This window comes from Notolepis coatsorum (genome assembly GCF_963971535.1).
Source record: "Notolepis coatsorum genome assembly, chromosome: 18".
Taxonomy (NCBI): Eukaryota; Metazoa; Chordata; class Actinopteri; order Aulopiformes; family Paralepididae; genus Notolepis; species Notolepis coatsorum.
Window position 1 is genome coordinate 54,913,796 of NC_140182.1, and position 72,089 is coordinate 54,985,884.

A 72,089-nucleotide genomic window follows, 5' to 3' on the forward strand; every position below is an offset into this window, starting at 1 on the left:
GAGTGGAGAATGGGAGGAGAGTGGAGGAACTGAGTCAAGTTTAAACACAGTGAAATCAAAGAAAATGGAAAAAGGACAAAGTTTGCTCATCAGCAAGATGTTTAAGAAAACTGTTGAACATTTAGACCCAACAGAGAACTTCCAACTTCACCTTCAAGCTCACAGGACGACATGTAATGTTTGTGGTGAAAGATGTACTTGCAATTTGGACATATCCCAGACGAGAGAGAAACCCTTCAGTTGTAAAGACTGTGGCAAACAATTTGCTGGGAAAAGAGATCTGAAAGTACATATGAGGACACATACGGGAGAGAAACCCTTTACTTGCACAGTTTGTGGCAAAGCATTTGGTAAGAAAGGAAATCTGACTGTACACATGAGAACTCATACGGGGGAGAAGCCATTTAGTTGTGCCTATTGTGGTAAATCATTTCGCACAACAACAACTCTGAAGGGACATATGAGAACGCACACAGGGGAGAAACCCTTTGGTTGCACTTTTTGTGGCAAAAGGTTTTCTGAAAATGGAATTCTACGGAGACACGTGAAAATCCACACTGGTGAAAAACCATACAGTTGCAGTGTTTGTACAAAAAGATTTATTCAGTTTTCACACTTTAAAAATCACAATTGTCATGCTGAGAATAGTAAAAGATAGAGATCTAACGATCACGATTATAGTGACTGAAATTATCATGGTTATCAGTATTATCGCGGTATTGTTAAAACATGCTGAGAATGTTCAAGATGTACTGATACACTGAAATCATTTCAAGTTTTATATTGAATGGAAGTTGCAAGTTTTATATTGAGTATAGTGTTTTCCTGTTGGAACAATTTTACAACCAATTCAACAACTGTTGGATTTTAAATGAACAAAATATGTTGGTTGGGTGACTACTGAACGTGTTATCATGTGCAATGGGCGAATAGAGTCTGCACACACATAGCAACAGCACAACAACGTGTTGTGTTTTTACAAGAGTAACGTTAGGTTACACTGAAAGCTTCAGTTTACTTTATTGACAAGCCATTAGCAAGTTAGACAAACTGACATTTCAAAGTCCCCATTGAGCCAACGTTAGTTAACTTACCTTGCATTCGCTATATAGTAGTGAGTGGTGTTCACGAAGATGACTCATAAGATTCCAAGTGTTGCCCCCTTCCACCCCGATTTTGTTTTTGCATTTTCTACAGACCATGCTCCATCAAGTTTCAGCACTAAAATACACCCACACTTCAGACTTACTGCTCTTAAGCCTCTTTCGGACATTACCTCTGGATAATGTGCTGAATAGGGTTGGGGCATTGCCTGGAGTTGCCCTTTCACATGTAGCACGAAGCATGTGATTTTCCATGGCAGATATGTTTGCATAATAGGCCATAAAGTGAACCCTGAAAAGTGTCTAGAAAATTATTTTCGTTCCCACATCTGGGAACTACATTCTGAATGCATTTGTCCATAGACAATACCATCATGGACATTGGGTTAAAAGTTATCCGCAAGATATCCTGATGATTTTTGTCAGGGGCCATAAATGTATATGTATGGAAATTACAAAAACATAAACAATTTGAAATTTGAGGGCGGCTGATTGGCGCAGTGGGCAAGGCGCTCTCCTCTAACGCAGGAGACGCTGGGTTCGAGCCCAGCTCTCGGCGTTGCTACCGGCTGGCCGGTCGTTCATACTAACACAATTGGCATGTGTAGAGGGTGGGAAAAGCCGGTGGGTGGGGATTTTACGTTGTGGACAGCGACTCCTACAGGTCGGTTTGGTGACGCCGGTGCGACGGAAGCAGGAAGTGACAGGGGCAGCGTGAGCCTCCCACGCGTTACTCGTCGCCACAGAGTTCGAGCTGCTGCAGTGAAAAGATGCGACAGGCTGCCTCCTCGTGTACCGGAGGGGACACGTGATGCAAGGCTTCTGTCCTCACTACAACCGACCTGTGGGAGGCATAGTCTAGCAACGTTCAAGACGGGAGGGAAGAATTGGATAATACGAAATTGGGATGGGAGAAAAATGGGGAGAAAAAGTGGATCAACATTTTCTTTTTTTTTTAAATTTGTTGGGAAGACAAAATCTCTCTGAAATGTACATTTAAACATGTACCTAAACATCTTAGTAAAATATTGGTGCATTAGTGAATGTGAATTTATACCATGATATTCAGCAAATTTGTATCAAAAACGCTTTACCTTGTGATTCCCCACCTACAATATTAACACATCCTGCGCCATAAACGTCGTACGACGGGTTTCAAGTTCATGCGAATTCTGCCAATCCACGGCGTACGACGTTATTGAGATCATATTTCATATTTTCGCCATGTTATTCATATTTCCCTCACGGAGCCTGGTCTGATGCTGTGTGAGCCGGCACAACTCTGCAACGCTTCAATACTGCCCCCTGGTGGATGATCGGCAAGTTGCCAAACCGGAAATGGCCGGTTGGATCTCGGTGCGTCTCCAAAATGCGTCCGGCCACTCGCATATCGTTGCGGGACTCTAGCCACACACCGTGGATATGGATCGCTGCCATAACTCAATAATCAACATGATTTGGGCGTGTATTATTATTATACAAACCGGAAATGGATCGACTCGATCCCCATCAAATAACTGGGATCTTTTTGCTCCAGTCTCATCGCCCAACGGTAAGAGGACGTTGACGTTACTTTCAGCCTGTTTGTTTATTATTATCCATGCAAACTGCTCTGATCTATATATCACCCATACTACATAAAGCATTTAACGACGATCACGGAATTATAAACAACCCCCCCCCCCCCCCCCCTCCGTTCATCCGCGCATGATCAGTCATAACGTTTAGGATCATGTACAGTTGAAATTTTTAATATAGCGTGGATCGGCAACAAACGGCATTTGATAATCTATATATGCGTTTATGCCAGATATCTCACGTTCTAGGAATTACTTCAGAAAATGATAAAAACATATTTATATTCTAGACGGTATTTTCGTATGAATGTATGCATGAAAAAGTAAAACGTTCCTACATCCTGAACGATAGATAATCGATGTTGAATGGGCAATGTTGTATGTCAATTTAGCAATACAATTTAAAAAGTTATAGCCCTGCAAAGAAGGTGAACATCTCCATAGACTTACAGTACTGGCAGAGAATGGTATAAGATGCTGAAAGTGCGTGGCAGGGAATGTGTTGATGCTGGTACAATTTTCTAAAGATTGAGGTTGTACACATAAAACAGTTCAGTGGATAGTATAATGAGAAAAATAATAGACCCACACACTTTTGACAAATCAATAAAAAAAAATTACAAATCAATAAGTTACTCATTAACCTTTTTATTTTACATTTAAAAACAAAATAGAATTCAGGTACAAAAATACAAACAAATCACACTATACCTACTGTATAACCCTAATCCCCTCACCCTATACATCCCAACCCCATTCCACACCCTCATCCACCACCCAACCCCTCATCCACCACCACACTTCCCAGGCAACACTGATGTTAATCATCCTGGCCACTATCTGAGTCATCATCCCATGTAGCCCTATCCTATGCACAGTTTCGGCATTGACATAGATCTGCACATGGCAGTTTTGCAGACACACAGGAACATCTTCCTGTCTCACATTTGCCTTGTTTGCAACCACAGTGGACTACCTGCAACACACTATCAGGGGCCGGATTTGTAGTCATCCAGGTCACTGTTAACACCCCAACTCGACGTCTCACCCATTGCCAAGGGGTGAAGGGGCACACATTACAGCTTTCAATGAATGTCTCATTATAGCTGCTTGGTAATTTGCCATTTTGCAGTGTTGGTACAAGGCGTCACTTGTCGGGGGCATAGAGAGTTCTGGCAAAGCCGATGGCGCCATGCAAAATGCTTTGTATCTTGCATCATTCACATTCTTAGCTGGTGGCTGGCCATATAAGTGGCACACATATTTGCTAAGACCATCAAAGGTAGACTGGTCTGGGGTAAAACTGCTACCCAGTTCTGTAAATGCAGTCAGGTACTCCTTTTTCTCACAAGCATCAGAAAATGTTTCCCTCTTGCCATGAAAGGCACTTGTAGAGTCACAAGCTGAGAAGGTATGGATCCCAATAAGTGCTGAACACACATTGGTGCCAAGGGCTGATGACACCTAAGCCTAGCTACACTAATATGAAAAATATACTATTTGATGCTGTGCTGAGAGACTGTTTTTAGCTGTGTTTTTATAGTTTACATAACTAGCATTCTAGTTTTCTTCAGATACTGTATGCCATCTAGTTAGCTCCCCCCTCACCATGGGTTCATGCTAGCTCTAGTGTGTGTGGGGGGAGGAAGAGGTGAGGGTAACACAAGCATTGGTTCTGAAAGCTAACATACTTTAAACATCACTATGAACTAGCAGAGCTACATAAACATCACTGTAAAACAATAAAACTAGATGGCATACAGTATCTGAAGAAAACTAGAATGCTAATTATGTAAACTATAAAAACACAGCTAAACTGTCTCAGCTGTCCATCAAATAGTGTATTTTTCATATTAGTGTAGCTAGGCTTATTTTTCATACCTGCAGACAAGGTTTCTGCCAGTGATAGATGGTCTCTCTTGCGTTTGCCTTTCACAGTCACATACTTGTCCATTTTCTTGCAAATTATGCACAAGACTGGAAGTACAGGGCCAGCTGGTAGGCCTGTCCTGGATCAACATTTTCTGGATCTAGTCCCGACTTTAAAAGTATAATTGCGAAAAAAATACTGCAGGATTGTAGATGGATAACTTTTTATTCCTAAATCTACACCAATAGATCTTTCACCCAGAGTGACAAATGCGTAGTTCCCCATGGTGGGAACGTGAATAAACGAAAACGTGGTTCACCGTATGGCCTAATATATGTAAATACTGCTCGAGGGCATGGCACAGAAAGGGAAACAGGCTGAAAAATCTCTGGAGCGCTGTCTGTGATCCGCAATGTTTTCATTGCAAAACAAACCCATGTTGCATGTTGTATGACAGTATTTACCGTGAGTTTTTAACGGTTTTAACAATAATTCATTTTAATACATTTGAATGGTATTACTAACCATCAGGGAATTCTACCGTGGTTATTATTAGAACCATTTTAGAACGAGTAACCATTTTATCCCTAGTAGCTGATTAATTATGATACAATGAATAGACAGTTTGACTATCTGGTTCAAAAAATAAATAAAGACAATTTAAAAACAGAAAAAGCTTGGGGGATTGTTCTATTATGTTCTTCTGGAATTTGTAAGCTCTGTTTCTGGCATGTCAGAAATGTTTGTGTCCATTGTGGTTGGGAAATCTGTATGGTACTTTTGAAGACTGAAGGTTAAGTCCCTGGCCACCTCCCACTGTCACATGCTTTCATGTGCAAATCCACACAGTGAATACCATAAAGCTGCAGTTTTTGTAAGAAAATATTCAGTTTTCACACTTTAAAAAACTGAATTGTCTTGCTGAGAATAGCTGATGCTTTTATCCAAAGCGACTTACAAATTGTGTACAACAAGGCAGCAGGAGGGGTACAACTCTGCGATTGTAGCATAGTACATATTATATACATAGTAGCATATTACATAATAGTAAAGGTAAGAAAGGAAGAGCACTAGTTTAATGCTGCCTGGTGAAGAACACTAGTTCAATGCTGCCTGATGAAGAACACTATGCTGCCTGAGGAAGAACACTAGTCCAATGCTGCCTGAGGAAGAACACTAGTCCAATGCTGCCTGAGGAAGAACACTAGTTCAATGCTGCCTGAGGAACCTTTGAAATTGAAAGTTAAAATACTGCTAGCAACCTGTGTTATTGAACCTATGAAATTGATTTGCGAATATACCAAATCTGAATGAGATAGATAGCACTGTTAACTTTTTTTTTTTTTTTATATATTTTTTTTATTATTGCAAAACAAAAATTATTAAAAGTCAGTACTCAACACATAATGCATAATGAAACTAACAGTCAATGTGGTTAAAATTACATGCAAGTACAGAAACAAGACAAAAAAAAAAGTCTATAATAATATTTTAACCGTATACAGTGTATATCCAGCGAAATTAACAATTATACAAATGCTTATATAGGACATACCCCTAATACCTATTTTCTAAAACCCTACACACATATGCTCCAGCTCGAACCTCCCCCTCCCGGACCCCTCCTTGGATAGTACCTCCATTATCCCTCACTCCTAACCAGACACTACCATTATAAGCTAGCTTTTATTCTCTCCACCACTTCTATTCACATTGACATTTTGGATTCGTTGAGACCCAGAATTCTTGCTGTAGATATTTCTTGATATATCACATCGAGATATGTAAGAGACCAAACTTTCCGGCACATTTTTTCCGGTTGAAACCAGCGTGATGCGATCAGTTTTTTAGCTACTGTGATACCCGATAAGACCAATCTCTTTAGCTGTGGATTTACTGCAAACTCAAAAACATCATTTAAAAGCAATACAGAGGGGTGTACTGGTATATTCCAAGATACGAGTTTTGATAATTGATGGGTCACATCTTTCCAGAATGCCTTAACTGGTGGGCAGACCCAATACATGTGCATAAATGTCCCTTCGTCTCCATTTGTACATTGGGAGCATTTTGAGTCCTGTTTCAGGCCCATTCTGTTCAGTCTTATAGGAGTCAAGTATGTCCTGTGAATATAGTTAAGATTGATTTGTTGATGGTCCGGGTTCCTTGATGTAAGACGGACATTTGCCCATGCTTCTTGCCAATCAAAGTCACTTTCCAGGTCTGGAATATCCCTCCTCCAGACAGTGTCTAGTTGAAGGGTTTCATACGAGGACGTTAGTAATTGATAATAAAAACCTGATACAAAACCTCCCAATGTTTCTCTTTCATAGAAAAATGTGTGGTATCTGTGGTGTTCAACTGGTATGTGTAATGGAACACCGTGAGACTTCAAACATAGGCGTAACTGTATGTAAAAAAGCCATGTGGACTCGGTGAGGTTTCAAGTTTCAAGTTTCTTTAATAGTTGTCATACAGAAGTACAGAATACTTTCATACAAAATGCTTCTTACTGTTACGCTCCAGAGACTGTGCTAGACAAGATAGTATCAAATAACATAGTATAGCATGTAATTTAGAAGAAGAAAATGAGGTCACAGTGTTCGGTATAGACATATGTACAATGTTCTGAGTTACCATATAATATACAATACTATGCAGTGTACTAATGTACAGTACTATATAGTGCAAAGCAGAAATGGGATGAGGTACAATTTAGGTACAATTTACAGTAAGGTGTACGAGTTGTAGTGCAATCCTTCATCAATAAATATAAAGTGTGGGGAGTGGGTGCTACAGTGTGTTTGTTTAAAGTGGGTGTGTGCTATAAAGTGTGTGGAGTGGGTGCTACAGTGTGTTTGTTTAAAGTGAGTGTGTGCGTGTGGATGTGTGTGCTATGTGCGTTTGGTGGTTGTTGTTGTGTAGTGTTCATTGTTCGTTTAGCAGCCTGATGGCCTGGGGATAGAAGCTTCTTCTGAGTCTTTCTGTGCTCGCCTTGAGACTCCGGTATCGCTTGCCTGACCGCAGCAGTTCAAAGAGGCAGTTGTTCGGGTGACTGGAGTCTTTAATGATTCTCTTAGCCTTGCCCTTGCAACGCTTGTTGTAAATGTTCTGGAGGGTGGGGAGCCCCCCTCCAATTGTGCATTCGGCTGAACGTGTCACTCTTTGTAGTCTGCTTCGGTCTTGTGCAGTGCTATTCCCAAACCAGGAGGTGATGTTGCCGGTCAAGATGCTCTCTATTGTACATGAGTAGAAGTTCTTAAGGATCTTCTGACTGACTTGGAACTTCCTTAGGCGCCTGAGGAAGTAGAGGCGTTGTCGTGCCTTCTTCACAACACTGTCAATGTGTGTGGTCCATGTCAAGTCCTCGGATATGTAGGCTCCGAGGTACTTAAAGCTGTTGACTCTCTCAACCGGTGCCCCGTCGATGCTGAGGGGGCTGTAGTCCTTGACCCCCGACCTCCTGAAGTCCACAATCATCTCCTTTGTTTTGCTGACGTTCAGGGAGAGGCTGTTTTCCTGGCACCATCCCGCCAGGACCTTGACCTCTTCCAGGTAGGCCCTCTCGTCGTTGGCAGAGATCAGGCCCACCACCACTGTGTCGTCAGCAAATTTGATGATTGTATTGCTACTCCGCTGAGCCACACAGTCGTGTGTGTACAGGGAGTAGAGGAGGGGACTCAGAACACAGCCCTGGGGGGCCCCTATGTTGAGGGTGATGGATGAGGAGGTGCAGTTGCCTGCTCTCACCACCTGGGGTCTGCCCGTCAGGAAGTCCAAGACCCACTGGCAGAGGTCATAGTTCAAGCCCAGGTCCCTGAGCTTGGCTATGAGTATGGAGGGGACTATGGTATTGAATGCCGAGCTGTAGTCGATGAATAGCATTCTCACATAGTTCCCCTGCCTCTTGTCCAGGTGTGATGCTGCTGTGTGCAGCACATGGGCTATGGCGTCCTCTGTGGACCTGTTGGGGCGGTATGCAAATTGCAGGGGGTCCATGTTGATGGGGAGGGAGGAGCAGATGTAGCCCTTTACTAGCTTCTCAAAGCACTTCATGGCTATGGAGGTGAGAGCTACAGGGCGGTAGTCGTTGAGGCAAGCAGGCTTGGATTTTTTGGGTACAGGGATAATAGTGGACTTCTTCAGGCAGGTGGGGATGACAGCCTGTTCTAAGGACAGGTTAAATATGTCAGTGAATACTGGGGCCAGTTGGTCGGCACAGACTTAGGACGCGGCCGGGGATGCCGTCCGGACCTGCTGCCTTCCTGATATTCACTTTTTTAAAGGTCCGCCTCACCTCATGCTCTGTTACCCTGAACACTGCGCCTCCATCAGCAGCCGACCCCCCCCCCCCCCCCCCCATTGCCGTGGCTTGTGAGCTGGTGTTGTTATTACCAGCATCAAACCTCGCATAGAAGGTATTGAGGTCATTTGCTAAGGAGATGTCACTGTTCAGTTTGAGGGAGGCGCCTTTGTAGTCTGTCATCGTTTTGAGCCCCTGCCACATAGCTCTAGAGTCAGCTTGTTCAAACTGGAGTTCAATTTTATCCCTGTAGCGCCGTTTGGCCTCTGACACTGTCCTCCTTACGTTGTATCGCGCCACCTTGTGGTCATTCATGTTGCCTGCCACTAGGCCGTCGTTGTATGCTTTGGTGCGCTCTCTCAGAGCTTCACGGACGGATTTGTCTACCCAGGGTTTTTGATTTGGGTAAACTCTCATTTTGGTAGTGGGGATTGTTTCTTCCACCACAGTACAAACATAGTCCAGCACTGTCTCCGTGTAGACATTAATGTTATCTGTGTCGCGGAACACATTCCAGTCTGTGCAGTCAAACGCAGACTGGAGCGTCTCCTCTGACGTCAAATCCCATTTCTGCACCTCTCGCGAGACTACAGGAGTACTTTTGATTCTCTGTTTGTACATTGGTGAAAGAAAGATGGACGCGTGATCTGATTTACCAAAGCCACTATCAGAATGAGCCTTGTAGCCACCTTTAAATTGCGTGTAACAGTGATCTAGGATGTTACCGCCTCTGGTGTTGCAAGTCACATGCTGATAGAAGTCAGGTAATACCTTTCTCAGATTGGCGCTATTGAAATCACCCAGCACCAAAATGGCGGCGTTAACGTTCGCCGCTTGTATTCTATTTACCTCGTCGTGGAGTCTGGAGAGCGCGACGTTGTTGCTGGCTTGCGGTGGAATATACACTCCTACAAGGATGATCGCCGTTAACTCCCTCGGGAGGAAGAAAGGACGACACTTGATGGTTATATATTCCAGGTCTGGGCAGCAGTGGTTGGATAATTCCTTCACGTTAGTTGGATCGCTCCAATTGTTGTTAAACATGAAGGCAATACCTCCTCCACGTTGTTTACCGGACTCTGCTGTACGATCCTTGCGGTGGATAAAGAAGTGTTCAGCTGGTTGGATTGCGTGGTCTGGAACGACCGGCGTGAGCCACGTTTCGGTGAAGCAGAGAACGTTGCAGTCCCTAACGTCTCTTTGGTATTGAATCCTTGCTCGGATGTCATCCAGTTTATTGTCAATTGATTGTACATTGGCTAGCAATATACTGGGCAATGGCGTTCGGTGGCGTCTGGATCTCAGCCTGTTACGGATCCCAGCTCTCTTCCCACGCCGTCTGGTTCCTTTGTTCCTGGGATCAAGGAACAAAGGCTCTGGTCCCATTCTCCGGAGAATCTCCTCAGGCCATTGTTGCGGTTCGGAAAGCTGGTCCAGTGAGTAATCCAATCGGTAAGTTTCCCGTAATCCGATGTCTATAAGTGACTGACGGTCATACACATTAAATGCACCTACTGTTGGTACGGACAAAACTCTTAAAACTATAAATATTAACAAAAGTAAGCACAGTCTCGACGGAGCGAACAGAAAGGCAGCCGGACGTTGCAGCGCCATTCTTTGTCTTTGTGCATATTTCTCCATAACTACAGAAGCCCTGGTTATTAAAAATATCCCCTAATGAGTGTATGCCTTGCTCTTCCCATATAGGGAATCTTATAGGACGTTTTCCCATTAAGAGTGCATTGTTATTGAATATGGGAGTGTGATTATGCCATTTTTGAGGGTTAGGATATTTTTTTTGTGTTTCCCGCCATGTTCGGATTGCATGGGTAATTATGGGGCCAAATTTCCGCTCACAGTGCTTGATTGGAAGTTTAGTGTGTGCTATGTCCTTCAGTCTCTGTGGGGCTACTATGTTTTCTTCCAATTCTCTCCAAGATACCAAAGCCTGGGGATCAAACCATATTGTCAATGGTCTTAATGTGAAAGCCTTAAAATATTGTAAAAAATCTGGAACTGCCATGCCACCGTCTGCTTTATTTCTCTGTGCGGTGGATCTTTTTATGCGAGGTGGTTTGTTATTCCAAATAAATTTGTATGTGGAGGAGTGTAATCTTTTCCAGTAGCCCTCTGGAGGGGGTAACGGTAGCATTGAGCTGATGAAGTTGATTCTTGGTAATACATCCATCTTAACTATTGATACCCTTGCCTGTACTGAGTTTTTAAGTTTTGCCCACCTGTCCAGGTCGTCTTTGATTTTGTTCTGTATTTTTGTGTAATTGTGCTTCACCGTTTGTCTTATGGTGGGAAATATTTCCACACCCAAGCATCTAAAATGTTTTACCATGGGTATTGCACCTGGGAGGGTTGTGTCTTTTTTTGCATGGATGTTAAGTGGAAGGAAAGCCGACTTCGGCCAATTTATTTTAAATCCTGATAAATCACCAAAGTTCTCTATCAACTTGAGTAGATGAGGCAATGTGGTGTTGGGGCTTTGCATGAACAATATTACGTCGTCCGCATATAAACTAATTTTATGTTGTGTGCCCTTGATTATGATTGGTTCTATGTATTGGGATTGTCTTATATATTGTGCTAAAGGCTCTAATGATAGATCGAATAGTCCGGGACTAAGAGGGCAACCCTGTCTGGCTGAGCGTGATACCGGAAAGATTTCGGAGATGAATGTGCCTGTTGTAATCATGGCCGATGGGTCCTTGTATAATACTTTAATCATATCAATGAATCCTTTTCCTAACCCCATCCTTTCTAATACTGCCCATAGAAACGACCATTCCAGCCTGTCAAATGCTTTCATAGCATCCAGGGATTGCATCGCCTTAGGTGTGGTGTCCTCTTTGTCTGCATCTAGTACGTGCAGTATTCGTCTTATGTTATCATTGATCAGGCGACCTCTTATGAAGCCAGTTTGGTCCGGATGAACTAAAGACGTCATATGCTTTTGCAATCTGATGGCTAATACCTTAGAGTACAGTTTGACATCGGTTCCGAGGAGGCTTAAAGGTCTGTAACTACCGCACTCGGTGGGGTCTTTGTCTTTTTTGAGAAGGACTGAAATGAGTGCGATATTGCGGTGTTTATGAAAGCTCCCCTCCTTGACTGAGTATAAGATCATATTTAGTAATAAGGGTCCAAATATGTCCCAACAAGAAAGGTACATTTCTGATGGGATACCGTCTCTTCCCGGAGCCTTACCATTTTTCATTCCGGATATGGCCTTCTTGAGTTCTTCTAATGTGATCGGTGCTTCTAACTGTTTAGCGTCGTCCTCCGAAAGTTTAGGGAGAATAATTTGATTAAGATATGTGTCCAATTTGTTTTGATCAAAGGTCGTTTCTGAATTATATAAGTCGGAGTAGAATTCTTTGAATGTATCGTTTATTATTTTGGGGTCTGTTACAAGTACTTGTTGTTTTCTAATGGCAGTTATATCTGCAAACTTTGCATTAATTCTTAATCGCATGGCTAATAGGTGACTAGGTTTAGAACCTTGGAAATACTGTTGTTGTCTTGTGCTGCATATTTGCATTTCCGATTTTTGTCTGTATATTGCATTGATCTCTGTTTTTAGAACGTTAACTTGATTTTCTAGTCTAGTTGAGTTGTTGTATTTTAAAGAATTAAATAACGTTGAGTAAAGCGTTTCCAGTTCAGACAGTTTTGTGCATTGATTTTTGCGCAATATGGAGGAAAATCTATCCGTGAAATCCTTGATCATACCCTTTACCGACATCCATATTATTCTGGGGTCTTGCACCGCGTTTGCATTCTCCCGTAGGAATACTGTGAGAGCTTCTTTGAGTTGTGTAATGAATTCCTTGTTGTTAAGCAGCATAGTATTAAAACGCCATCTTGGGGCCCGGGAAGATAGTATACCAAATGTTACTTTTAGGATTAAATAACAGTGATCTGAAAGCGCATTGGGTATCATTTCCACTTCATATTTATCAAATAGTCTCGGGGATGCAAAGACGTAATCAATTCTGGATAATGTGTTATGTCTCGCCGATCGACAGGAGTACTTTCGGGTCGTGGGATTAAGTGAACGCCATAAATCAATTACCCCTGTAGTCTTTGACCAATCTTTTAATGCTTTAGATGAATTTTTTTGTTCGCTGGAAAAGGCGAGGTAAGATTTGTCCATCCTTGGATTCCAAATGGCATTAAAATCCGCACCTATTATAAATGAGTACTCGGGATGGTTTAACATTTCATCGGTTAGTGAAGTGAAGAAACCCACTTCGTACAAATTTGGGGCATATACCGCTGCCAACGCTATTTTCCTGTTATTATGTACAATCCTAGCTATAGTTATACGCCCCTCAGCATCCGACCATACCCCTTTTAATTCGATATTTAATTTACGTCTGACGACTATGGCTACACCTCGAGTTCTCGTACCAAAAGAAGAGTGACTAATATTATGGTATGTGTTATCCGCTAACGTATCTATGTCTTCCTCTAAAATGTGCGTTTCGCTTAGTAGAGCCACGTCCACATGTTCTTTTTTCATCAGTGTGAGCACGCTTTTGCGTTTGTGTTGTTTGTTTATCCCACCGGTGTTCCATATCATTATATTCAAACTAGCCATAATCTATGCATGTTTTTGTGAAGTTTTTGGTAATGCTTCTGGAGTGCGAAGCTACAATAGATGTACATCCAATTAATGAGGTCCCGTTGAGAGCCGAGCTTAAAAACATATATATATATACAAATAAAAATCCCCTATTTTCCCCTCACCCAGAGAGTCGTACAGGCCTGTGTTCCAAAAACACATCCTCCGCGTATGACTTTCTCCCTTAGTCCACCGGATTGCCCAAACTGAGCATTGTAATCCTAATCTTCCTATGCTAATTGCCATAGGATCTAACATTTTCATTCTAATACAATAGAATGTCGCTTTTGGTCTTGCACCTTCCCTTACTGTAATGAAATATTGTGAAAAAAAAGAAAAAAAAAAGGACTGTTAAGAGCACTGTTAACTCTTATGTGGTGTTTTTTATTTTTACAGACATCACATTGTATCACAAAAATCGAATGGCACTTTTATTGATAAATGTGATATAGCAGAGGTAAATGGGAAACATTCACCATTATGGATGACTAGATTGCTTGTAATTGAGATAAAGTTAACATATTAAGTATTTCTACATTAATTGTTATGACTTTATTGTTTTCAAATCTCAATAATGTTGTGTGTCCACCAGAGACCACACCAGTGCCCACACCATGGCAGAGGAAGATGTTATCAAGCAAATTGATCCCTGGATGTCTATATCTATATGGCTTGCTGCTATTGGACTGAAATGCATAGTTTACAATTGCAAAAAAACATTTTGATTGTAATACTGATTGTAAGCTATAGCCTAGGCTACAGAATTAATTCAAGAATATTACTTTAAGTAGTTTTAATGGCCATGGCGGTTAGGTGGCGTAGCGGAGATTGCGTTCGTCACCAACCCCGGAGCTGTGAGCTGGATTCCGTTCACACTAATACAATTGGCTGTATTAGAGGGTGGGAGAAGCTGGCGGGGTGGGTCCGGGTCGTTGTAAACAGCGACTCCTACAGTTCGGTCGGGGCGCCTGCTAAGCGCGGATAGGACCTGAGTGGGATAGTGTGATCCTTCCACATGCTACGCCCTCTCAGGGAGGATCCGCGCTGCCAGGTGAAAAGAAGCGGTTGATTGGCTGGACGTGTGTCGGAGGAAGCGCGTGATAGCCTCCACTCTCCCAGATGATCTGACTGTAGGGGGTAAGTGCGCAGCGACCAGGAAGGGGATTGGGAATTGGCATACGACTAACATTGGGATGGGAGAAAATCTGAGGAAAATGGAGGGGAAAAAAAGATCAATAAAAAAAAAAAAAAAAAAAAAAAAAATTAATGGCCAAAATTGCTAAAGTGTGGAACTTTGTCTTCTTAACATACTGTATAGCATATTAAACTAGATTAATGTTGCAGCGCCACACATAGTAGTGTGGCTATTTTGGTTCCACTTACACTGTTAAAAATGGCTTACAGTCCCTTGATGTTATTGCTCAATGGAAGTCCCCCATCACTGCCCTACCCTTCACCACTGTCCTTGTCCCCCACCTCAAGCGGGAGGGTTGGGGGCATTATTGACTGTGTGTTATGTAAGGGATAATGTATAGCTACGTACGAGGTCATTGTCGCAAAATAATTGACCGACACGGAGTTTAGAATACCGAGGCGCCTCGCCGAGGTGTTCTAAACGTAGTGAAGGTCAATTATTTTGCAACAATGACCGAGTATAGGCTATACATTATCCCGCTTATTACATGGCTAACTTACTAACAATATACCTAATTCATTTTACACCATCGACAAGACGAGATCAAATGCAGACGCAGTTGTTCTGTGGCTCTGTCAGCCCAAATAAAGTTATTATTATTATCGCCGGCAGGTGTGTCTGATTGCACTGATGCAGTGTGTGTCAGTGGGCTTGATTGCTCCAGCTGCGAACAGCGGTCATTATTGCTCGGTTGCCCCTGGCAGCGGTCTGTTATCGAGTAATAACGGACCGCTGCTATGAGCAACCGAGCGCTATTGACCAATCACAATCAAGCATTTCGGCGAATGTTAAAACGCCATGTAATAATGGATGTTATACTGTGTGCTTGCCCCTCCTTTCCCCTCCTGCTGTTGCCTGTCTAGTGCTCCTATAGGAGGACGATGACATCACCAGCTTGAGCCTTGGTAATATTACCAAGGAAGGAATGATGAATGGCAGACGGGGAGGTCTCACGCATTGTCCTGAAAGCCTTGACAACACCAATACAGCTAACCACCACCCAGCAGAACCACCAACGACTTAACTTGGGGACCCTCGCCACGTCATCTCGCCCCAGTTAAGTAACCTTATTTTCTGCTTGAAGAATTGGATGTTGGATATTGAACTGTGAACCCGCGTTGGTGGTGTGTTTTTGCCACAGACTGTTCCCCATGAAGACCGGCATTGCCCTCAAGCTGGTTCTTATCTGATCCAGGCTCAGGGGAGCACCTCCTTTTTAATTACACCCTGTAGTATTTTAGTCCTGTCTCCCTGTCATTTATACCATTCCCTTCCCCATAAGTAAGTACTGCTAGGCAATTTTTGCTTCCCTTCTGTATTTCCTCAAACACTCGGCCAGTGACTACTAAGGCAGGAGGGGAGGAACACGCTGGCCACGGAGACAACCGTTCACCCTAGCGGAGCACCGTGGAGGCCCTACAAGCCAGAGGAAGGTAGACACTGAGACACTGTTCACCCTATAGCGGAGCACCGTCCGTGGAGGCCCTACAAGCCAGGGGAAGGTAGACACTGAGACACCCGTTCACCCTAGCGGAGCACCGTGGAGGCCCTACAAGCCAGGGGAAGGTAGACACTGAGACACCCGTTCACCCTATAGCGGAGCACCGTCCGTGGAGGCCCTACAAGCCAGGGGAAGGTAGACACTGAGACACCCGTTCACCCTAGCGGAGCACCGTGGAGGCCCTACAAGCCAGGGGAAGGTAGACACTGAGACACCCGTTCACCCTAGCGGAGCACCGTGGAGGCCCTACAAGCCAGGGGAAGGTAAACACTGAGACACCCGTTCATCCTAGCGGAGCACCGTGGAGGCCCTACAAGCCAGGAGAAGGTAAACAAAGGGGCACACGCAGGAGGGCTAAAAATACTACCTGCCACTACGCTAAAAACACAAAACAAAGCAGGGGGAAGGGAAAGATATACTATACGGAAATCTCACAGAACTTTGTTCATAAAACACACGGTAATGTTCAATAATGAACAAGCTCTTTGGCTTCAGAAATGTTTTCTGCCATGTCTTGGGAATCGGGGGGGAATAAAAGAGATTTTATCCAACACACATCAGAAACGATACAGTATTCCGAACTGGCGCTGCTGTGATGGCTGCCTTTCTGATCGCTCCGACGAGACTGTGCTTTATTTTGTTAATTTTTATAGTATTAGGAGTTTTATTTGCACCAACTGTTGGTGCATTATATGTGTATGACCGTCAGTCAATCATTGACATTGGATTAAGAAAAACTTACCGTTTGGATTGCTCTCTGGATCGGATCGCTGAACAGCAGAAATGGCCCGCCGAGATCCTTTGTTATGCCGGCCATGGACAAGACCAAAAGCCGCCGCGAAGACGAGGAAAGAGAGCCGGGGTCCGGAACAGACTGAGGTCCAAACGACACAGAACCACATTGCCCAGCATATTGTTGGCCAATGTGCAATCGATAGGAAACAAATTGGACGACATCAGAGCAAGGATCCAATTCCAGAGGGACATTCGGGATTGTAACGTCCTCTGTTTCACAGAAACTTGGCTGAGTCCAGATGTCCCGAATCATGCAATAGAACCGGCAGACCACTTCTTCGTTCTACGCAAAGACCGGACGGCATTAGAGTCACTAAAGACGAGAGGAGGCGGCATTGCCTTCATGATAAACAAGGAGTGGTGCGATTTAGGCAACACAAAGGAAATGTCTAACCACTGCTCCCCAGACCTGGAGTTTATCACGATAAAATGTCGACCCTTCTTCCTCCCAAGAGAGTTAACGTCCATCATCCTCATCGGAGTGTACATTCCACCACACGCGAACACTGAGGTCGCACTTTCAAAACTTCACGACGAGGTAAACAAACTCCAGGCAGCTAACGTTGACGCGGCCATTTTGGTCTTGGGGGATTTCAACAGCGCGCGTCTTAAAAAGGTGCTGCCGAATTTCTATCAGCATGTGACCTGTCCCACCAGAGGCGAGAACATATTAGACCATGTATACTCGCAATTCAAGAATGGGTACAAGTCACAGGCTCTTAGTCCATTCGGTAAAAGCGATCACGCCGCAATTTTTCTTTTGCCTAAGTACAAACAGAGTCTCAAGCGAACGCCGGTGGTCTCGCGAGAGGTTAAGCGTTGGGCCGTGACGTCAGTGGAGTCACTCCAAGCAGTGCTGGGAAGCACAGAATGGAGTGTATTCCGTGATAACACAGCCAATATTAACGAATACACCGAAACGGTGATTGACTATGTCTGTACTCAGGTAGAAGTAATAATCCCCACCACCAAAATTAATATCTACCCAAATCAAAAGCCCTGGGTAGACAAATCCGTCCGTGAGGCTCTGAAAGTGCGCACATCAGCATACAACACCGGGCTGGTGACAGGCAACATGGAAGAACACAAGATGGCAAGATACAACGTCAGGAGAGCAGTAATAGAGGCAAAACGGCGTTACAGGGATAAAGTTGAACTTCAGTTTGAACAGGCTGACTCTAGAGGCATGTGGCAGGGCCTCAGAACAATGACAGACTACAAAGGAACCCCCCTCAAACTGAACAGTGACATCTCCTTAGCAAATGATCTCAACTCCTTCTATGCGAGGTTTGAGGCTGTGAATAACAACACCAGCCTACAAACCACGGCAATGGGGGGGGGGGGTCTGCTGATGGAGACTCAGTGTTCAGGGTAACAGAGCATGAGGTGAGACGGATCTTTAAAAAAGTGGATATCAGGAAGGCAGCAGGACCGGACGGCATCCCCGGCCGCGTCCTAAAAGTCTGTGCCGACCAACTGGCCCCGGTATTCACTGACATCTTCAACCTGTCCTTGGAACAGGCCGTCATCCCCACCTGTCTGAAGAAGTCCACCATCATCCCTGTACCCAAAAAATCTACGCCCGCTTGCCTCAACGACTACCGCCCTGTAGCCCTCACCTCCATAGCCATGAAGTGCTTTGAGAAGCTAGTGAAGGGCTACATCTGTTCCTCCCTCCCCATCAACCTGGACCCTCTGCAATTTGCATATCGCCCCAACAGGTCCACGGAGGACGCCATAGCCCATGTGCTGCACACAGCAGCATCACATCTGGACAAGAGGCAGGGGAACTATGTGAGAATGCTGTTCATCGACTACAGCTCAGCATTCAATACCATAGTCCCCTCCAAACTCATAGCCAAGCTCAGGGACCTGGGCTTGAACTATGACCTGTGCCAGTGGGTCCTGGACTTCCTGACGGGCAGACCCCAGGTGGTAAGAGCCGGCAACTGCACCTCCTCATCCATCACGCTCAACATAGGGGCCCCCCAGGGCTGTGTTCTGAGCCCCCTCCTCTACTCCCTGTACACACATGACTGCGTAGCACAGCGGAACAACAACACCATCATCAAATTTGCTGATGACACAGTAGTGGTGGGCCTGATCTCTGCCAACGACGAAAGGGCCTACCTGGAAGAGGTAGAGAACCTGTCACAGTGGTGTCAGGAGAACTGCCTCTCCCTGAACGTCAGCAAAACAAAAGAGATGATTGTGGACTTCAGGAGGTCGGGGGTCAAGGACTATAGCCCCCTCAGCATCGACGGGGCACCAGTTGAGAGAGTGAACAGTTTCAAGTACCTCGGAGCCCACATATCCGAGGACTTGACATGGACCACACACATTGACAGTGTTGTGAAGAAGGCACGACAACGCCTCTACTTCCTCAGGCGCCTAAGGAAGTTCCAAGTCAGTCAGAAGATCCTTAGGAACTTCTACTCATGTACAATAAAGAGCATCCTGACCGGCAACATCACCTCCTGGTTTGGGAATAGCACTGCACAAGACCGTAGCAGACTACAAAGAGTGACACGTTCAGCCGAACGCACAATTAGAGGGGGGCTTCCCACCCTCCAGAACATTTACAACAAGCGGTGCAAGGGGAAGGCTAAGAGAATTATTAAGGACTCGAGCCACCCGAACAACTGCCTCTTTGAACTGCTGCCGTCAGGCAAGCGATATCGGAGTCTTATGGCGAGCACAGAAAGACTCAGAAGGAGCTTCTATCCCCAGGCCATCAGGCTGCTAAACGAACAATAATCGCTAAACGAACAATAATCACTATGCAACAACCATCAAATGCACACAGCACACACACCCACACGCACACACTCACTCAAACAAACAACACACTGCAGCACCCACTCTCCACACTTTAGATCACACAAACACACTTACACTTTATATTTATTGATAAAGGATTTGCACTACAACTCGTACACCTACTGTGAATTGTACCTAAACTGCACCTCGTCCATTTATGCCTTGCACTATATAGTATTGTATATTAGTACACTGCACAGTATTGTATATTGTATGGTAACTACGTCTACGAACATTGTACATATGTCTAAACTGAACACTGTGACCTCTTTTTTTACTTCTAATTTTTACTATGTTTTTATTTCATACTTATCTTGTCATGCACAGTCTCTGGAGCGCAACAGTAAGAAGCATTTTGTACAAAAGTATTCTGTACTTCTGTATGACAACTATTAAAGAAACTTGAAACTTGAAACTTGAAACTTGTATATGCACTATAAGTCATATCGTTTTATGAAGTCTCCAAAAGGACACTATGGATGGATTATAGAGCTTCTGGAAGGGCTAGGATCACACCAGATGTTTTTTTGGAAAGCTACAGAAGGGGGGAAAAGTGTGCAAATAGCATGCAGCCCCACGGAGCTATTCTAAAAAGAGTTACATGAGTGTAGCTATCATTTCCATGTTCTCTGGGTGTCTGCGTGTGACTGTCCCCTGTTGTCCTGTCCCCTTCTAGCTGCAAGAATCCATTGCTGCTGGGGAGGTCGATGTGCCCTTTCCGTCTCCTGCCCAACATGGAAGTGGGCTGCATCTCAATACTCCAGGGGATTATTTGATTTTGTTTGTGATTTCTTCTTCTTATTTCTTTTTGTTGCTGTTCTCAGTCTGTCGTGGTCCAACCGAGCCCAGATGTTTCTTCGGTTTTGTTTCTTAAATGGACAGTTTGGGTAGCCAGGGTAGGTTGCTTTAGCCCAGTATGAGGGGCCATTGTGGGTTATTTATTAGAATCACATGTAGATTATAGCCAAACTAGATTGGTTGTAGTTGTCCATGTATGCCCCTAGAGGGGATGCTGTGTAATTCCTTTTATAGTGTGCTAGAATAATCTTGAGATTTCACTGTTTGCTGTGCTGAACTATTTTGATATATTTCACTGTTTGCTGTGCTGAACTATTGCCAGGATTGCATGGGGGAGGTAAATGATTTGGGAGACTGTCAAAGTCAGCTTTATTGTCACCTCTCGTAATGTGCAACTTTGCAAGACATACAGACAGAGACATGAAATTGCGTTTCCCCCTTCCCACGGTGTATATAAAAAACAAGATATAATATAAACATAAAGTAACAGTACACTATAAACATATAGTAACATATGGACAGTAGTATACAGGACTATATACAATGTAGACAGTAGCTAAAAAAGGCAATAGTACCCAGCTGCAGCCGTTCAGACCAGCGCTTACAAGCCCCGCACATACAATCCCGCACATAGCAACCCCTCGCTTCCATTGGCTGATTTTGGTCACGTGATTTTGGGTCACGTTGCACGTTGCACTGCGGGATTGATTGATTGATTGATTGAAAACTTTATTAACAGATTGCCGTATGATTTGGGTCACGTTGCACTGCGGGATTGATTGATTGATTGATTGATTGATTGATTGATTCATTGATTGATTGATTGAAAACTTTATTAACAGATTGATTGATTGATTGAAAACTTTATTAACAGATTGCCGAATGGGTACACGTTACCACAGGCCCTGATTGATTGATTGAAAACTTTATTAACAGATTGTAGAATGGGTACACGTGACCTGACCGATTGATTGATTGATTGATTGATTGATTGAAAACTTTATTAACAGATTGCAGAATGGGTACAGTGACCGATTGATTGATTGATTGATTTATTGATTGATTGATTGAAAACTTTATTAACAGATTGCAGAATGCAGTACAGCTCAATACACACAATTGTTAAGGGGATGCAGACCATGCAGTACTGTTACATTTGTGACATACAGTAAATATATACAAGGGGGAGGGAACTGTACATTTATGATGAATTGAAAATGGGGGACCCTGATGTAAACAAGACGGAAGTCTTTCTCTGGTCTGCATCCCCTTAACAATTGTGTGTATTGAGCTGTACTGCAGATATATTTCAATTGCCTTACTTATTTACATAAGTATTATAGGCCTACAGCAGTATTGTACAGACAGTCTGTGTGAAGTCTGTGTGGTTATCCAGCTGCACAAAGGCAGAGCAAGAGGCTCTACAGAGGGTGGTGATGATAAAGCCATGATAAAGACCTTCAATCAGCTGAAGGGGAATCCCTCCAAGCTGCTGTCAGCGCTACACACCTTCGGCCGCTCTGGTATCAGCCATGCATCAAAACGTGCACACGCACTCAGGCGAGTCGCTAACCGTGCTGGGCCAAGTATAGCGGCTCAACCCACCTCTGTTGCCCGTCGTAAAATGAAGCTCGGGGGTCGACGACGGCTCGCTGCGGGGAGGCCGAAGAAAAGTGTGGTGAGCACAGACCATCGCTATAGTTTCCCAACAGGAGTAAAGTCTGGAAAGCACCACAGCCTGTCACAAGCAGTAGAGATGTGTCGTAGCAATCCGAAGTGACATTGACCACCAATATAGCATGTACATAAAGACCCAGTGCCTCATCCGTAGCTAATATTGCACTACCACAGGACCTAGCATGTCCTACCATGCTCTGTAAATAACTTATGTACATATACCGATATGCCCTACTCTGTTTACTTGTTTTATTGCACAATGTCGTTCTATTGGATTCTATTATATGTTATTACTATTGTATTATGCACATCTTTGCGGGCACGACCACCCGCATTTCATTTTTTTTTTTTTTTTTGATATTTTTTGCACAAATCTCTCCAATATTCAAAACATCTCTTTCCACATCACCATATGCAACTTCCAAGATTTGCCTTTTTCTTTTTTGTAAGAACATACAAAACATGTAAAGGACTCATACAAATACATTAACAACTGACATGGAAAATAAAAAAGACTTACGAAAAAAAGAAAAATACTATACTATACATTGTGCGTATACATCCCTGATATATATACTTTGCATGTAGACCGATCTACCTGCGAGCAGGTATGTGCTGCATCCTCTATCGGGATGCCACCCTTCTCCATATTGTATGTGAGAGAAAGCGTCCCAGACACATGTAGGTGTGCATGATAGCATGCATGCATGTGTGTCTCCAACATATGTATGTGGGTACGTGTATCACGTAAGCATGTGTACATGCCTCACATGTGTGTGTGTGTGCATCTTCCAGGTATGCGACTGTACTCCTATCTCTTGTGTGTGTCTCGTATCCATGTGTGCCTCCGCCCCCTATGTGAGTGTATATCTCAGGTGTGCATATATATGTGCGTCTCAGCTACGTATGTGTGTGTCTCCTATGTACATGTATATCCCCCATATGTGTCAGTGAGAGCCTATACCTCAACTATGTGTATATGTAGGTGTGTGTATGCCTATTTCCTATAAGTGAGTATGTGCATGTATGTGTGCCCCTGACATGTATAACTTAGCCTTGTGCATATGAGTGTGTGTAAACCTATTATGTACACATACGAATATGTGTATCCTAGATACTTGTATGCGGCTAAACATGCGCATATGAGAGTGTGATAGAGACAGTGACCATTCCATAGATATACCATCCGGACATAAAATCCATGTACATACATATATAACACATTATAAAGTACAAGTACCATCAGATCAGATCCCCTTTTTCATATTCATCCTTGATATCATTGTAACCCCACCTTAATCATTTGTCCCCAGACCGTTCAGTCAGGTGTAGAAAACTGTCCCATAAACGTGTATGCAAATAAACAACTTGTGACAAATAAAACTCTTGACTTGACCACCAGCCTCTCTATCTAAATGTTATATTGTTAACTGTCTAGTTAGGCATTAACTGTGTTAATCTAAATGTTATATTGTTAACTGTCTAGTTAAGGCATTAACTGGGTTAATTAATCTAAATGTTATATTGTTAACTGTCTAGTTAAGGCATTAACTGGGTTAAGTGGGGAGTGCGTCATGGTACAGTTTCAGTAAGTGGGGAGTGTAAACAAGTTGAACGCGTCACGTGAAATAACGTTACGTGAATAAACATATAACGTTACAATGTACAGTTTCTGACAGCTGGCTGTGTTGTGAAATGTGCATAACGTTATGAATAAACCGCGAAGTCACGCGAAATAACGTTATAAACGCGAATCTGGTAGTATATTTATTTGTATCTTCTTGAGATGATAACATTACATCCGCATTTTACCGCATGGCGAGCTAAACCAATCAGAGAGGGGCTTCGCTCAACCAATCAAAGAGGGGGCTGCAGAAATGGAGCCCAACCAATCAGAGAGGCGTCTGCAGAACCTCAGCCATTGGGTGGGACCCAAATCACGTCACCAAAATCAGCCAATGGAAGCGAGGGGTTGCTATGTGCGGGGCTTGTATGTGCAGGGCTTGTAAGCGCTGGTCTGAACGGCTGCAGCTGGAAGCATCTCAAAAAAGGGGGGGGGGCTTGGTTGGTGTGTCAGGGGGGTGGGGGGGGGGGTCTTAGTCCAGGTTCTGTGGTGGCAGGGTAAGAGAGGGGGGAGAGCTGGGCGAGAGTTCAGCTTCCTGACAGCCTGGTGTATGAAGCTGTCTTTCAGTCTCCTCATTTTCAGGGAAGTGAAAAAGCGTTTTGAGGGGTGGGTGATGTCACTCGCGATGATGTCCTGGAGGGAGGGGAGCTGTTCTGTGACCGACCGTGCACTAACATAATACCTGCCTCTTTTGTCCAGTTGTATTACTGTGTGGGAAACTACGAAACCTAGTCCAGGTTTAATTTCAAGTTTATTGTCATCCTCTCCTCACAGGTTGTGCAAAAAGCAGAACGAAATATAGTGCTCCCTCCCAGGACCCAGGGCCATAGTCATTTGAAGAAAGAAAACGCATAAAAACAAGAACAGTCGATTAAAACATAAACGGTAGTTCAAAGCAAACATATCGCCAGATGCTGAAACTTGGTGTGCGGGGCGCCCTCTGGTGTCCTGAAGCAGCACTGTAGGAAAGGGGTAGACTGCGGAGACGCTCTCTGATTGGCCACTGACATGTGCGCCCAATCGCGTGACGAGATGTGTCTTTGCCCATTTCCGCGTCGAACAGCAGCAAACTACCTAACGCCTAGTTTATCACTGGTTAAGCTTAGGCGACACTTTCGAAGTTGGTTAAGGTTAGAGTTTGGAATCAGGGCTGGTGTTCTATCGCCCTGCTCTAAGACAAACTCTAACCTTAACCAACTTCGAAAGAGTCGTCTAAGCTTAACCGGTGTAGAAACACTGAAACAGGCGTCACACGATTGGGCGCATCAGAAACGTCAGTGGCCAATCAGAGAGCGTCTCCGCAAAATGCGGCTACGGAAAAAAATAACGCACACGGGCGTTGGAGCTAGCTAGCTTTCAGTTGCTGTTACATTTTTAATATCTCTCTTATTCTCACAAGATGGATAATAATATACACATTCTGAAAGCCTTGGTCAATGAGCGACTACACGCGGCTGCCGAGGAGATATGTGGGTTTTTTCAAAGTACTGTTATCAAGTACGAAGAGGAAATCGACCGACAGCGCAGGCTTTTGGACGTTATTTCAAACCCTGAAATAAAGCTATGTAGAGAAGGTTGGTGAAATGTTGAAGTTATTTCTGTTTGGCGTTATGTTGTTGGTTCTGTACGTTGAATGGTTTATACCGTACTATCTGATATAATTCCTCAACGACCACGCTATTCGTTTTAACGTGTTTGGGACATACAATGAAAGAATCGGAAGAAAGGCCCGAGCCTAGAGAGGCAGCTTGTTATGCTTCCTGTATTATGGCCAGTCTAGTTAGCTAGCTAGTCTACGTCTAAATAACACATTAGTTGAAAAAGCTTTATTTTGCGCTTAAAAACAACAAACCAAGTATGTTGTTAACGAATCTATCCAGTCTAATGTAGATTTGTATCCGGGTGTGTAGTAATGCATCTTCCTGCACGGATTCTTCTAAATCCATTTAACCACGTTAGTTCTCAAATAGATGAACGCTAGAGAGTGCAGTGTCTCTAGTACAGGGTGGTGGTACAGACCCGCCACCCTGCAGAGCACGACCCCGGTCAGACCTGCTCTGCTGCTGGCTCTGCAGACCTGACTGAACCTCACGGGACCGACACACTCGCACGTTTGAGAGCGAAGCGCTGCAGTTGAATTCTCATCATATTGCCCCAGAAAATCCCCATGTCGTCGTCACCCACAAGAAAACGAAGAGACTTGGATCAGTAGTTTCTTACTTCAAACAAATGTATTCCGACAACCTGGATTTATAAAGGAACATATCAGTCGGGAAGACGCTAAATGAATGCTGCCTTAAATACACTTGTGCAATGCATATCAAAAATAAAAATGATATCAAAAGCATGAAGGTAGGCTATGCAATGCCCTGTATGCAGATTTTCATATTCTTTATTTAAATGCATTTGATTAAAAGAAAAATATGAACACTTGATTCGTGTCAATTTGTAGTGTTGGGGTCGTTATTCTTAATTGATATCAAGACAAATGAACCTGCACAATATTAGCAATGGCATAGTGGTTTTAATTGCAAGATTAAATTATGCATGTTATACACATTCTGTTTAATAAAAGATGTCTGTCGGCTGTCGCTGCTGCTGTAGTGAACTCTGAGCTGTCTGAAGCTTGCTCGCCTGACTGCAGATCGGCTAGTAGCCTATTTTGTGGCGAACCATCAGTCATCTCAAACAAGCCTAAAGTTGTCACACAGCTACCGTGCTGTTATCATAGAGTTGAATATAAAAACTAAACCTGTAGAGTGATGCCTGGGGTACTAAAAACACACTTCTTCAATCAATATCTGAAAAAGACTAACCTCCATACTGTATTTTACAATCATGCACTTTGCTACAAAATCTTTCTTGGCTGGGCGCCCCAGTGGCGAACCACATAGCGCGCTCAGCCGCGACACGGCCGTCGTTATTTTAAGACCTCCGAAAGTCGGATTTAAGACATTTTAAGACAAATTAAGGCCTTAATAGTTGATAGTTGAATTTAAGACTTTTTAAGGTCCCGCGGACAGTGGACACCCTGTAAGCATCTGCATAGCGCGACCTGTGTAACGTTAAGTAACTTGTGTTCGGCGGGGAAAGACCGTTCCATTTGTAACACAACTCCAAAGAATAACATCCAAATGATCCCGATGCGCGTTTCCTTCATTCCACAGCGCTGAGCGTGCAACGTATTTCATTGATCGATCTGACAACAACACAACTTGCCCTCACTACGCCCCACTGCGTACCGTTTGCGTGAAAGGAAAAAAAAAGCCTGACTTTATCTCCAGTTTCTTAACTATTAACAGCGGAGCTGTTTTGTAATCTTCACTCTGCAAGTAAATGATTTTTCCGGTTCGCACACACACATATTATTTAGGGCCAAATACGAGGGAAATGCTCGCACTGTAGAGCATATATATAATTAGTAAACTGTCGGGGGCTTTTATTGCCCCCCTTAACTGATTTTCGAGGGCATTTGGTAAATTTTCGAGGGCATTTTGCCCCAAGCCCCCGTTAATTTCGAACCCTGCCCCACACTACTATAACCGTGGTGTCAGAATTCACGCCACACACACACTCGGCACGTAAACTATAAAATAGCGCCGTGCAAGCTAATTATCCTAGCCAGCCAAACTATAAAATTGCTCCGTGCAAGCTAATTATCCTAGCCAGCCATGTTTCCAATGTACTAAATATCCCTAAAATACTCTGTTCCGCCTCAATACATTGCAACGACGTCCACCGTATACCCCACACTACTATAACCGTGGCGTCAGAATTGACGCCACACACACACTCGGCACATAAACTATAAAATAGCGCCGTGCAAGGCTGCAAGCTAATGATCCTAGGCAGCCTTGTTTACTACCCAGAGGTGCAGCGCGGGTCTCCTTCGCTCTCGGCCATCTCCTTCACTGATTGGTTGTTAGTGCGTGTGCTCATATCCAAGCTTGGAAAATCGATATATCGAAACTTTGCGACCACGTTTCATGTTTATTTCGAGGAAATAATTTATTGCGATAGTTATCGTTATCGTTTTATCGCCCAGCCCTACTCTCACCTCACATTTCTCTCAGGGTTCCCCATGTGTGACGCCGTCATCACAAGAGCTCACAGCGGTAATGACCGGGTCCTCTTTCCACACGTTCTTACCTAGCCAGCCTCAACTCAAGACTCAGCTGCTATGCAATTTCCACCCCGATATTGCAAGAAACATTTAATATTATTGTATGGTTGCAAAGAACGCTGAGGCACGTGATGCAATTCACTCTCCTCACCTTCCATTCAGTGTGAATCCTACTCTGTTGTTGTCATACAGTGGCAGAGACGGCCCTCTGCTCGCCAAACACATCCTTTCCACTGTCCCTCCGTCCAAACTGATAAAAGGGGTCTACTCCAAATATTTCTTGGTCCCCGGCTGATTGCAGTGAAAATGTTCAGAATGTTGACAATCAAACACACCTGCTGTGCTCAGTCGGGCAAGGAGACTGGTTCACCTCAATCAATAGACCTGAAAGACTCGTATTTTCACATCCCCATCTTTCCTCCTCACAGGAAATTCATACGTTTCACCTTTCAGGGGAAAACGTAGGAACATCAGAGAATGCCTTTAGTTATTCTTTAGCCCTTAGAACTTTCACCAAGTGCTTGGAGATGGCTCTATTTGGCTTGATTTGATGAGGGAGCATATTTCATGGACTTGACAAAGGACTCTTGGTCGGGCTGCAATTGCAGTAGGATCAGATAATTTTAGGCTAAAAGTAAAAACAATTAACTGACAATTAGCTTAATCCATGTCAGAGAGAGAGAGAGACACCTATAGCAGTGGAGAACCTCCATTCTGGCTGCTTTGGGTTGTTCACACTGAACCGAGCAAAGACTGCACAATGCATTGATTGATTGAACATTTTATTAACAGATTGCAGATTGTGTACAATACAGTACGGCTCAATACACAGAATTGTTAACACTTTGGGACTCGTTTCTGGGCCTAAGTCATTCAGTGCCAAAAACGACTTAAGTCCTTTCTGGGTCGTTTTTCCTTTTTTTTGATATTTTTATTCATTATCCACCCAGGATAATGAATGTTACCACAGGGAATGAGTCTGAGGTCGCCAAGGTGCAATACCGGCCGCATCCCGCTAGACGGCGGTATCGAGCACCCTTTGTAACCTTGTATCTTCGCCTGTCGGACGGCCAAATGTCTCGGGTTTAATTTTTCCTTGTCGGCCGAGGCGAACGGTTGTCCCGGTTGCGTGTAACTGTTCCGCAACAGTAAGTGACTTCCGGGGTAGGCCTGATTGGCCCCGACAGGCACGTGACGCGCAACTTTCTCTGCCGCGCGGCACGCTCCGCGGAGCCGAGCGGCAGAGCTTACGGAATTACGTAACCGTCCAAATACGCCATGACTCTCATTCGGCGCTATAGCTCACCTGGCAGAGCAGCGGTCCTGCGATCCTGCGGTCCGTTGTTGGTGAGTTCGAATCCCATCAAATCTTTTTTTTTAACGTGATTTTTTTTTTTAACATGTATTCTTTCGCCGGTTAAGGTTAGGCATGGTTAAGGTTAAGGTTAGGCATTGTTTCGGAGTTGGTTAAGGTTAGAACGGTTAAGTTTAGGCGCTGTTAAGGAGCTGGTTAAGGTTAGAGTTTGTCTTAGAGAATGGCAATATTCTTTCTATGGTTAAGGTTAGGCATGGTTAAGGTTAAGGTTAGGCATTGTTTCGGAGTTGGTTAAGGTTAGAACGGTTAAGTTTAGGCGCTGTTAAGGAGCTGGTTAAGGTTAGAGTTTGTGTTAGAGAATGGCAATAGACAGCCTATTTCCGCGCGACAGCTCTCAGCAGCCTCGTTGCGCGTCCTGAGTTTGCCGCGTCACGTGCCTGTCGGGGCCAATCAGGCCTACCCCGGAAGTCACTTACTGTTGCGGAACAGGTACACGCGTCCCGGTTCTAAGCGCGTCAAATATCCCCGATCCATATGTTGTGGTGGATTATGCCGTGGACCAAATCGACATTGGATGTACCAGATGGCGATCAAACAATTGGAATATTATTTTTGGAATACTCCCGATCACAGGTAAGAACGATCTGACGTCAATTTTAGCTTGATCCTGCAATGCTTTTATACCGATCGGGCTGATAAGCGTTTTTAGTGTTCAATACGAATGCCATTACTGACAGTCAAATAATCAGAAACGACCCCCCCCCTTTCATGCATTCATGATGGGACATAATACCTATGACATAGATATGATTTCGGAATAATAGCATGTACAGGCAAGAAATGGCAACGTCTTCTATAGTGGAATTGGCGTATAGGGCTATATCTCAGCATTTCATGAATTACCCTAGACCGCTCTAAAACCATACTTATATTCACCACGGTATAACACGGGAACGTATGGATGGAAAAATGTATTCTTTTTCACATATTGAACGATAGATAGGTGATGTCAAATGGGCCATAGTATTGTATCCATAGCTATAATATAGAATATAGTTATAGCTCTACAAACAAGGTGACGGATCCCTATCTATCTAGCGGTGGCTTTTTTTTTTTACCTTTTTTCTTTTCATGTCAACGTTCACACGCACAATATATGCTTACCTAGGATTTGACTTGATTCAACAACAAAGCAGTTGGAGCAATGGCAAGCCGAAAACGGTCGAAATTGTAGTTATTTGAAGTTAGGATAATTTTTTTCACGACTGAGGTAGGTAAATACAGAAAAAAGGTACCGTTGGGTACCAGTATCGATTCACAGGTACTACCGGTACCGTATCGGTTCAAATGTGAAAGGTACCCATCCCTAGTGATAATGTTACCCAGAGATTTAGTGTAGAGGGAGAAGAGAAGGGTCCAAGGACGAGCCCTGGGGGACACCCGTCCGCAGGGGGCGGGTGGCAGACAGGGTCCCTCTCCATGACACTTGGTAGGAACGGTCATTGAGGTATGATGTCAGCCATGTCAGCGCAGAGCCAGCCACTCCCATTCCTGCGAGGGACGCAAGGAGGATCTGATGGTTGACTGTGTCGAAGGCTGCAGATTAGGGGTGCACCGATGTATCGGTCGGGTATCGGTATCGGCCGATAAGTGCCTTGTTGACTGCAATCGGCCGATAAGCTCGAATGTGCCGATGGCAGTAGCCGATAAATATCCATCAATTTGTGTAGCGTCAAAAGACAAAAAAAAGTTCACTCGCGACCTACCTGCACAACGCCGTCCCCCCCACACACACACACACAAGCTACTGCAATCAGACACATCATGTATAGAAAGGCTTTGTTTTATAACATTCGTTGCAGTAAAATCATTATGCCTCGGCGGAGCTAAAAGCTAAATGTCGGCCGCGCCGTCACGGGGATCTAACGTTGTTGTTGTAGAAAACCTCTCGTCAAATTCAATGGCGGACAAAAGCGGAAGTAAAAAATGTATACGCGCTTGCCGATTGGTGGTGGTAACAGCAGAGGCGGGTGCAAGCGGTGTGTGATGTAATTGGCAGAATCGACTGTCAATCAAAATTTCATTGGTTGAGAGCTCTGGTTGAGACAATAGTATCCAGCTGCAGCCCGGTAGACCAGGGGTTCTCAACCTTTCTGCTGCCAAGGCACCCCTGTGTCCAAAAAAATATTCCAGGGCACCCCTACATACGATAAAGACTTTTCCGGTCCTGTCTTTTTTGCTACAATGATGCCAAAAGTGCTTGCTTTCAAAATAACGTTTATTTAACCCATTGAAACCGGGAAACACATTTGTGTGTATATGCAGGCTATATAATGCATTATTAGCAGGCGTTTCAGGTCTAAATGTATAAATAAATATAGCAATAGTGTGACCATTTCTCAAACAGAAAATCATGTATTTTTTTTTTAAATACAGAAAAGGATCACTAACGTGCTATCTGTTGCAGCTGCACTGTTTTCCATAAAAATAACATAGTATGACCATTTCTCAAACAGAAAATCATGTATTTATTTTTTTAAATACAGAAAAATATCAAAGTGCTATCTGTTGCAGCTGCACTGTTTTCCATAAAAATAACAGTGTGACCATTTCTCAAACAGAAAATCATGTATTTATTTTTTTAAATACAGAAAGATATCAATAAAGTGCTATCTGTTACAGCTGCACTGTTTTCCATAAAAATAACAGTGTGACCATTTCTCAAACAGAAAATCATGTATTTATTTTTTTAAATACAGAAAAATATCAAAGTGCTATCTGTTGCAGCTGCACTGTTTTCTAAAAAAATAACTAGTGTGACCATTTCTCAAACAGAAAATCATGTATTTATTTTTTTAAATACAGAAAAATATCAATAAAGTGCTATCTGTTGCAGCTGCACTGTTTTCTATACAAATAACAGTGTGACCATTTCTCAAACAGAAAATCATGTATTTCTTTTTAAAATACAGAAAAATATCAATAAAGTGCTATCTGTTGCAGCTGCACTGTTTTCCAAAAAAAAGAACTAGGGTGACCATTTCTCAAAATGTCTCGAATTATAAATAAATACAGAAAATAAGCACTTGTGGACATTTCTAGCTCAGTGTGAGGTCTGCTGCTGCTTCTGGCTAATGATACGGTCAATATGTGGGGAGATCGATGACAAGGCAACACGCATGTCATCCTCGAGGCTCAACTTGGCCCTATATTTGGTTTTCAGAGCTGTCATGGATGAAAATCCAGCTTCACACAAATATGTGGTGCTGAATGGTATCAACACCTTAAGTGCTGCATCATGAGTTACTTGGTACTCAGCACCACACTCTGACCAAAATGTATCCGGGGGCACTTCACCGAAACGAGCTCTCCAGGTGGCATCAGATGATTATCAATGAGTTCTTCCAAGAGTTTGGATGGATATGTGTCAGGAAGCTTCATCTCGATGTCGTCTGTAAAGGGGTTCTTTATCCACAGGTAGGTAGCTACTTCCTCCTCGCTGAGTTCAGGGAAATAACTGTTGAACTTGTCCAACATCCCTGACAAGTGTGCTGTTACCTGGCGCTTAATGGTTCTGAAATCCATGTTTTTCTCCTGAAGGAAGGCATGCAACTGTTTGAACATATCAGTGATTCCTGATGAGGCTCGATTTTTCCACATTTGTAACTTTCTTTTGAAAGCCTCCACTCTTTCATGCTGGGTAATGATGTTTGTGTTTCCACCCTGCATTGTTTTGTTGAGTTTGTTTGTTTCATTAAAGATGTCTGCAAGGTAGCTGAGTTGAGCCAACCACTTCTCATCCTTGAGGAGCTCAGCCGGTTCAGGTTTCTTGTCTGAAAGGAAGGTATGCAGTTCCTCCCTGAGGCTGAACAGGCGCATCAACATGTTTCCCCGGGACAGCCATCTTACCTCAGTATGCATGAGCAGGGAATGATAGTCGGAACCCACCTCTTCACAGAGGGCAGTGAATAACCTGGAGTTTGTGGCTCTTGCTTTAACAAAGTTCACAATGGTCACTGCATTGTTCAAAACTTCGTGGAGCCTGGGATCAATGTCCTTTGCGGCAAGCGCGTCTCTGTGCAGAACACAATGCATTGAGACGGCACGGGGAGCGACAGCTTTTATTCTTTGAACTACTCCGGTGTGTCTGCCTGTCATTGCCGCGGCTCCATCTGTGCACACTCCAATGCAGTTGCTCCAGCTTATTCCATTTGACCTCATGAAATCATCCAGTGCTTCAAAAACATCTTTTGCCGTTGTAGTCGTCTTGAGCTCTTTACAAAACAAAAAGTCTTCCCTTATCTCCTTTTCCCATTCATAGCGAACGTATGAGAGTAGATGGGACATTTTAGACACGTCTGTCGACTCATCTAATTGGATGGCGAAATCATTTCCACAAAGGCGTGCAGCGCACTGTACCATTATATCCTCCGACATTGACGAGATGCGGCGTTTAACGGTGTCATTTGACATCGGTATTTTTGATAACTGCTTGGCCTTTTCCTCTCCAAACAATTCTCTGACTATCTCAGTTGCACAAGGCATAACCAAGGTTTCCCCGATAGTATGAGGCTTTTTATCTTGAGCTATCTTCTGGGCCACGACATATGATATTTTAAGCAGTTTCTTATCCACATCGGTACTCTCTTTAATCCCTGCTTGTGTACCACATAGCTCTTTTGCCTTTCGCTCAAAAAATTCCCTGGTCTTGTCCTTGTAATGGCCATGTTTTGTCTGTAAATGTCTGATTAACTTGGAGGGTGCCAAAGACTTGTTGGATAGCACTTGAGAACAAATGACACATTGTGGTTGTGGTGAGCTTTTGCTCCCAGGGAATACAACAAAGCCATAATTAAGGTAACCATCTTCATATTTCCGACATTTTGCCAGATTTGGTTTAGCCGAACATTTTAGCTTTTTATTATTAACAGCTTCTGTGTCATCATCTTCTGTGTCCAAGACTGGGTCAATCTCAGCGGTCGAATTGGTAATGGAAGGTACTAGGGATGCCCCGATCACGTTTTTTGCCACCGATACCGATCGTCTTGAGCCATATCGGCCGATACCGATCCGATACCGATCGTTTTTGATTAATAATAAAAAAAAATATATATATATATATTTTTTTATAAAATATATATATTATATAATTAGACTTGTAGTTGTATTATCTGCGAGACAACGCCACCACGCAACAAGTCAAAATGCTCGCTATCTCCACTGTCTGTGTGTATACTCTGCTTTGATCAAATCACATTCGGCTCTGCAGATTTACCCTAGGCTCTGCAGATATACCCTACTCCCTCAGCTATCCCCGTTAGTGACTGCGACGCAAGCCGGGCTTCGAATATGCATCGAATGAGTGTTATAAGACATTGATATCAGGAGCTGTCTGTAGCTACTGCTAGCCGGAAATATAACGTTAAGACAACGCCTCAGTGAACTATTTAGTTGAATGGGACATTTCGTTTTGAACAGTGAGCTAAGCTAACGTGAGCTAACAGAGGTATCATACACTAGTACTAGATAACTAGACTATTGCTGGAGCATTTGTTGATATCAGGAGCTATCAGTAGCTAGCCGGCTAGATACCATTCAGTTAGACAATGCCTCATCATGTATTAAACTAAAAGTGAATAGTTGACTGGGTCATTTTGTAACTGTAGCTAACGTTAGCTCATGGAGGTCCCGTCCCACTAGACTAGACTAGACCCGTGTTTACATGCGTGCGGGAGGGCTGGAGGAGGAGCAGACGCGCAGCACTGTGTGCAGTTCCGGTGTCTGAGACAGAACTCAGCGAGTGAGATCTGTTTTGACGATCGGCGAAAATAAAGCATTATCACCGATCACCGATCGCATATTTATACTGATTATCGGCCGATAACGATCGGTGGCCGATCGATCGGGGCATCCCTAGAAGGTACTGAATTGGTATTGGTAACTGTAACCTGTTTCGATGGACGAGTCAAAAACTTGTCCATTTTGTGTGAAAATTCAGCTTTGCGTTTCACGTTGGAAATATTATTCTAGCGAGGTGACGATTGATTATGACATCACATCCTGTCATTCTTTGTTGATGGTCAGCAATACAATGTTGACGTATAAAACAGCTATATATAAATGTAATCTGCAGAGTGCCTTTTACTGTTTATCTGTTAAATACAGTTTTCATTCATTCACATTTTGTATCATAATAATCATAACACAGCAGCTGATACACTCACTTGGTCTGCACTTGGCGAGTAGCCCATCACCGTCGGAAGCGTGACGGTGTAATTAGCACTTTTCAGAAGCTGTGTGATCCGGTCTTGAACTTTCCATAACGTGTCTCGATAAATCCATTTGATTAGATCCAGCACTGAATGTATTTAGTGATTATTATCACGACAGCCGCTTTGCATTTCCTTGATAACGGACCAGAGCCGGCTATGTAACAGAGATGGGACCCGTGATGTGACATAGGGCTGGGCAATATGGAAAAAAATCATATCGCGATAACGATATGATAATGTTAATCATATTTCTCGATATCGATAATTATCGAATTGTTATAAGTATTACCTCTTTTTTTTTTTTTTTTTTTTTTTTTTAACAACAGGTGTATGTTTATTTTGCAGCAATTCTTTGTCATTGCCGCCATCTTTAGTGTTACATCCCCTCACACTCCAGTTCTCAGGCTGCAGCTGGTTTAAAAGCTAAAGTAAACCGGCTTCTCTGCTGGCTGTGGCTCCAGGGGAGTTGAACAGTTCTGGCTCTGCTAGTTTATTTTAGATATTTTGGCGCTTTTTTGGTGGAGACTCGTGACTGGAGTCTAGTTCTGCTAGCACACATAGCCTACTGTGTACAGACGGTTTCAAACTGTATTTTAAATTAGAAAGTAGGGCTGTCTTAAATGCTTCGAAGCTTCGAACGTTCGATTCAATGGCACAAGCTTCGAACATTAAAAAAAAATCGAAGTTAAAAAAAAAAAAAATTCTAAAAAAATTATTCACTTTTTTTTTTTTTTACTTCGATTTGTGTGTGTGTGTGTGTGTGTGTGTGTGTGTGTGTGTGTGTGTGTACTACCCATCCCAGTTAGGACAGCCGAATCCCGTCCAATCTTTCGCCGTCGACTAAAGACTAGAGCTGCCGCGGTATTGATTATTTCCTTACCGCACAAATTTGCAAAATATTTCCTACCGCCGCGGTTATTACCGCATGCACACAAAAAAAAAAAAAAAAAAAAGTTTGAATGCATTTTTTTTTTAGTAGTAGTCTACTCTTTATAGCATATAGCCTGCCTCTAGTCTAAATGTCTATTTTTAGAGGATGACTTTGCAGCATGAATATTGTTTGGGATTCGGCAAGCACGCATTAGTTATTGAAAGTGAAACACGGATTCGAAGTTTACCCTCTGGTCGTGCGCCGTTCACTCGGTGTCGCGGGCAGGGGTGGTTACCCCTAACCCCCCCGACCCTTTCTTATTATTATTACTATAAAGTTACTACTTTATAATAAAGGCATTCGTTTTGTGGCATTAACATTATATAGTTATACGTTCAATAACATCAGCGTATTTACCGGACAATAGCAAGGCAAGCAATACTCTATTCATATCTCAGTTCCTTTCTTTGCTCAGAGCGTGCCGAGTTGTCCCATTCTGCGGTCTGTTAATAAAGTTTTCAATCAGACAAGTGTATAGAACGAAGGGCTTTTATTATAACATTCGTTGCAGACAGTAAAATCATTGTGTCTCGTTTAGTACTCCTTAGGAGCGATCGTAGTCCACTCCGGCGGAGAGTTAAAGCTAACGTTATTAGCCGTGTTGTGATGATCTGACATTCAGGAAGTAAAAACCTAATACTCGCTTGCCGATTGGTGGTAACACACTGCATGACGCTACAACGTGTGACGCGACTCTCTTCTGACCAATCAGTGGTCTGCAATGTTTCACGTGACTTTTCTGGTACCCAATAGGGTCGCTTGGAACCTCGAGAGAGGAGTAGGGTATATCTGCAGAGCCGCAAGCCCAACGAGAGGAGGATAATTTATTATTATTATTATAAAAAACAGCGGTGACGCGGTATTCAGCCTACTCTGCGGTGGCCGTGATGTAACAGCGATACCGCGGTAATGCGGTAATCGCGGCAGCTCTACTAAAGACTCACTTCTTCAACCATTATCTGAAATGATAAAAAAAAAAAAAAAAAAATCTAACCGTGACTAACCTTGCACTTGTCCTAATAAACTAACCTACACTGTAACACGCAACACTTTGATGAACATTGTTACTCAGCTGATAGAGTTGTACCCTTCTTGCTGTCTTGTCGTACAGAACTTGTAAGTCGCTTTGGATAAAAGCGTCAGCTAAATGACTAAATGTAAGTGTGTGTGTGTGTGTGTGTGTGTGTAGGTGTGTGTGTGTGTGTGTGTGTGTGCGCGCACCTTGTAGAATTCCACACATAAGAAAGAAAGATACTGGGATGAATAAACAAAATAGGAAATAAAATGTAGAAATGCATGCAATACATAAATAAATATGAATCTCCATATATGAAATATAACATTTAGATAAGGTGCTACTGAGATGTTTTGGTGAGTTCTTTGTTTTTTTGTGGAAGTTGCCCTTCTTAAAAATGCATGAACATTCACTGATAATTGGTCTGTAGTGGAGTCTACAAGGTCTACATTGCCGGACCATGTAGAATCCGGACCTTGTAGACTGACATAATTCTGTGCATAGTTTAGTCTACACAGGCCATATTTCAAATAATCAAAATCTTACTTCATTCATCTTAAACATTCTTGATTTGGGGGATTGGTAGTTCCCATGAAATCTGAAGTTGTTCAAACGACAACAGCGATCCACCTTGAATTAAATCACACAGCCGAGTGAAACCTTGTTGGATGCGTCAGTCACGAAAGGGGCTACTTAATTAATTAATCCAACCCACTTTATTTATAGAGCACATTTAAAAACAACAACGTTTACGAAAGTGCTGTACAAGTCCCACAACATAAGATAAAAAAAAATTAAAATTAAAAAAATAAAAAATTTATTTTTTTTATTTTTTTATTTTTTAATATATATATATTTTTTTTATCTTATGTTGTGGGACTTGTACAGCACTTTCGTAAACGTTGTTGTTTATTTTTTTTCGAAGCTTCGAATTAAAATCGAAGCTCGGCCCCGAAGCTTTGATTGCCAAAAAAAGCTTCGAAGGTCAGCCCTATTAGAAAGCAAACAAAATAAATGGACAAGAGAAAAATAAATCTCAATTTGGTCAGTATTGTCATTTGGACAAGCAAAGCCATTACTTTAAGTTGCAGGCAAGAAAGACAAGTCTGTCCACTGTCTCTGGTTTTAAAACTACCCTGTTGCAGGTAAAAAAATATATATATATATATATATATTAAAAAAAAATTGATTATTTCGATATTCGATATCGATTATTAAAATATATCGTGATATTTATCGTTATATCGCCCAGCCCTAATGTGACGTCACACGAATGCGACTGCTCTGGAAATGCGTTGGAAAATCTGTTGGTAAAAGCAATGACGCCTGCCGCGGACGTTAAGTTGGTGAAATTGCTATAATAACTTTACGAAACGTGTGAAGACATTTTGATCGATTTCTTTTTTAGTTCATGTTATTAGATTAGGCAATTATTGTATACACATGAAGCACTAGATAGACTATTTGTTTAGTTAAATAGTTGTCATTCTATATTCTTAAAGAAACATTCCCATCAGGCATCTCGCGGCACCCCTGGCAGCTCTCCGCGGCACCCCTGTGTGCCGCGGAACCCCTGTTGAGAACCGCTGCGGTAGACCATACTGGCAGAACTAGTATCTAGCTGCAGCCCGGCAGACAGGGAGCGAAATTAACTTTTTGACTCACCGGCCAGTGGCGGGTAGATGGGAAGAATCTACCCGCCAAGCATATTTCTTACCTGCCAACTTTTTTTTGATAAAAAAAAAATTATTATTATTTTATATAATTTTTTTTAAAATAAAATATATATATTATATAATCATACTTGTGATTGTGTTATCTGCGAGACATCGCCACCTCGCTGTCTGCAAACAGCTCCACTGTCTGTGTGTATACTCGAGTGGCCTCCAGCTCCAGCAAGGATTCTCCGGCGCTGCAGCTGGACCCTAAAGGCTACATTCAGCATGCAAAAGGATTCTCCTGAGCTACAGCTGGACCCTATTCAGCAGCCCTCACTCATGCGATGTAAGCCAGGGACTCGAATACGCATGTTGTTGTAGGACATTGATGTCAGGAGCTATCTGTAGCTACTGCTGGATGGCGTTGGGACAACGCCTCAGTGAACTATTTAGTTTACTGCGACATTTCGTAGTGACTAGTGAGCTACCTAGCCAACGGAGGTATTATGCACTGGACTATTGCTGGAGGATTTGTTGATGTCGGGAGCTATCCGTAGCTAGCCGGCTGGATAACGTTACACAATGCCTCATGTATTAAACTAAGTGAATAGTTGACTGGGTCATTTTGTAACGGTAGCTAACGTTATCTCACGAAGGTCCCACACTGACTAGACTAACGTCACGGTGAGGCAATAGCCTCTGTTTACATGCAGGCATACAGGGGTAGGAGCAGCAGCAGTGCGCGGTGAGCTGCATGTCTGTGCTGAGACAGCAAGCGAGAACTCCGCTAAAGAATTGGATCATGATTTTCGGTTTTCACATGACTATTTGATTGCCCGCCACACGGCGGTCAGACCTCTCAGTGGGAGGCGCCAAACGTAAAAACTGAGCGCCTGGCGCTCTCTAGTTTCGGTCCCTGCTGGCAGACCATACTGCGGTGTGACTCTGGCTTGTTTTAGGGAGGTGGGGACCACCCCCGAGTTGAGGGAGGAGTTGATGGTTGCAGTTAGGAATGGGAGGATGTCTGGTGCTATGGTCTGGAGGAGTGGGGAGGTTAACTGATCCAGCTGGCATGTGTAGTGGGACGGTTCGACGCTACCAGTTTCAGGGTCTCGCCGTCTGTAATGGGAGAGAAAGATGACAGAGTGAAGGACGAGGTTCTCGGTTCAGTATTTGGAATGGGTGGGGGTTGGGAGAATGAGCTGCGGATGTTCTTTACTTTTTCCTCAAAGAAGATCGCAAAGTCTTCGGCAGAGAGAGATGAGGGGGGTGGGGTGAACATTGGGGTGAACTTTGATGAACATTGTTACTCAGCTGATAGAGTTGTGCCCTTCCTGATGACTTGTCGTACAGAACTTCTAAGTCGCTTTGGATAAAAGCGTCAGCTAAATGACTAAATGTGAATGTAAATACCCATTGTTCAATTAATAAACTGTATGCCTCACTGTGTGGAAGAGACTGGGATCATTCTTTTGTCATCATCAGGCTTGACTTAAAACATTACTTTCCTAACTTAGTGAAACAAAATGTAACAAATTAACACATCGATATAAATGTACTGAATTGTTATTTATTATTTTATTTCTTATTATATTCTATATATATATCAAATAAATCCCATATATATATATTTTTTACCAGCTATTTTTGTGATATCGGGGCCGATATCAATATTGGATCGGTGCATCCCTAGTACCAATAGATACCTTAGGTTGTCTAGTTTCATATGATATCTAGGGCTGACCTTCGAAGCTTTTTTTGGCAATCGAAGCTTCGGGGCCGAGCTTCGATTTTAATTCGAAGCTTTGATTAAAAAAAAATGTATATCTTATGTTGTGGGACTTGTACAGCACTTTGGTAAACTTTGTTGTTTTTAAATGTGCTCTATAAATAAAGTGGATTGGATTAATTAATTAAGTAGCCCCTTTCGTGACTGACGCAGCCAACAAGGTTTCACTCGGCTGTGTGATTTAATTCAAGGTGGATCGCTGTTGTCATTTGAACAACTTCAGATTTCATGGGAACTATCAATCCCCCAAATCAAGAATGTTTAAGATGAATGAAGTAAGATTTTGATTATTTGAAATATGGCCTGTGTAGACTAAACTATGCACAGAATTATGTCAGTCTACAAGGTCCGGATTCTACATGGTCCGGCAATGACCTTGTAGAATCCACTAGAGACCAATTATCAGTGAATGTTCATGCATTTTTAAGAAGGGCTACTTCCACAAAAAAACAAAGAACTCACCAAAACATCTCAGTAGCACCTTATCTAAATGTTCTATTTCATATATGGAGATTCATATTTATTTATGTATTGCATGCATTTCTACATTTTATTTCCTATTTTGTTTATTCATCCCAGTATCTTTCTTTCTTATGTGTGGAATTCTACAAGGCATGTAGGTGTATATGTGTTTGAGGATGATATCCTTCAAACAGGCAATAGTGATGATATAATTTGGGCAGTGCTGAGCTGGGTTACTTTCCGCCAGTGTATTTGTCCGCCCCCCCGGCCCCACCCAATGGCCCCATGCACACACACACACACACACACAAATCGAAGTAAAAAATAAAAATGAAAAGCGAGAGACTAAACCTAACGCTCTTGTTGTTGTTAGCTTACATGCTAACGTGAATGGGATCGACCATAGCATTGCGGCTAGGCTAGCTACCATAGCAGTACAGCAGCTAGTTGAATGGATAAACGTTATTTAACATTGCAGAATGGGTACAATACAATACGGCTCAATACAAACAGTTGTTAAGGGGGGTGTAGAGTCATCAACACAATGTACCACCAAGAGCAGAGAGTTTATGTCTCTCAAAAAGCGAGAGACTAAACCTAACGCTCTTGTTGTTAGCTTACATGCTAACGTGAATGGGATTGACCATAGCATTGCGTCTAGGCTAGCTACCATAGCAGTACAGCAGCTAGTTGAATGGATAAACGTTATTTCGATGGCACAAGCTTCGAACATTAAACAAAGATTGAAGTTAATTATTATTATTTTTTTTAGTTCGATTTTTTTTTAAATGTTCGAAGCTTGTGCCATCGAACGAAGCTTCGAAGTATTGAAGACAGCCCTAATGATATCATAATAACACCCTAGCTTTAAAACTGAGCCTGTACAGCCTCTGAAAGAAAGATCGTCCCACCCGCGGGTCTGAGGATTAATGATTAATTAATTTGATTCAATTGCAAAAGTTTTAGCAAGCTGTCGTCCGCGCAGATCCACACAACTGGCGACCTCCTTCCCTTGACCTACCTTATTCCTGTTCCATTGTTATACCTGACAACACTAAGTAAAGTAAGTAAAGGAGATTTTCTAAATCAGTAATCCCTACCCATACCGCCCAAGTGCACACACATACTTAATTTGAGTAATGACACAATATTTTAAAATATCTTGTTCAAATGGCAAAAAATAACATTCAGTAATAAATAGCCCTACGGGTTAGTGAGTGTATGTAATGTATGATGTTTAATAGCTACCTATTTATATAATATTTAAATTAATTGTGGCTCTAGACTAGAGGAAAAGTCATGGGGTCACCAAAATCAATAGGTTTCTTCCTCTTCGGGTCATGGATGTGCACGGCAAATTTCATGGCAATCCGGCCATTACACACAGACAGTGAAAATACCTCCTTCAAATGGCAAAAATAAATGTACATTCAGTGTAGCCTTACTGGCTAGTGAGTTCATGTTTAATGGCTACATATTTATATCATTTTCTAAATGTTGATGATGATTTGTTTTTTCTTTTGTCTAGATGCAGCCCTGCAGCACTTCATCTGTAAAGAGGAGGTTTCCTCTGAGCTGCAGGAGAGGAACCCCAGTCTGGACCAGGAGGACCAGGAGTACCATGAGGACCAAGAGTACCATGAGGACCATGAGGACCATGAGGACCAGGAGGACCAGGAGGACCAGGAAGACCAGGAGTACCCAGAGGACCCAGAGGACCCAGAGGACCAGGAGGACCATGATGACAATGATGACAATGATGACCAGGAGGACCCAGAGGACCCAGAGGACCCAGAGCCTCCACTGATTAAAGAGGAACAGAAGGAACTCACAGCCAGGAGGGGTCAAGGAGTAGAGCATCTTCAGGTGCTTGAGGAGGCTGATATCACAAAGATGATATTCACTCCTGGTCCTGTCAACAGTGAAGATTATAAAGGGAAGCCACAGTCTTCAGAACTGTATCAAACCCAATTTGAAGAGAATGTAAAGAGAGACCCTCTACCCAGCACCTCAGCTGCACAGATTAAAACAGAACCAGATGGAGAGTATTCCTGGCTCCTCTCTTCAGACTGCTCTGAAACCAAGACCGATGGTAGTGACGAATGGGAGGAGAGTGGAGGAACTTCAGGTTCAAACACATTGAAATCAAAGAAAATGGAAAAAGGACAGAATTTGCTTATCAGCAAGATGTTTAAGAAAGCCGTTGAACATTTAGACCCCACAGAGAACTTCCAACTTCACCTTCAAGCTCAAAGGAGGACATGTAATATTTGTGGTGAAAGATGTATTTGCAATTTGGATTTTCAAAATCATTTGAACCTATCACAGATTAGAGAGAAGCCCTTCAGTTGCGCAGTTTGTGGCAAACAATTTGCTGATAAAGGAAATCTGAAGGTACATATGAGAACACACACAGGGGAGAAACCCTTTAGTTGCACAGTTTGTGGCAAACAATTTGCTGATAAAGGAAATGTGAAGGGACATATGAGAACGCACACAGGGGAGAAACCCTTTAGTTGCACAGTTTGTGGCAAATCATTTGGTAAGAAAGGAAATCTGAATGTACACATGAGAAATCATACAGGGGAGAAGCCATTTAGTTGTGCCTATTGTGGTAACTCATTTCGTACGACAACAACTCTGAAGGTACATATGAGAACACACACAGGGAGAAACCCTTTAGTTTCGCAGTCTGTGGCAAAAGATTTTATGACAATGGAATTCTACAGAGACACATGAAAATCCACACTGGTGAAAAACCATACAGTTGCAGTGTTTGTAAGAAAATATTAATTTGGTTTTCACAAGTAATAAAACCCAATTGTCATTGTGAGAATAGTAGCAGAAACCATGTCTCGTGAGTAGATCTGCTTTTTTAGGCGAATTGTTCAGCAGTTATGGTGCATATGGTACAATGTGCTAGTACATCATTCTTAAAGAAACCCAAAACGAATGTGTATAGTCAGACTTGATAGACTTAACTTACTTAGGGATGCCCCGATCAACGGGCCAGCGATCGGTATCGGCCGATATTCAGTATAAATATAAGATTGGGGAATTCCGATAATGCTTTCTAATCGCCGATTGTGAAAACCAATCGATGACGCGAAAAACATGAGCCAATTCTCAGCTGCGTTTGTGTCATTGTCGCATGTTATCTAACCAAAAACAATTGTCGGCGGTGTGGAACTATTACAAAGTGTCTGAGACAGATGCAACAAATGCCATCTGCAATGTATGCCAGGATAAAATACCTCGTGGGGGAAGCAATGTAAAAAGTTTCAACAACAAATTTAATAAGACACTTTAAGTCCCATCACCCAGAGGATCATGGAGAGTTTGTTAAGCTTACCGCGGAGAGTACAAAGAACCGCTAACGCAAACCACTTTAGAGAGCCCCCGTGCGTATAACCGTGATAGTCAGAAGGCTAAGGCGATCACAAGAAAAGTCATGGAATTCATAGGGCTTTAAGTACCATTAAGTGTAGTCGAGACGAGTACTCTCTCAGCCCCGCTGCACTCTCCCAGACGGTCGCTGAAAGGGACAACGAGCATGCCGTGAAGACCCGCCCTTCTCTGCCTCTGATTCGCAGACTGTGGGTGGGGAATGTGATTGGACCAAAGCATAGTAGACAGACACACAGACAGTGGAGCAGCCAGTCAGACATGCACAGACGCTGCTTGTAGTGGATATAGTGGAGAATTTCGACTCTTGTGTGTTGGCGCTGTCTCGCACATAATACAGATAATACATAATGAAAAGTATAATTTGCTCGGAGTCTGCCAGCTGCTATAACAAAACCAAAAACTATTGGTATCGGCAGTGTATCGGCCGATATGGCTCATAGACGATCGGTATCGGTGGCAAAAAAAACGTGATCGGGGGATCCCTAATATGTTAAACAAGAAACGCATCCACAGTTTAAATGACAAACTGGTAACATTTGTAGGCTTGATTCTGGCATGTGTGATAGGGTTTGGTGATGAACAGCAAACATTCCAAAACAGCCAAACAGTCACATGTTGAAAGACAAACCTTTCCAACATAATGGAGAATGTGGTATTTGTGCTGGTGTTTAAAAGAAGGAATTATTGTTTCATTTATTGTTGGAGTTAATTGTGATAATATACCATGATATGGATCTCAGATATTGGTTGACCAATATGGGTTTTTCAATGTCTGATACTGATATTTAGAGAGGGCAGCCGATGGCCATACGAACAATTGTCTTTCTGATAAAATACAACTTTGTGCTTGCTAACATTAGCCTAAATAAATAGTTTACTTAAATGTAGCCTGACAAAATATTGCTAATCTTTGGATATAAGATATTTCAGTATTATTTCCCTTCATTCTGTAAACCTTGGAGCCATATTTAGCCCCTTTCTGGGTAAGCTAGCATGAAGTGATTGATAACAACGGATTCCTTAAAATAGAGCCCAGGAAATGTGGAAACGTTGGTGGGCCGATATTGACTTATACCAATATTTTGAAAATGCCCAATATCGGAAAACTGATATTGCCGGTCGACCACTGACATCAGGTCATAGGATATCAGTCCTAAGTCAAGTCTTTTTGTGTTTATGTAGATGACATCTGTATGGTAAATAGTAAGACTGAAGGTGAAGTCCCTGGCCATGCCCACTCTCACATGCTCTCTTTAATAAATTCAGTTGGAAAGTAAAGGGTCTCTTGTTTTCTTTTCCATACCAGACTATGGTGTTTCCCCTATTAGAGTTTTAAAAAGTTCATGTTTAACTGGTACTTGTCTCAGTCCATCCATCTTGGTTTTTGAGATACAGGCAATGTTACTTAAATTCTATAAGGTTCGTGTCTCTGTTAAAAAATTATAAAAGCATATAATATGTGAAATTAATTTTTTTTATTTCCCCAAGGGGATCAATAAAGGAATATCTGACCATTTATAAGCTGCAACCCTCCATTGTGAATGTGCTCTCAAAGTAGCATTGAGCTAAATAGTATTATAAGAGCATCTCTACAGCAGAATTCTGCTGAGTCCAACGACACCTCCCACAAGTCTTTAGGACGAGCAGTTAATGAGTTATGAAAGCACTAGCATCATATAGGAGCAGTGGCAAGTTAGAAAACAAACTGCCGGGGCGCCCTCGTGGCGCATACCATAGTGCCTCGCGCACCTACGCGGCCGACCCGGGTTTGATCCCAGCTCCCGTCGTTATTTGTCGCATGTCCTCCCCACCTCTCCTCCCGTTCGACCTCTCCTCTGTCGGTCCTGCGTGGCCAATAAAAGCTGTAAAAATGCTAAAAAAAAAGAAAACAAACTGCCACACACAGGCTTTGAACATTCTGCCATTAATTTCTATGGGGCAGAAAAGTTTAATAATTCTCACACCGTGCACCAAAACATTCCATGAAGCTGCTCAATTCGAGGTGTTACCCACTCTGGAAGAAGTAAAATATTTAGACATTTGTGGGACGGCAGACAGACAAAATACTTATATTAGCTGCTTAGTATCTGCTAAAAACACGGCACCTTTCAAATAGCTCTCAAACCATTTCACAGCATACATTACAATATTATAAAAGGGTATTTTATAATTGGTTTAACTGACACGCACATTGCTAACAAGTGATAACCTATTTCATTTATGTGACACAACCACTGATAAAACCTTTATGATGGGCTGAAAGGAATAATTTAAAAATAAAATTGCTAGCTAGCTAGATGGATCAGGAGGAAAGATTGGTGAGGATTATTACAGCCAAAACCCAAGGAACAGAAGACAACTAGGGTTGGGTACCATTCACATTTGAACCTGTACCAGTTCCTGGAATTCTGAATCTTATTCAGTACATGACTGTAATTACAAAAAAATATATTTCAGTTGTAAAAAGAAAAGAAAATCCAAACTTCTCAATTTCATCATTTCAACATTGTTATTTATTTAGAACATTTAGTTATTTATTGTTGTAACACACCACACAAAATAAATTGCATGATCATGTATTATGTTTTTAAATGATTAAATATCAACATTATCTGGCCATCCTCAGTAAATATGATCAAACTCCCTGACCTCTCTGGTCTTTCCACAGACCCAAGAGACGGGACAGTAATATATATTTGTGGAAAAGGCTCCCTCATGTCTGGTATACAAGCTGACTGTTATACTAAACATGTAAAGGTACCAACATTTGGTACCGATTAATCTAGCATGCAGTACTCTGTAGGGGTGGGACGATACATCGATCCAGATCGATACATCGATGTAATTATCAACGATCGAATCGGATCGATGCGATGTAATAAGATCGATTCATATCGATACTCTTATTTTGAAAATCCTGTGGCGAGTCTCATAACTGATTGTGTTAAATGGGCATATGATATCATCTCATATCGATCGCAGGCACCTGAATCTAATCGTATCGTATTGTATCGTGAGAGACTTTGTGATATCGGCAAATATCGTATCGTTGTCCAAAGAATCGATATCGTATCGTATCATGATGAAACTGGTGATTCCCACCCCTAGTACTCTGTAGTACTAATGTAATTCACTCAATACCCTTAACCCTTTCATGGATGCAATCCTACCTGGAGGGGAGAGAACAGATGGTAGAGGTAAACGGTACTCTACCCCCCTCCAAATGTCATGTCGTCAGCTTGTGACTGCAACTTTGTTCCTGTTCGCGGACGACTCAGTCCTGCTGGTCTCTGACAAGAACAAGTTACAGGTTGAAAAAACCCTCAGCTCAGAACTCGGCAGAATCTGCACTTGGCTCGCTGATAACAAACTATCATTGCACCTGGGTAAACGGAGTCCATTCTCTTCGGTTCAAATAACAAACTCAGCAAAACCAACGGCTTCTCTGTTACAGTGGGTGACAATATTGTCACAAGGAAAGATGAAATTACATACCTGGGTTCCATCCTAGAGGCGAATCTTTCCTGTGACAAAATGGCATCCAATGTAATAAAAAAAGTCAACCAACGAACAAGATTCTTGTACCGGATCTCCTCTCTGGTAAACAAGAATACCCTGAAGACTCTAGCAGGAGCACTCATTCAAGGGTACTACGACTATGCTTGCACCTCATGGTACCAAAGCACCTCAAAGGCACTAAAAAAAAGATTACAAACATCACAAAACAAACTGGTCAGACTACTGCTTGAACTTACTCCTAAAACTCACCTCACCCCTGCCCATTTTGACAACCTAGGATGGCTTAGAGTAGACGACACAGTACAGCAACTTGCAATGGGCCTGGTCTACAAGATACACTACACCACTAAGGTACCCATGTACATGTAAAATACTTCCAAAAGGTCAGTGAATACCACGACCACAACACCAGAGGGAGATCCACAAATCATGTTCAACCCAGATTCGGTACAAACAAGGGTCTAAACACATTTTGCAATTATGCCACATCAATGTGGAAAGCCCTACCCACATCTGTAAAGGAATGTGAATCCCTACCCACCTTCAAAACTGCTCTCAAAGCACCTACAGGGGGCTGCAATTCGAAACTGGCCCCCGTAATTGTCCAAACCCACCCACCCCCTCCTAATGTACAGTTTCCTCCCCCTCGTATGTATATATTATCTGTTAGGATCTCTGTTTAACAGTACTGTATATTTGCATATCTTGTATGTCACAAATGTAACAGTACTGTATACCTGTATGTCATGAATGTCAGAAATGTCAAGATATCTGTATGTTGTCTATGTCATTAATGTCATTATGAATTGAAAATGAGGGACCCTGATGTAAACAAGACAAAAGTCTTTCTCTGGTCTGCATCCCCCTAACAATTGTGTGTATTGAGCCGTACTGTATTGTACCCATTCTGCAATCTGTTAATAAAGTTTTCAATCAATCAATCAATTCACTGCCGCACTACCAAATGGTTTAACCCTTTCACTGCGACAATACGGAAGGTTAACCCTTTCACTGCCACTCGACAAAGGGTTAACCCTTTACTATCACACTACAGACGGTTCTGTAGTGTGATAGTAAAGGGTTAACCTTCTGTAGTGTGGCAGTGAAAGGGTTAAATATACAGAGTTGGGTACCCAACCCTTATGACAACACTGCAGCAGCTAAAACCTCTACAGTGTTCTTTAGTGCAAAAATTAAGATTTTTCTATTCTATTCTTTATTAAACGGTCAGTCTTAAACCACAAACTTTTGGGTTTGGCGGACAGTAGCATTCCATTGTACTTATATGTGACAAAATACAAATCTTGAATATAATTGTTATGAGGGCTTAACTTTTGTTTTGTAAAATGTAGACTACGTCAGACTGGCTTGACACTGCTGGATAAACATGATGCCAGAGCTAGCTAGCGATCAGCTGCTGTTTAATCTTTAATGTTGCTCTTACTCTCACAAGATATGAATAAGATACAAATGCTGAAAGCCTTGGTCAATGAATAACTAAATGCAGCTGCTGTTTAAAAAAATATATATATATTTTAAGTACTGTTATCAAGTATGAAGAGCAAATCAGCCGTCAATGTAGACCAGGGGTCAGCAACCTTTTTGACATGGAGTGCCTGTTTGAAATATAGTTGTAACTAGTGTGCCTCAACAATATTCCATGCATCGTAATTTTTTTTCTCATAATCAGGTCTTTTTAATGATAATTTTTACATTATTACATCATTATTGTTATTGTTATTATTAACAATATTATTATGATGGTTGTATCAACCCTAAATCTGAGTTGGGGGGGGATGCAATGCAGACAAACAGCTGCATACAGTGCGACCATTTCACTCACATTTGCCCATTCATTTTTGGACACATCACACACCATTGGTGTGTGTACTGTACAACGTGCTGTCATAGCTCCACCTACAGGACTAATGGAGAACACCAGGATGTGAATGGAGGGTGAATGTGAGGTATATCGTGTAAATACGTTTTGATTGATCGCAAGACTACACTATAAAAAAAAATATAATAATAAGTTACCAGAACTTAAAAATATTGAGTTCAGTTACTGTGCATTAAGGTTTTCAGTTGTCAATCCATAATAAGTTAACAGAAAAATAAGTACACAACCACATTATTTCAACCTAATAAAACTATGTTTATTGTCATTGTTTTAAGAACACAAGTTGACTTGGTAATACTCACATTTTGAGTAAAAAAAATGGCTTTTAACATGTGCAATGTTCAATGAAATAGAAAGATAAATAATACAATTTGTTGATTAATCCCACTGGTCACAATGGAGACCGTAATAATGTTTTTGTTATAAGGCTCTGCAAATGTTACTGAATGATGTAGCAATGTATTTCCAGCTAAATTGAAATAATAAACAAATAAAGGGTCTCAATTAAATATGTGGTAGTAAAAAGAACCTGTGGGAGGATTTCAACAAGATAAATGCGACAACAGTGCAAAATATTTCACTATAATATTTCAAAGCAAAAAAAAAAAAAAAAATTATATTTTTCATTTTTTTTATTTTATTTTTTTTATATGCTGCCCCCTGTGCCTATGCAAATGCCCCTGCGTGCCTATGCAGGCACGCGTGCCTAGGGTTGCCTACCCCTGATGTAGACTTTTTGACATTATTTCAAACCCTGAAATAAAGCTGTGTAGCACAGGTTCTTGAAATGTAGAAGTTCTTTCTGGTACATGTATGTTCTTTGTTCCTGTAGGTTCTAATTGTTTACTAAGTCCTATCGGATAGAAATCCACAATAAGCCCATACAGATTTTTGTTTTGTCACCTGAGCTTCCTTTTTCAAAGTAACATTAAAACATATGTCTACCCCATACAGAAGGCACAATATTTTCCTATGTATGACTTATAGCTACATATAATATATGACATAGCAATGGGTTTGAACGCTCTTCTTGGTCTTCGAGTTGTCAAACTGAGGGAGGTGATCCCCAGCTCTGTCATTTCGTTATACAAGACAGACCTCTTCTCTAAACCTCTCACATTGGATCATTTACACGTTGCATAGTTTCCAGGGCCATGCTCGCCCATTCTGTTTTTTCCCCCCTGTTGATTCCTTATTAAGACCAAGGTACTTTCCAGCCCACAGTGTCCCAGTCTAAATCTTGTCAATCTGACCAGTCTACATCTCACCTACCGTAATCCCAGTTGCCCATCTTCTCATCCTCCTCCCTGTTGGCTGTATAGAATAATAGTGTCTTCCTCACTGGCTGTATAGAATAATAGTGTTGTCCTCTTTTCTCCCCATGACATTTCTGCCACTCATGTTCCATTTCTCCATTTGTGATGTTACAAGTACAACATTCTAATATACCTAGTGGTCTCCTAGCGAGAGCCTATTCTGCTATTTCAACTCCTCTCCCATTTACCTCCATGACTGGCACTCGCCCGACTTCTCTACATGTAGGTATTTGTTTAGCCTCTAGGCTATTTTCATCTGTGGTTCACATCCTCACATCCCGTGTTTCTCACCACAATTACAACATTTCAACTCTATCTGTGCACTCTGGCTACGGCCTGGTATGTAGCTTAACTCTCATTTGCCTTGTTGCCCAAAAACCGCACTCTTGTTGCTTTGTCTCTCTGGGATGCAGACGTACAAAACATCCAAGATATTATCATTGCAGTACATTCCTCATTCTTTCCTTTAACACGGCTGACAATTTAAGATCATAAAAGCCATTTTTGCCCTGTCCTTTTTCCTTAAACAGTTTAAGGGGCAGTTCACCAAAATTAAAAAACAAGAAAAAACAACAAACAAATTTGAGATATCTGCCGTAGAGAAGTCTGCTGTATACAATGGAGCTGAATGGTATGGGTTTGTGGCGTGCAAAAATAAAATATTTGAAAATCTCAACAGCAATGTAAACTATGGTATGTTTTTTTCCACCAGAGATTTTCAATAAATAACTGAAGATAGCTTAGCAGCATCTCTACACAATTGCCCTTGTTGAGAATGCAAGGATCTATGAACGCCCTGCCTCCCTTGATGTCTTCTCCCAAGCTCTTTTTCCACCTAAACAGTTTGGCAATTATGTGTTTCAGTTAACACAACACTACTTAGCTTATAACTAAGAGATTCGCTGAAAAATATAATTGTTTTTGTGCATAGATCACTAGATGTTCACCTTATAATATGAGTTTCACATCAAGCATTTCATGTTATCAGTTATGGATGACAGTCTGGCCAGCTGTGGAATTGTGACCATGATAGGTTTGCAGGATTAGTTGCATCACACAGGTTCAGATTTCGAGGTAGTAGTACAGAGAATGTGTACAGTATGTGGAATAATGTGAAAAGGGCACTCTGGTGACAAGTTCTGCACAAATAACAATTTGTATAGTCAAAGTCATGCCTCCAAGAGGAGTTAACCATAAATAACAATCTGTATAGTCAAACTCATGCCTCCAAGATGAGTGAACTGTAGATTAATTTTTTTGTAGTTTTTAAGTGGAGGGGACCTTTCATGATGATCATTTATCACAAAAACAGCAGTTGTTTTAGACCAATGGTGACACAATATTAAAAGTTACCTCGTTCAAATGGCCAAAAAAAAGACATACTTTATTACATTTAATGACTACCTATTTATATAATTTTCAAACAATTCTATAATATTTCTTTCTTGTGTCCTCTAGATAAAACCCAGCAGCTATTTGTCTATGAAGAGGAGGTTTCCTCTGAGCAGCAGGAGAGGAGCCCCAGTCTGGACCAGGAGGACCAGGAGGACCCAGAGCCTCCACTGATCAAAGAGGAACAGGAGGAACTTGCAGCCAGGAGGGGTCAAGGGGTAGAGCATCTTCAAGTGCTGGAGGAGGCTGATATCACAAAGTTGATGTGCACTCCTGTTCCTGTCAACAGTGAAGATTATAAAGGGGAGCCACAGTCTTCAGAACTGTATCAAACCAGAGACCCTCTACCCAGCACCTCAGCAGCACAGATTAAAACGGAACCAGATGAAGAGTATTCCTGGCTCCTTTCTTCAGACTGCTCTGAAACCAAGACAGATGATAGTGGTGAATGGGAGGGGAGTGGAGGAACTCAGTCAGGTTTAAACACAGTGAAATCAAAGAAGACAAAAGGACAAAGTGTGTCTATCAGCAAGATGTTTAAGAATGCTGATGAACATTTAGACCCAACAGAGAACTTCCAACTTCACCTTCAAGCTCACAGGACGACGTGTAATGTTTGTGGTGAGAGATGTACTTGCAATTTGGATTTTCAAAAACATTTGAATGTATCCCAGACTAGCGATAACCCCTTTATTTGCAAAGATTGTGGCAAAATATTTGCTGGGAAAAGAGATCTGAAAGTACATATGAGGAAGCATACAGGGGAGAAACCATTTACTTGCACAGTTTGTGGGAAAGCATTTGGTAAGAAAGGAAATCTGACTGTACACATGAGAACTCATACGGGAGAGAAGCCATTTAGTTGTGCCTATTGTGGTAACTCATTTCGTACGACAACAACTCTGAAGGTACATATGAGAACGCACACAGGGGAGAAACCCTTTAGTTGCACTTTTTGTGAGCAAAGATTTTGTCAGAGCAATTCTCTGAGAGTACACATGATAAAACATACAAGAGAAAACCCCTTTAGTTGCACACCTTGGCAAAGCATTTCATGAAAGTGGAGACACATGGGAATCCACACTGGTGAAAACCCATACAGTTGCAGTGTTTGGAAGAACAGATTTATTCAGTTTTCACACTTTCAAAATCACAATTGTCATACTGAGAATAGTAGCAGATAAAACTGCATGTCTTGGTATCTTTTTGTGTGAATTGTTAATCAGTTATGGTACAATGAATAGACAGTTTGACAATCTGGTTAAATTATATTCTTTATAATATGTTTTTTTTTTTTTTAAAAGCCTATTTAGGAATGTGTAAGCTCTGGTTCTGGCATGTCAGATATTTGTGTGTTCATTGTGGTTGGGGTATCTGTATGGTAAATTAGAATTCAAATTAGTATCAAAATAATCAAATTTTCCAACCATCTTTGTTTTTGAGGTCCTGGTAAAAGAATATTGTCAGCAATATTAACCTGAGAAAGATCCAAAGAGGATATCAATTAATCCTCAAGTTTTGTTCTCTTGAAATTATATCTTGGAATTCTCGCATGAGAGATTGTACATCTCAAAGTCTCACATGTTCCAAATGCAGCAGTCAGACTTTTTAAACAGCAGTTAATGTAACTAGTAGTCATAGGCCACATGCAGGTACATTAGTTTGGCACTTGTCCTCTGGCTTGAAGCACCAACCCTCCCATGTCAACATGAACTGTATCATCTGATTCACCTCAAGAAGATCCCATGCCACTGTCATAGCAATGGTTTTCAATTTAGGAGTGAGTCTACACCAAGGGGTTATTATCACGCTGCATCAACTAGGTCACACTCCTCCCTCTGCACTCATTCCACATAGAGCACCCAGCTCTAGAACTAGTTGAACCATGCATACCACCATAATGTGGTTCAACAAGCTGCTGTATCTGGCTAATTATTTTTCCAGTGGACTTTCGTTTATTTAATTAGGATCCAGATTGGCTGTAGCAGAAGCAGCAGCTTCAAGTTCCTCTGTGTTCATATCACAGAGGACCTCACCTGGGACGTGCACACCGGCCAAGTGGTAAAGAAGGCACAACAATGCCGCTTCACCTCAGACAGCTGAAGAAATTCGTCAGTTACAACTGGTCGAAACCAAGAGCAGATGGAGACACAGAAAGAGGTTTCAAGGAGGGGAGACAGAATTGGACAAATTCAGTGTTCCTCAGAACTGGAACAGAACAGACTCTTCCTGTGAAGCCCTATGATCCCCTACTTAAAGGGACAATTCACCCCAAAGCAGAAACCATGAAAATTAGGTAGTGCTGGACAGTCAGATTATTATTATTATTTTATTAAGACAGCCCAAGTAGAGCACTATAAAAACTCATAAAAATACTTCTGATTGAATTTAGACCATTTAAAATGTGCACAATAAAGATACATGCATTCCATTCTCTTGTCTCTGTTTCTTTTTATTATTGTCATAGTAATAACTGATAATACTACTACTAATAATTATTATTGTTATTATCAGAGTAGGAAATATCTTCTTATTCTAAATGCAATACACAATTACAATGTCATAATTAATGTTTACAAAGTGCTATGTTTTGAGGTATAGAGAATGAGGAGGTATGAAGAATGGGGAGGTATGGATAGATAGATACTTTATTCATGCCCTTGGGGGAAATTCAGGTATCCAGTAGCTCAGTGCAGTTGACAGACAATAAAAAGCGATAAAAAGGACAACCAATACAACAAACAATGAAGGTCAGCGCTGAAGTTCCAATGAATACATAAATAAATGGTGAGCACTATTGCACGGTGTTAAGTCAAAAAAATAAATTGCTATATAAAATTGCAGTATAACATTTTTAAATGAATTGCACATTGTCCAATGGGGGGTGGGCAGCCTGCAGCCCACTGCCCAGGTCATGAGAGATAGGGGGGGGGTCATATGGTGTTGAACAGTCTGATGGCTGTGGGGACAAAGGACACCCTGTACCACTCAGTCCGCGAACGCAGCGATATGAGCCGCCCACAGTCCACTGCGACTGCTCCTCTGTCCTGCCAGGGTGTGGTGGAGAGGGTGGCTGTCATTGTTCATGATGGCCTGCAGCTTACTCCGTGTGCGCTGTGACGACACCCACTCTACCTGCTAAAGGGGAGTCTGCTGACTCACCAGGAAGCATAGTAGAGTGGGTGGCTCGTTAACTTCATAAGACTCACCTCAGTCACCTGTGCAGTGCAGAGTGTGCACCTGAATATAGGTTTCTCTGTCTAATCCCTTCTTTGTCTGCTTTCTCCACTCCTAGGCACAGGTTGTACCTACACCCAAGCTGAAACCGTTTGACATATTATAGCACTGATACTTACACCCAGGGCCGCCTGGGAGAAATGCGAGGCCCTGTGCGAGATTTAAACGCGAGGCCCCCCCCCCCCCCCCCCCCCCCCCCCCCAAAAGGTAAAAAAATATATATATATATATATATAATTTTTTTTTTTTTTTCATACAGTCAACATATTCTTAAATAATAGCGCTGCCCGAGGCTGGGCATGATACAGTCAACATATAGCAAGAGAGAGAGCGAGAGAGAGCTCCCGTTCTACAGTCAATATACAGTGTACAGAGAGAGAGACACATTGGAAAGAAATTGAAATGCTATTTGGCCCTAAACAGAGAGTACACAGTGGCAGAATACCTGAGCACTGTGACTGAAGATCCTTGACTAGGTACAGACTCAGCGAGCACAGCCTAGCCATCGAGAAAGGCCGCCATAGGCAGACTGTGTGTGTTAGAAAGAGAGAGAGAGAGAGAGAGCATGTGTGTTTGTCGTGTGTGTGTGTTAGAGAGAGAGCATGTATGAGAGAGATAAGCAAAGATGACCCCCTAAAGGATATTCAACTTTTAATGAAAGAACAAAACAGAAGGAAAAGATAACTTCACAAAGGCAACATGAATATACATAGATCCAAAAGGACAAAGATCAACACTTAAATCCAAAGAGAAGAGGGTCTATACCAGAGAAAACAAAGCAGCAAGGAGCCATTTGGCCGACATCAGCTAAAGGCTAGCCAGGTAGGCTACTGACACCAGGCCACACACAGCTTTGGCCAACGGCCCAACGCTACCCAAGCTACACAAACGACCAAGACAATGAATTCACACACAGCACATGTCGTATCTCCAAATGTTGTGAAGTAACATATGTTTTGCCTGGAAAAAAACATCGTTATTAACAAAACATTCGGGAGGGGAAGGAAGGAAGAGTGGGGTAATGTCATGACATTTTCATTAATCTTACCTGCACCAAGGAACGCAGGGCGAAAGGCCGCAACACAGGTCTCCACGTTGACGAAAGGCCTCTCGCTGGCGGGACAAAAATAAGCTATGGCCAGAGCCTTGTCATGGTGCAGGCCCGACTACATCTTCTGTCAAAGATGATGTCGTAGTCAGAGTGCCAGAACCCCCTGCTATTCTCACGGCTAATGTCAATGGTCGTAGCACAAGTTAACAGCTAACTAGTCTCTAGGCTAACTGATAGCATCAAACGAACGTTCCCAGCCGAGCGCAGCCGGCAGCTAACGTCGTAGCTAAACAGCTAACTGGCTAACAGTTAGCTCAACCAGGCTATCGCTAACCATTAGCTAACGCAGAAGCAAGCTATGCGGCTACATACAGGTGCTGACACCAGGCCACACACCGTTAGCTACTAGTAGTACTACAACAGCTAGTCGGCCAGTTTAGCTCCAGAGAGAGAGAGAGAGAGAGAGAGAGAGAGAGAGATGTCCACGGCGGGAATAGAATAGAGTTAATAGAATAGGTTAAAAACTCACCAAACGTCCAAGAGGATGGAGACAACCGCGTGGAGTTGACAAAGTTCATCTGCCAAACGACCATCCTCTTCATCTTGGCTGCATGCGCTGTCTCTAGGTTAGCTAAGCTAGCTACTAGCCGACATCATCATGGCTATATCCCGACTGCACCATGACAAGGCTCCGGCCATTTGTCCCGCCAGCGAGAGGCCTTTCGTCAACGTTCCTTGGTGACCGACCGACTGATAATGACCGACCTCTTCATCTTGGCTGGCATAACTAAGCATAATAGTCAAAAGCTGCACGCGCGAAATAGTCAAACGCAGCTGACACGCGCCGGCGTACTACACATGATGTAAGTAACCACTCCCTTCGTTGAAACCAATAGTATGTCTGCTGCAGAGCCCCAGAGCTCCAATAGTGTGTATGTCTGCAGACCCAGGAACAAGTCAGACACATTCTACAAACGTGTCTAATGTGAAATATATAAGCATATAAGCAAAACTAGATTTTAGGTCTGTGATGAAAAAGGGCCTCGCGGGAAGGGGGGCCTCGCAAAAAAAAATAAAAAAATAAAAAAAAATAATAAATAATATATATTTTTTTTTTTTGCGAGGCCCCCCTTCCCGCGAGGCCCTGTGCGACCGCACTGCTCGCACACCCCCTGAGGCGGCCCTGCTTACACCACACACACCACAGCATACTTACTCACTCATCCACACACTGCACTCACTACTGATTCTCATACAAACCATTTCATTGTTTATGTCATTATGCCTTGTGTTGTTTAGATAGTGTAGCACCCTGAATATGTGACTATTATTCAGAAGTGCTGACTTGCCTTTTATCTCCCCTTTGTGCACAAAGACATCTTAACTAGTTTCCATTGATATTCTCTCGAACAATGACGCGAGTTTCTCCTTCTCTCACCGGCTGGAATATGGATTATAAACAGTAAACTGACTCATATTCAATCCACCCAGTTCTTCCTGTGGGGCTAGTTGGCGGTACCAGCAGGGGGCGGCAGATGGCAGGCGGAGCGCACGAGAGAGGCATGGATGAGGAAGCAAGTCAACTGAAACGGAAGTGGGGAGAGCCAGCCTCTTCGACGTTGGACTTGGACCTGGGTGGTCGTGTCGTTGGAAGAGCCCCGTAGTGGATCACGCGGGTGAACGTATTGAACTTGAATATATTACGGGTTATACTAGAAATATAAGCGTAGTAGCGTGTTGCATGTCCCCACTGAATAACCCTAGTGATACAACGAGTTATCCTAGAAGAAAGCGGTATAGCCAAGAGTTGGCTTATGTTAACGTTATCCCCTCCAGCGAGGTGCCCAGCCAGCGTGGCTTGAAGAGGACTGGTGGTTAGAGGCACCCTGCGTTGTTGTATGTTTCGGCTAGCAGGAGGGCTGTCTAGGACCCACAGAGTAGCTTCAGTTAAGGTAGCCCCAGATAATTATTGCGCGTCAACCCAGCACCGGCAGCCAGCAGCCTGTCTTCGCCGGCGGTCTACATCTGCTCTGCACCGGCGGTCATCAGCCTAGCACGGGAGTTCGTCCCGTCCAGCAGAGGTCGCCATCACCCAGCACGCGCCTCCAGCCCGCTACTGCCCCCTCTGCCTAACACAGCTTGCTAGCTCCTGAGACGAGAGCGTTCGACGCCATCTTACCACCCGGACAGTGGTGGTGCGGCGAGGCCGCCATCTTGGTTGAGTACACTGCCGCTTCGGTGCTCAGGATCCTATTGCACAGTACACAGTGTGGCGCGGCCTATGGGCGAAGCTAATGTTGCTAATTACAGTTCATAGGGGTACCCCATAAACATTACATGCCGGCATTAGTATAGGACTTTTGTTTGGTAAAGTGGGCCCACCTTTTTCATTTTCTTTGAGTGTGATAACGTGTTTGTTCTTTAATAATATTTTCCCATCTACTTAACCCTTTCCCTATCTTTTAATGCCGGTCTGAATAAGAGACACTCAACACGCCTTAATGAACTGACTTCCCTATTAAAAGATATTGACCATAAACACTCAGCCTCACCATCTACTGACCTCTACAAGGAGAGAATTACTCTGCAGACAGAATTTGACATCCTGTCCACTGTGGCAGTAGAGGAGTTTCATCTTAGATCTCGCCAGGAGTTTTATGAACATGGGGAACGAGCTAGCAAATTGCTATGTCATCAGCTAAGACAGTCTGCAGAGGCCGGACTTATTGCCGAGATTGACACTTCAGATGGAATAGCTACCGATCAAAAAATCATCAACAACCAATTTAAGGAGTTCTATGAGACCCTTTACACCTCTGAGAAGAGGGAGGATATACAGATGGCGCAGTTTCTCGATGATCTTGATTTGCAGACCTTAAGTGACCAGGATAGGTCTGATCTTGACCGCAATATCTCTGTGGCTGAAATTGATCGAGCTATCAGGAAGATGAAGGGTGGCAAAGCCCCAGGGCCGGACGGCTTCCCAATAGAATTTTTTAAAACATTCTCTCTCAAACTAATTCCTATTTTAAAAGATGTATATGCAGAGGCACTGGAACGGGAGTCACTCCCACCCACAATGACGCAGGCCACAATTTCAGTCCTTCTTAAAAAAGGAAAAGACCCTCTGAAGTGTGAATCATATCGGCCAATCAGTTTGCTTTGCTGCGATTATAAGATTTTAACCAAAGTTTTAGCCAGTAGACTGGAGTCAGTTATCCATACAGTGGTACACCCGGATCAAACAGGCTTTATTCTGGAGCATCAGCTCTTTGGTAACATACGTAGGCTGTTCAATATCATATACTCTCCTGAAGCCCCGCCCACAGCAGAGGTTCTGTTATCTCTCGATGCTCAGAAAGCATTTGATCGCATTGAATATGAATATCTTTTCACAACTCTAGAGAGGTTTGGGTTTGGGCCCATTTTTCGCGCTTGGATTAGGGTCTTGTATGTTTCACCACAGGCCTCGGTCCGAACCAATAAGACTATTTCCAAATACTTTCAGATAGGGAGGGGCACTAGACAGGGTTGCGGATTGAGTCCCTTATTGTTCGATCTCGCCATTGAACCACTGGCGGTCGCTCTGAGGAGTGATGCGGGCCTCGCAGGTATCTCTAGGGGCGGCCAAACACATATACTATCACTTTATGCAGATGACCTGATCCTGTACCTGTCCGATCCCCATGTTTCCATCCCGAAGGCACTGGATATTATCTCAAACTTTGGCAAGTTCTCAGGATACAAAATTAACGTCTCTAAGAGCCTGTTGTTTCCGGTTAATGATTTAGCTCGAAAGATGTCGTTCGGGGCATACCCACTGAAGATAATATCTGAGTCTTTTACATACCTGGGAGTGACTGTGACACGCAAGTATAGGGATTTATTTAAGCTAACCCTTAAACCAGCCCTGGATAAGGCTAAACAAGATCTTGCTCGCTGGTCAACACTTCCCCTATCACTAGCCGGCAGGATTAACTCAATTAAGATGACAATTATGCCCAGGTTCCTATTTTTGTTTCAAACAGTGCCCCTCTTTATCCCCAAATCCTTTTTCAAAGAATTAGACACATTTATTACAACCTTTATCTGGAATAAGACCACCCCGCGTATTAGAAGGGCATTCCTGGAAAGACCGAAAGAGGATGGAGGATTAGCACTCCCAAATTTTCTACAATTCTATTGGGCGGCAAACATCCATAAATTGACATATTGGATGGCTGCATCACATGGGGGAGGCGGAATGGTGTGGGTTGACATGGAACAACACTCCGCCCACCCGGTATCGCTATCCTCACTAGTGTGTGCTCCACTGCCACTCAGTAAAAAGCGCCTCACAAATAACCCCATGGTGATTGGCTCACTCCGTATATGGGCACAGTTTAGGACTCACTTTAAATATAAACAAGCCTCACCCTATCTCCCAATTGCATCTAATGCACTTTTTACGCCCTCACTCATGGATGCAGCATTCAAAACATGGGCCGGAAAGGGGCTAAAGAAGGTGAAGGACCTGTTTAAAGAAGGGCTTTTCTTTAGTTGGTAGGTGGGTATGACATAGGTGGGTATGACATCCCCCGCTCACATTTATTTAGATATCTACAGGTGCGGGGTTTTGTAAAGAAATATTTTGCTTCTTTTCCTGTACTTCAACCAGACAGGTGGCTGGATAAGTGGCTGGAGGGAGACCCAAAACAAAAGAGGATAGTGAGTTCACTATACAGTGATATCCAAGAGATGGCATCCCCATCACTGGACCGTATTAGGGAGTCATGGGGTAAGGATATGGGACTTGAAATCCCTGAAGATTCTTGGCAATTGGCAATTAAAAGAATACATTCATCATCTGTCTGCATCAGACATGGATTACTCCAATTCAAGGTATTTCATAGACTACACCTCTCTAAGAGCAGACTTGCCGAGATCTACCCGGATGTGGATCCGACCTGCCCCAGGTGCCATCAGGCTCCAGCCACTCTCTGCCATATGTTCTGGTCATGCCCATCACTATCCCGATTCTGGCTTTCTGTTTTTGAAACATTTTCATTCATATGTGACAGGGAGATCAGCCCCAACCACTTGGTTGCAGTTTTTGGAGTGCTCCCTGGCAAAATCAGGGTATCTGTCGCTCAAACAGTCCCCCCCCCCCACCTACCCAATCCAATGTACAGTTTCTACGTCAAATGTATATACTTTTTTTTTCTGGACTCTCTTTGTATCACAAACAGTACTGTATTTACAAATCTGGTATGTCATAAATATATAGATGTAGCAGTACTGTCTATCAGTATGTCATGTATGTCATATATGTTACGATGAATTGAAAATGGGGGACCCTGATGTAAACAAGACGAAAGTCTTTCTCTGGTCTGCATCCCCTTAACAATTGTATGTATTGAGCTGTACTGTACTGTACCCATTCTGCAATCTGTTAATAAAGTTTTCAATCAATCAATCAATCTGTGGCCTTCTCCTCTTTGTTGGCTAGACGCCTTATTTTTCTTAATTGGAAGTCAGCCATCCCTCCATCACATCGACGCTGGGTCGAAGATGTGATGGCACACCTAAAACTTGAGAGACTTAAATACTCCACCAGGGGCTCTACCCAGAAATTCTTCCAAGTTTGGCAGCCATTTCTGGATTATTTCAATCTAAAATTCCTGGCTGAGGATGCTCAGGCATAGGATAGGCAATTTCTATATGGCAAGTGACAATATTTTTGTCTACTTTATTTTTCATTTATTTTAGGTACATATGTAGACATGTATTGTATGTATGTTTGTACGTATGTATATAATGTTGTTGAATGTTTAAAAAACCAATAAAAAAACAATTTAAATAATAATACTTAACCCTTTCCCTGTGGGGAGGTTACAGACCTGTTGTTATATAAGTAAAGCCTTAGTGTAACTGAGGGGTACAATTCCCTGACTGTATTACTAGATATGATACTTACTACCACTACCTTTGTACTTAATATTCGGCCACCCAGTACACGGCATAAATATATTATCATAAACACTCTCACGTAGATGAAACGGATCCAACACAAATGTACGAAGTCGAAGTATGCGTTTATTACTACACAGCAATGGTGTGTAGAGCAAGCACGTAATCACTTAATTACATTTATGAATTGAAATAGTATGCACTTTTATGGCAAAGAGTATTCGTCGGTATATCAATAGAGAATGTCCAATCTCTGATGGCGCAGGTGGTAAATATACGACCTGGAATAGTTAAGGAATAACAGCAATGATACTTTAATGATTATAAGACTGGATACACTAAGGGGGGGTTAATCCGGTCGCTTGTAAGCCGACAGGAGTAGGAGGGGGGGGGGGGTAGAATCCGGCTGCCTCGTCCGGCCAAGGGTATCCCAGGTGAACCCACTGTAGTGCCGTTCAATGCGCCGGCGATCCTTGGACCACAGATGAAAGCAGGTGGACTCTTTGTGGGCCGGCTCTCTCCGGTCCACGGGGGAGAGACGTGAAGCGACCTCGTCTTGCAGAGCGTCTCCTCACCTTGCGTCCTCTCCAGGGGGGGGGGTTCCAACACACGGCAGTGTCGGGGGTCTTTATCCATGGAATAATCAAAGTATACAAAGCATAATCCGTGCCTGGGAAGGCGGGCTGTCGTCGGTAGAATAATCCGGTATACAGGTCCACTCGCTCGTCGGCTCTGGGGCTCCTCGGGTGCAGCTTCACATGGGGTCAACCACCCTGGGTAAGCAGCCAGTTCTCTGCCCGAAACGATGGGGTACGGACTACGGTAGTATTCTCACCGCACGAAGCACTATATATTAACAGACTATTATTAGCTTAATAGACTACGTCCAACTCAACGATATAGTGCCAAATATGACTATTCAAATATTAATATACACGATGTCTCAATACCGATGGTAGGCGAACTTGGCCTTACTCCCACACGTGGCGTCGCGGGGAGGCTTTACGTCTGTGACTCTATTGGAGGGTAAGAAACTGGACTGAAAAGAAAGTCCTACTTTAGTAGCGCAGTATATATACGCACTATGAACAAATAGTCCCATTAGTGGTGCGGTAGTCAGATTCCTACGCGGAACTAGGACTTGTTCGTACATGTGGAGCGGTACGTTTGAACTGGGTCTGAGGGGTATGGCAGCCTGGCACCAAGGTCTCGACCAATAGTAGAATGGAGACTATTATGGGATGTTCAGTAGGCTAGAATGGATATTCAATGCATATTGTACAAGGAATATACAAGGGATATCAGGGAATATTAGAGAATATACAAATACAATTAAATATATATATATAAATAAATATATATATTCGGTTTAATCTGGCCCTTCACAACAGCCACCCCCTGAATAGGTCCCAGACCTAATCAGTTAAACAGAGACAGATTAATCGCGTTGTCTATTTACACATAAGGGTTTGCTGTAGGGGTCAGTCAACTTCACAAAGTCATAGGGTTGTAGGGTCATGGTCATCATCGATTGTGTCTGGGAGTCGAGGCAGTTCTATGAGCCTCGCCACGGGACGGGTGTAAGTGCGACCCTGGACGAGCACTTCAGCTGCTCGGACCTTGCCGTCGGCACCGGTGATCACTTTGCTTACGCGGCCGGCCGGCCACATAGCTCTGGGCAGTGATTGATCAATAATCATGACGACTGTTCCTTCTGTCAAATTGTCTCTCTCCTTTACCCACTTCTGGCGGGTCTGTAGAGACGGTAGGTAGTGCAGTAGGAAACTGTTCCAAAACTTGTCGGCTAGTACTTGGCTGTACCTCCACATTCGTCGGCCGTTCGCTTCTTCAGGCCGGTACATTGTCTGGGGTAATGCAGGATCTAGCCGCCCCATCAGGAGTGTGTTGGGGGTAACTGGGTCGATATCCGCCACATCACTGGAGACATATCCGAGGGGCTTCGAGTTAAGTACTCCCTCAATCTCCGTGAGGACTGTCATTAGGACTTCTTCCGCCACAGTCTGGGCCCCAAGTACTGCGTACAGGGCTGTCTTTATGGAGCGCACTTCTCGTTCCCAAGTGCCACCGAAGTGGGGTGCGTTTGGGGGGTTGAATTGGAAATCAACCTGTGCTGGAGCGAGGTGGGTCTTAAGTTCTGGGCCCATAGCTTGGAAGCTCTCTCTAAGCTCTCTTTCGCCGCCTTTGAAGTTTGTCCCATGATCGGACAATAGGGTAGGCGGTCTTCCTTTCCGTGATGTGAATCTTCGGAAGGCCATAAGGAATGAGTCTGTGCTCATGGTCGGGAGAAGCTTGATGTGTATCGCTCTGGTGGTCATGCATTTGAATACAATACCCCACCGCTTCTCGGTTCCTCTTCCTTTCTTTATGTGCAGCGGGCCAAAGCAGTCCATACCCGTTGAGTGGAATGGCTTGTCACCGATTCGGAGGCGACATGGAGGAAGGTCAGCCATCCTTGGTATGCTGGGCTGCGCGCGCCACTTGCGGCAGTCTAGACATGTTCGCTGGAAGCGTCGTACCGCCTCTCTTCCTTGTAGGGTCCAGTAACGACGTCTGATTTCCGCGAAGACTCTTTCTGCTCCTGCGTGATGTACATCCTCATCGTATTTCTTTATAATCAGCTCTGTGACCTTGTGTCGGCTGTTCAATACGATCGGGTATTTAATGTCATCCGGTAGATTGGGGGCTCTGCGTAGGCGACCACCCACTCTGATGAGGGTATGAGCGTCGCTCTCGGGGGCCAGATGAATTAATCTGCTGTCGGATGGGACGGGCTTTCCTCCCTGTAGACAGGCCAATTCATCGGGGAACGAGTCTCTCTGGGCTCGCTGCAGTAGAAGCAATTCTGCTTCCTCGTAGTTAGCTGCTGACATATCAGCGGGGGACTTGCACTCCGGGTGGTACCGCAGGAATGTTCTTTGTTGTGCACTCTCTATGGACGTGCAATCGTCTATGTTAGGGTCGGTGGAGGCTACGGTGCTCAATCCACAGAACACAGACTTCTTATTTTCCACCTCCTCTGGACTTGCTTCCCTCGGGATAGGCATGGGCCACTGTCCTTCCGGGAGTCTTTTTTTTTTTGATCCACTTTTTCTCCCATTTTTCCATATTTTTCTCCCATCCCAATTTCGTATCATCCAATTCAACCCTCCCCTGTCACGAACGCTGTTTCTTGCCTCCCACAAGCCGGCTGCAATGTGGACTAAGTCATACATAGCACAAGTCCCCTCCGGTACTTGAGGTAACAGCAGTCGCATCTTTTCACCTGCGCAGCTCGATCTCTCAGTGTCGAGGAGTAACGCGTGGGAGGCTCACGCTGCCCCCGACACTTCCTGATTCTACTGCGCAGGCGCACCAACCGACTTGTAGGAGTCGCTTGTTCACAACGTTCGATCCCCACCCTTCAGTTTTCCCTCCCCGTAATACGGCCAATGTGTATTACTGCGGACGACCAGCCAAACTGAAAAACAATGTGGAGAGCTGGATTCGAACACGCGAATCCTAGCGTCTCCACACTGGTGGCGAGTGCCTTGCCCACTACACCACCTAGCCGCCTTTTCCTTCCGGGAGTCTTAGGAATGCGGAGCCGTCACTGTAGACATTGCGACGGGTGAGGTCATCCAGGGGCATCCCCCGGGTGATGACGTCAGCTGGGTTCTGTTTTGTATCAACGTAGCGCCACTCTGTTTCTCCGGTTAACTCTTCGGTTAAGTCTTGAATCTCGGTGACTCTGACTCCCACGAAGACTTTGTACTTGCATGAGTCCGATTTGATCCAGGCGAGTACCGTCGTGGAATCTGACCACAGGATTGTTCTAGACACCGGTATGGTGAGCTCACGTTGGATGAGCGTGGCTAGGTGCGCTCCGGCTAGGGCTGCGCAGAGCTCTAGACGTGGTATAGATTGTTGCTTGCGTGGGGCTATTCTCGAGCGGGCGAGGACAAATGCTGTGTAGATCTCTCCCCCCTTCTCTTGGGCCCGCAAGTAGGCTACTGATCCGTATGCGACCTCTGAGGCGTCACTGAAGACGTGTAAGTCCATTTTACATGTCTCTGGCCTCACCGTGGGTGGGAAGTAGCTTCGGCGCATATTAACGCCTGGGAGTGAGTGGAGCTCCATCTCCCACTCTCTCCAGGTGGATGCAAGGTGTGCGGGAATGGGGTCGTCCCAGCCCTGGTCCTTGTCCCACAATGCTCGTACAATCATTTTTGCCCTGGTGGTGTACGGTAGAATACATCCTAGCGGGTCATATTGTCGGGCGAGTGTTGTGTACACACTCCGTCTGGTGGTCGGCGCCGCCGCCGGCCTTCCCTGCTCCGTAGTCAGGGGCTTGTGTCTGTAGTGAAGCGAATCTGTTTTGAATCGCCACACCAATCCCAGGGTCATCTCCTGGGCTTCTCCCGGGATTGTAGCCATCCAGGTCTCGCTGCTGGCTGCCTTGTCCTCGGAGGAGAGGCTGCGCAGTACTTGCGGATCGCTGCTGGCCCACTGCCTGAGATCAAAGCCGCCTTTGATCAATGAGGCGCGGAGTTTAATCAGGAGAGCCTCGGCTTCTTCTTGGGTTGAAAGGCTTTGTAGACAGTTGTCTACGTAGAAGCTGTTCTTTACGCTGTGTCGGACCTCTTCGTCCGCTGCTGGGTCCTCTGCTACATGTTTCTGTAGTGCAAATGTAGCACAGCAGGGGCTGCACGTCGTTCCGAAGGGGAGGACTTCCCATTGGTAGATGGCTGGGTGCTCATCTCCTGGCTTCTCTCTCCATAGGAACCGTAACAGGGGCTTGTCCGCCTCTACTAATCTCACCTGCAGGAACATTCCTTTAATGTCCCCGCTGATGGCCACCTTTTCCTGGCGGAAGCGGAGTAGAACGGCGAGTAGGGAGGGGCCGAGTGTGGGACCGGGCAGTAACTCTTTATTCAGATTTTGGGATCCGATCTGGTAGCTGCAGTTAAATACTATGCGGTCTTTACCGTTGTGATGGACCTTGTGGTGAGGCACGTACCACGATTCAGTGGTCTGGTCAGCCTCTTTAATGTCCATCTTTGTGACGTGTCCCGCTGTGATGAGCTTCTCAATCTCAGCGCGGTATACACTCTCTTGGGCGGGGTTCTTGGCTAAGCGCCGCTCCGTGTTCAGCAGGTACCGTTCTGTGGCGTCTGTCTTGGCGTGGAAAGTAGGCATTCCTTCTCGCCGCAGGAGTGGCGTGGCGTATCTCAACACGCCGTTGACCGGGACTCTCTTGGTCCCTGTCTCGAGGAGGTGAATGGCGTAAATGTCATCTTTAGAGCGAATGTCTTTCTTTCCGTTCTTAAAGGGCATTTGTTCCAAGGTCCATAGCCGCTCTACGTGTTGCAGGAGTGCGGTTTCTCCCTGTGTGACTCGGGAGTGGAGACATCTAGTGGCTGTACTTCGGTTGAGAGATTTGGCGAGCGGGCCTTGGAGAGTCCATCCCAAACGGGTCTCGACTGCTGCAGGACAGCCTCGGGGTCCGGTATGAACCCGGTCTATCGGGACAATGAGGTCTGCATGGTCGGAGCCTATCAACAGGGTCGGCATAGCATTGTCTATGAGCGGGATCGGTAACTTGCGCAGATGTGCATATTTCTCCATCAGCTTGGCGACGGGGTATGTGTACCGCGACAGTCCTATTTCTTGGCTGGTGAAAGCGTCTGTAATCTGGTACCGTCGCTCAGGCTGGCCGCTTGCTGCGATAGAGAATGAGACATTCTCGCCCTTTATCGTCTTCAAATCTCGTCTTATTGTCCGAATTGTCATTTGGGTTTCGCTTCCCCGCAGCCCTAGCTGGGCCGCAGCGGAGGCGAGCAGCAGGGTCTTCTCTGACCCGTCATCGAGGACGGCGTAAGTGTCCAGGACTTTATTCTGGTAGCTTAGTGTCACACGCACTACTTTTAGGAGTACTCGGGCTCCACTGCTGCTGGCGGGATCGATGTACATGACGCTCGCTTTGCGGCTGGATGGTGCAGGTGAAGGGCGCCGTCTGTTACTGTCGTGAAGTATGTCCAGATGGGCTCCATCGCACTTGGTGCACCTTTTCTTTAAGCGGCATTCGGCTGCCATGTGTGAGCGCGCACAGCGAAAACAGCGCTTGTTGGACTTTATCCATTGACCTGCTTCCTCCGCGTTCAGCTTGGGGAAGGAGTCACATTGCGCTAGCCAGTGTTCTTTCTCACAGTAGGGGCACACTATCTTCCACTTCTCCGTTCTGGAGGGGGTACTGTGGCTCCTGCTGCTCGGTACTGACTCCGATTGGTGCATCACAGTCACCGATCTTCTTCCATCGTTTAGTCGTCTGGTTCCTTCTCTGGAGCCAGGGGTGCTCCGTCCGAATGTATCTAGCCGTAGGCTGCTGACTTCTCTCGCCAGGAAGTCTGCTAGATCGAGGAGGTTCGGTTCGGGGCCATTCGGGTCTCTGTGGTCCCTCTGCCGCCTAAAGCGCTCCTGACGAGCGGGCGGCAGCTTCTCCAGAATCCTTTCCACATTTGAGTTGGCGTAAAGTTCATGCCTCCCCTTCTCTCTTTGCGCTCCCAACATCCCTACCAGGGACTGCACTCTGATGGACAGGTCGTCCAGTGCTCGATTGTCTATTGCTGGGGGTAAGCGGTCGATGTGTCGGATCTCCTGGATCACGTAATCCCATATGCGCCCATACCTCTGGTCCAATGCTACCAGCGCTGCTGTGTATGGGGTGGTGGAAGTCGCGTAGGCGAGCGCTATATTATGTGCGCGGGGTACCTTTAAGTGCTTCAGTAGGATGGCGTATTTGTGGCGTTCATCCAATACATCCACCAACATGGTCTCCAGACACATGCGGAGTTCTGTATACTGGGCCCGGTTCTCTTGGGTGAAGTCGGGTACCATAGGCGTGCCAATGTATGACGCTGACTGTGGATACATCGGCGAGCGTTGGGGGAGAGGCCTCCTAGGCGAGTCTCCTCCCGCTCCTTGGTATGGGCTGGTACCGGCAGTGTACCATGGCCCGCTTGTCCAGGTGCTGTTCCTCGGTGCGGGTCGTGCGTCGTGCTCACCCGTGTATAGAGTCGGGGGTCTGTAGCGCAGCTCCGCGGGAGTATAGCCTGGGCTGTACCGGACCTCCTGGTCCGGTAGAGTACTGTGCTGTCTTCGGGCGTGGTTCTCCTCCTCTTCCTCTTCGTCTTCAGTTAGGTCATCCAGTGCTTGTAGTCTCTGATTTAGCCTCTCCACAGGATATGCTGCTCCTTCCCGGTTGCTAGGTCTCGCTTGGACCGGTGGGGGGAGGTGGTCTGTGGGGGGTATTGACCTCATCTGTTGGTCAAGTTCAGGGTTGTTTACTCGGCTAGGGGATGCCGCCCTGGAGGTGTGTCTAGACGAGTTCCTGGAGCCTCTGGCGGAGGGAGAGGGTGTTGTCCGTCTGATCAGCTGTTCTATTAGTTGCGACTGCTGTCTGTCGCGCGCTGCGTCCCGTTGAGCACCGGCTCGTTCTCGGGCCACATTCTCTTCCATCTGAATGCGTCTTATTTCTAGACGTATCTGCTCGTGTTCGCTTCGCTGCTGGATCTGCAGTCGGTCGCGTTCAGCAGCGGCGTTCAGGCTGATGAGGAAGGCCTGCTGTAGGGTCCTCTCTGCCTCGCTGGGAGAAGGCGGTTGTATAGGGGAGCCTTCCCTCGGGGTACTCCTTGCGGAGCCTTGGAGCTCTGTCTCCCCGTCTTCTTCCGTGCCGAGTTCTCTCTCGGTAGCGTTGTATTCCTCCCGGGACTCATCGGGGACTACTTCTTCAGTACTGGCGGGGTGTGAAGTCATGTCTGGTTCCCACTGGTCCCCACCGTGAACTTGGTTAGTTACATTAGAGCCCGTAGGGGCCTCTATGGTCGGGGTAGTCTGGGCGTTGGGGTTAGACATACTTTTACTTTCTAGTTTTACCGCGTTTACTGTTAGTAGAAGACTAGGTTGTTGACTGACAGCGTAAGCCTCTAAGTACTGAGGGAGCCGTCGTTCGCGCTGCGGGCGTTGGTTAGGAGGATCGTTTCGTGGAGTGTTCATCATAGGCCATTTCAATATTAATAACACTATATTAATATTACACTAATTACCCTCCGGCTCGAAGGACCAATTGTAACTGAGGGGTACAATTCCCTGACTGTATTACTAGATATGATACTTACTACCACTACCTTTGTACTTAATATTCGGCCACCCAGTACACGGCATAAATATATTATCATAAACACTCTCACGTAGATGAAACGGATCCAACACAAATGTACGAAGTCGAAGTATGCGTTTATTACTACACAGCAATGGTGTGTAGAGCAAGCACGTAATCACTTAATTACATTTATGAATTGAAATAGTATGCACTTTTATGGCAAAGAGTATTTGTCGGTATATCAATAGAGAATGTCCAATCTCTGATGGCGCAGGTGGTAAATATACGACCTGGAATAGTTAAGGAATAACAGCAATGATACTTTAATGATTATAAGACTGGATACACTAAGGGGGGGTTAATCCGGTCGCTTGTAAGCCGACAGGAGTAGGAGGGGGGGGGGGTAGAATCCGGCTGCCTCGTCCGGCCAAGGGTATCCCAGGTGAACCCACTGTAGTGCCGTTCAATGCGCCGGCGATCCTTGGACCACAGATGAAAGTAGGTGGACTCTTTGTGGGCCGGCTCTCTCCGGTCCACGGGGGAGAGACGTGAAGCGACCTCGTCTTGCAGAGCGTCTCCTCACCTTGCGTCCTCTCCAGGGGGGGGGGGTTCCAACACACGGCAGTGTCGGGGGTCTTTATCCATGGAATAATCAAAGTATACAAAGCATAATCCGTGCCTGGGAAGGCGGGCTG

General features: G+C 43.9%; 1 protein-coding gene across 1 annotated transcript; it reads left to right on the plus strand.

Annotated features, from left to right (window-relative positions):
• The first annotated feature begins 25,145 nt into the window (after positions 1-25,145).
• On the plus strand, positions 25,146-46,100 carry LOC311245695 (uncharacterized protein). Its single transcript, XM_084335638.1, has 2 exons — positions 25,146-25,473; positions 42,993-46,100. Exons 1-2 carry the CDS (start codon positions 25,299-25,301, stop codon positions 44,201-44,203), a joined length of 1,386 nt encoding a protein of 461 aa, XP_084191764.1. The 5' UTR covers positions 25,146-25,298; the 3' UTR covers positions 44,204-46,100.
• The last annotated feature ends 25,989 nt before the right edge of the window (positions 46,101-72,089 follow it).

Excerpts from the sequence above, each read along its gene's own strand:
- LOC311245695 (XM_084335638.1), top strand. The coding sequence starts at position 25,299 with ATGGATAATAATATACACATTCTGAAAGCCTTGGTCAATGAGCGACTA. Across the intron at positions 25,474-42,992 it reads AATAAAGCTATGTAGAGAAG|ATGCAGCCCTGCAGCACTTC; the intron begins GTTGGTGAAATG and ends TCTTTTGTCTAG.